The sequence below is a fragment of the Dendrobates tinctorius genome, unplaced genomic scaffold (assembly GCF_039654945.1).
Source record: "Dendrobates tinctorius isolate UK_male_01 unplaced genomic scaffold, ASM3965494v1 ptg000151l, whole genome shotgun sequence".
NCBI classification, from domain to species: Eukaryota; Metazoa; Chordata; class Amphibia; order Anura; family Dendrobatidae; genus Dendrobates; species Dendrobates tinctorius.
In genome coordinates, this window is record NW_027361818.1 from 1,799,141 (window position 1) to 1,871,229 (window position 72,089).

Genomic DNA, 72,089 nt, shown 5'->3' on the forward strand with positions numbered 1-72,089 from the left:
TGGATAGCGTACACATTCAAAATATATGTCTCAGGAGGCAGGCTCAGACGGTGTTAGGCCCAGTATGGATTGCACGTGATTGTACAAAGGTTAGAAAGGGTACCGTATCCCCAGATAACATGTATGGATAGCGTACACATTCAAAATATATGTCTCAGGAGGCAGGCTCAGATGGTGTTAGGCCCAGTATGGATTGCACGTGATTGCACAAAGGTTAGAGAGGGTACCGTATCCCCAGATAACATGTATGGATAGCGTACACATTCAAAATATATGTCTCAGGAGGCAGGCTCAGACGGTGTTAGGCCCAGTATGGATTGCACGTGATTGCACAAAGGTTAGAAAGGGTACCGTATCCCCAGATAACATGTATGGATAGCGTACACATTCAAAATATATGTCTCAGGAGGCAGGCTCAGACGGTGTTAGGCCCAGTATGGATTGCACGTGATTGCACAAAGGTTAGAAAGGGTACCGTGTCCCCGGATAACATGTATGGATAGCGTACACATTCAAAATATATGTCTATACATCAGGAGGCAGGCTCAGACGGTGTCAGGCACAGTATGGATTTGACGGCCCAGATTACACAGCGGAGGAGCAGGGAGAGGTAAAGATTGCAAATGCTGGGGCCCTGCCCAAGCAAGGGGGGCCCACTCGTGGGCGTCGGTACTGGCACTGGGCCCCTCATAGTACAGCGGTGTGTCTGACGGCGGGTGTGCACCACCACCGTCAGAGACACTTGATTGCACTATGAGGGACCCTGTGCAAGTGCCCGCGCCCAAGAGTCGGCCTACCCACCTGTCCAGGGCAACGGCACTCGCACTGTGTCGTGCGCTAGGTGGTGATCCCGGCCATGGGGGGGAGGCAGCACAGTTAGGGAGTTTTAGAAAGTGGCATATGTTGATGTTGGACATTCAGCTGATGCAAAAGGCGAAATAGGTGAAGTCCCAGGAAGAGGTGGACCAAAGCAAGCCATTTTTCTGTCACCCTATGTGTCATCAGGGGAAGGTGGGACAAAATCCTTGGAAACCCATGCGTGGTTCATTTTAATGAAGGTTAGATCATCCACATTTTGGGTTGACAGACGGGTCCTTTTTTCTGTCAAGATTGATCCAGCTGCACTGAAGACTCTTTCCGATAGCACACTTGCAGCTGGGCAAGCGAGCTCCTGTAAGGCATATTGGGCCAATTCAGGCAAGGTGTCCAGTTTAGCGGCCCAATAGTCAAAGGGGAATGACCTGTGTGGGAGAACATCGATATGGGAGGAAAAGTAGTTTGTAACCATAGTTGACAACTGCTGTCTCCTGTCACTTTCCATCGATGCAGTATTACCAGTTGTGTGAGCGGTATTTGAAAAATCAGTCCACAACATTGTCATGAAACCCCTGTCTCCAACGCCACTTCTGCTGTGTGCACCACGAACACATCTGCCAAGCTGCCCCCGGCCCGTACGGCTCGTGTGAGAACCATCACCGCTGCTGTGTGCTGGGAATGCCTCAAGCAACCGATTTACCAGAGTTGCTTGTTTATTAGCCAATATTAGGTCAAGGTTCTCCTGTGGCATGATGTTTTGTAATTTGCCTTTATAGCGTGGATCCAGGATGCTGGCCAACCAGTAGTCGTCATCGTTCATCATTTTGGCAATGCGGGGGTCCCTTTTTAGGATCCGCAAGGCATAATCTGACATGTAGGCCAATGTTCCCGGTGTCAGTGATGCACTGCGAGTGCTGGGTGGAGGAGCACTTTCTGGCAAATCCACATCCCTCCAGTCACGCACAAACCCTGTACCAGACCTTGCCACTCCAACATTTTCACTTGCCCCACGAGATGCATCCTCCTCCCCTAAGTAATCATCCCCATCATCATCCTCCTCCTCCTCTTCTTCCTCCACCTCGTCCAGGAGAGGTCCCTGAGCAGACAATGGCTGAATGTCATCAAGGATTCCCTCCTCCTCTTCCTCCTCATCAACATTGGCTGCAGACGCCTGCTCCTTAAGGTGCGTCAAAGTTTGCATGAGCAGACGCATAAGTGGGATGCTCATGCTTAGGATGGCGTCGTCTGCGCTTACCAGCCGTGTGCATTCCTCAAAACACTGAAGTACTTTACAAAGGTCTTTCAGCTTCGACCACTGCACACCTGTCAACTCCATGTCTGCTCTCAAAGTGCATGGCCGTGTATCCTCCCACAAATGCATTATGGCCTGCCTCTGCTCGCACAGCCGCTCCACCATGTGCAGGGTGGAGTTCCACCTTGTTGCAATGTCGATAATGAGGCGGTGGTTGGGAAGGTGGAGCAATCGCTGCAGCTTCTGCATACGAACGGAGTGTACAGGCGACCGGCGGATGTGCGCGCACAGTCTTCGCACCTTCTGGAGCAGGGATGTTAACTCCGGATAATTTTTGAGGAAGCACTGCACCACCAGGTTCAAGGTGTGAGCCAAGCAAGGTATATGGCTGAGTTTTGAAAGGGCTATGGCTGCCACAAAATTACTGCCGTTATCACTAACTACCTTGCCTGCCTCAAGATGTACACTGCCCAGCCATGACTCAGTTTGTTGCTTCAAGTACTCGGCCAGTACCTCGGCGGTGTGTCTGTTGCTCAAACACATCATCTGCAACACAGCCTGCTGACGCTTTCCACTAGCTGCTCGATAGGGGGACACATCGTGTGCAACAGTGGCAGCTGCAGATGGAGTGCTCGTACGACTGCGCTCTGTGGACGAGCTTTCGCTTCTGGAGGAGGAGGAGGAGGGTCGAACGCCTACAGCCAACTGTTTCCTATACCGTGGGCTAGGCAGCACTGTCCCACCACCGCTGTCCCCTGTGGACCCTGCATCCACCACATTAACTCAGTGCGCAGTGATGGACACTTAACGGCCCTGGCCATGCCGACTGGACCATGCATCAGTTGTGAGGTGCACCTTTCCGCTCACTGACTGCTTGAGTGCATGGACAATGCGGTCTTTCACATGATGGTGGAGGGCTGGGATGGCTTTGCGAGAGAAGAAGTGGCGACTGGGTAGGTCATAGCGTGGTACTGCATAGGCCATGAGTTCGCGGAAAGCTGTGCTTTCCACCAACCGAAAGGGCATCATCTCAAACGAGATTAGTTTGGCAATGTGGGCGTTCAAACCCAGTGTACGCGGATGAGAGACTGAGTACTTTCTTGACCTACTCATAGTGTCTGGGAGGGTGAGCTGGACTTGAGAGCTGCATATGGTGGAAGTAGCGGTGGACAGGGCGGACTGCGAGAGGGTTGATGATGGTGATGGAGTTGGTGTTCTTTCTGATGGCCTAGAATCAGTCTTTCGTTGATATAACAGTGGGATTCCCTGACTGCTGTGGTCTTGCAACGACACCTCAACATTTGCTGCTGTGCTAACTGGTGGGCTTACAGTGGGGGAAACAATGTAGCGTTGCTGACTACCTTCGTTGTGATCAGTTGCACATGTGGCACTTGAGGTTTGGTGTTGTGTCCACGCTTGCAAGTGCATGCTGGTTAAATGTCTAAGCATGCAACTGGTATTCAAATTTTTCAGATTTTTCCCTCGGCTAAAGGTCTTTGCGCACTTCTTACAGATAACCTTGGCCTGATCATGAGGATTTTGGTCAAAAAAGTGCCACACTGCACTCTTCCTACTTTGGCAGACATTTTGCGGCCTAGCACGCTGTGATCTTTTGACCCTCTGGACAAGCTGTCCAGCAACTCTTTTGATGTTTGGAACCCGTCTTTGGAGTGCTCCGGGCCTGCCAGATAACAGCTGTTGCGATGTCGATGTCTGCTGTGGATGCTCCTCATCTGAGCTATTGGAAGCAGCACCCTCTTCCCCCAATGGATGCCAATCTGGGTCAACAACTGGGTCATCCATCACCTCCTCTTCTATGTCATGTGCACCTTCCTCTGTGTCACCGTGTATGGTGGTATAGTGTGCGGGAAGGGGCACCTGAGTCTCATCAGGGTCAGAATCTGGCTCTGTACACTGCGAGGACAATGTAGTGCTCTGAGTGAATGTACCAGCAGAATCATCCATCAGCGGCTGTGCATCAGTGCACTCCATGTCAGATTCATCTTGGCCTGGGTAATTCACCATTTGACTTGATAATCCAGGCATGGTATGTGAAAACAGCTCCATGGAGTAATCAGTAGTATGGCCTGCGTCATCCTTCAATCTTGGTTGGGGTGAAGGACACAAGGAAAGGTGTGGTTCATGAACATGAGCCTCCAATGACGACTCAGTGCTTTTACTTTTTACAACTGAAGAAGAGGAGGCGATAGAGCTGGAGGCTGAGTCAGCAATGTAAGACAAAACTTTTTCCTGATGCTCTGGCTTTAAAAGCGGTTTGCCAACTCCTAGAAAACTAAGCGTTCGAGGCCTTATGTAGCCAGACAATGACACAGGGTCAGCACCTCCTGCATTCGGTCCTATTTTGCTCTTGCCACTACCATCAGATCCACCACCAACACCATCATTACCAGCTGCCAACCCCCGCCCAATTCCACGGCCTCTTCCACCAGCCTTCCTCATTTTTGGTAGTAATGTAGACAAAATCCAACAAACTATATAGTAATGTAAAACAAGGTACAAGGTGTCTATAGGACAGGGGAGATTTTGAATTTCTGCAGACACTTGTGGACACTGGACACTTTTGGATTGTGTGAGGCCCACTGATATCTGAGCGCTATGTGACAGGCTCGATGGCACAGCTGTGACCAAAGTGACTAGGGGATAAGGGAGATTTTGAATCTCTGCATACACTTTTGGACACTGGACACTTTTGGATTGTGTGAGGCCCACTGATATCTGAGCGCTATGTGACAGGCTCGATGGCACAGCTGTGACCAAAGTGACTAGAGGATAAGGGAGATTTTGAATCTCTGCACACACTTTTGGACACTGGACACTTTTGGATTGTGTGAGGCCCACTGATATCTGAGCGCTATGTGACAGGCTCGATGGCACAGCTGTGACCAAAGTGACTAGAGGATAAGGGAGATTTTGAATCTCTGCACACACTTTTGGACACTGGACACTTTTGGATTGTGTGAGGCCCACTGATATCTGAGCGCTATGTGACAGGCTCGATGGCACAGCTGTGACCAAAGTGACTAGAGGATAAGGGAGATTTTGAATCTCTGCACACACTTTTGGACACTGGATGGACACTTTTGGATTGTGTGAAGCCCACTGATATCTGAGCGCTATGTGACAGGCTCGATGGCACAGCTGTGACCAAAGTGACTAGAGGATAAGGGAGATTTTGAATCTCTGCACACACTTTTGGACACTGGATGGACACTTTTGGATTGTGTGAGGCCCACTGATATCTGAGCGCTATGTGACAGGCTCGATGGCACAGCTGTGACCAAAGTGACTAGAGGATAAGGGAGATTTTGAATCTCTGCACACACTTTTGGACACTGGACACTTTTGGATTGTGTGAGGCCCACTGATATCTGAGCGCTATGTGACAGGCTCGATGGCACAGCTGTGACCAAAGTGACTAGAGGATAAGGGAGATTTTGAATCTCTGCACACACTTTTGGACACTGGATGGACACTTTTGGATTGTGTGAGGCCCACTGATATCTGAGCGCTATGTGACAGGCTCGATGGCACAGCTGTGACCAAAGTGACTAGAGGATAAGGGAGATTTTGAATCTCTGCACACACTTTTGGACACTGGATGGACACTTCTGGATTGTGTGAGGCCCACTGATATCTGAGCGCTATGTGACAGGCTCAATGGCAAAGCTGTGACCAAAGTGACTAGAGGATAAGGGGGATTTTGAATCTCTGCAAACACTTTTGGACACTGGACACTTTTGGATTGCGTGAGGCCCACTGATATCTGAGCGCTATGTGACAGGCTCGATGGCACAGCTGTGACCAAAGTGACTAGAGGATAAGGGAGATTTTGAATCTCTGCACACACTTTTGGACACTGGATGGACACTTTTGGATTGTGTGAGGCCCACTGATATCTGAGCTCTATGTGACAGGCTCGATGGCACAGCTGTGACCAAAGTGACTAGAGGATAAGGGAGATTTTGAATCTCTGCACACACTTTTGGACACTGGACACTTTTGGATTGTGTGAGGCCCAATGAATATCTGAGCGCTGTGTGACAGGCTCGATGGCACAGCTGTGACAAAAGTGACTAGAGGATAAGGGAGATTGGATTGCTTTTAAAAAAGCAGTTTGCGGAGCAGTGGGTAAACAGCAATGCAGGAATGTCAGGAAGCCTTAGAAGGCAGCCCAACAACCAACACCACTGATACACCACTATATAGCCTCCCCTTGCACTGCACACACAGTGACTGGTGTGTTGTGCAGGCCAAATCGCTAGCAGCAGAAGCAGTTTTTTTGTCTTCTTCCCTGCCTAACGCTCTCAATACAGAATCAGCAGCAACCTCTCCCTATACTAAGATCGGCAGAAGTAAGATGGCGGTCGGCATGCACGCCCTTTTATACCCCCTGTGACGCCCACCAAAGCAAGCCAATCACTTGCATGCCCTTCTGAAAGATGGTGGTGACCCGTGCCTATGTCATCACGTTGCCCACAGTGTCCGTGGATCCTGATTGGCTGAAAAAGAGCGCAAAACAAACTTTTGAAACGCGACTTTGGCGCGTAAGTCACCGACCTCGTGGCCGACCTCATCCTAGAGTCGGGTTTCGTTTCATGAAACCCGACTTTGCCAAAAGTCGGCGACTTTTGAATTTTTTCGACCCGTTTCGCTCAACTCTACTGACTGGGATTGTTTTATTTTTTTGTTGGTACATATTATTAGTTTTTTTCTGTATTACCTGCAAATTGATTAAAAAGGTCCCTTTGTCTGTTTCAGTAGCTCCACAATCATGGGGAAAACTGCTGACCTGACAGATGTCCAGAAGGCAGTCACTGTCACACTCAACAAGTAGTGGAAGCCACAAAAGGTCATTGCTAAAGAATCATCAATATTAACAGAAATAGACATGTGAAAGAGATCACTCTGTGTGTAATGACTCTATATAATATATGAGATTCACTTTTTGTATTAAAAAATTGAAATATATTAAATTTTGATGATATCCTAATTTTGTAAGAAGCACTTGTATATATTGCTATTTATTGGATGGATTTTCTTGGTACATATGTTGCTAATTGTTTCACTGTATGTTGGTAGTATTTGTTTTGCAGTGTCTGAGCTCTGTATTTGGCATTATTTGGTTGGGAATTTTTGGTACATGTTATTTGAGCACTAGAAGTTGGTATTATTTGGGATCTATGTATTGTTATTATTTTAGCACCGTTTAGCACTTTTGTCTTTTTAGTTTTGTTTGTCTGTATTGTGTATTTGTTGTGTGTATTATCTTTTTGATGTGTTATTGCGTAATTGTTTGTGGATTGTGCATTTGATGTCTACTGTAATGTGTATTTGTTGTCTGTATTGTGTATCTGTGAATTGGTTGTCTGTACACATGGATGTGCTGGGCCCTCCACAGCCAGAGATATAGAAATGAAAGTTGTAGATGTACAGATAAATAAAGTGAAGCATAGTGAGGAAGAGTGTTTAATGGTGCATAGATCCAGGAAATTCAACAAGGACATTTACTTGAACCAGGATGGAAGACAGAGGACGTTTTATTTCTTGAACCAAATTACTTGGTCACTGCATGTCAATATTATTTGGGTATTGTAAATTGGTATTAGTTTAGTATATGCTAGAATTATTTTTCTGGCATTGTTTGGGCACTCTATGTTGCCATTATTTAATTTGCAATACTTTGGGAATGTAAATTGGTAATATTTTGAGTTCTTGATTTTTTTGGTCCTGGGAGGGGACAAGGAAGCAATGGCAATCAACCTTCCCAGGGTCTGTCTTTACAGTACCACAAAATCATTATAAGAGAGGAATATAACATAATGTTGAAGTGAACATGTATTCCCATAAAATTTAATTTTATTCAATAGAAATTAAAAAACACCTATGACCGTGAAAATAATCAATGAATTGCCTTAAAAGCCCTGTTAAAGGCTACAATATACTATCTGCACCCTTCCTTGCCGTGGAGGTTGGCACCCTAATAGATACGGTTATTTGGCGCCCCCACTCAACGTCGTCTGACCCTGTCTCCCCTACCTCACCCTAGTTTCACAGGTGGGAAAACAATGCCAGATAGAAAAGATATGAAAGAAGGGAAAAACCTTAGCATACACAGAATACAATGCAAGAGTAACCAGGGCAATAAGCCCACAGATATAATAATAATAATAAAGGTAACCCAGAAAAAGGCTACTAACAATAGCCCTCACAGAACAACTTAATGTTGCCTATTGATAAACAATAAACCAATGAGCCAGAGATTGCTACCAGCATGATGAATAAGATAAACATGCAAACAAGGACATCACGTCCCAACAATAAAATAGCAGTATATGGCAATTGATAATAGCCTCTATTAATGCAGATAAGGAAACCCCTGATGGTGTATAAAAATAAACATGATATAATATTGTTCCATAATAAACAAATGAATAAAGAGTTTTTAAAACACCACCCGGTGGCTACTTATCATCAAAGTCGCCCCAACGCGTTTCCCCGGTGTAACGGTTCATCAGGAGGCCCCAGACTTCAATACCACTGATAATTGATATGCTCCATGATGCCAAAAGATAACAAGATAGAAATATAGCATGGCGGCGGTCACAGAAAATAGATTTAAATAGCCCCCGCTATCATGTATCAACAAAGCCCATTGGGTGCACGGTCACTAAGGATACACGTCATCCACCTTGCCCAGCCAATCACTGAGTGTTACTCATTACCCATTGCCATTGCGTTCCACTATCGGACCAGCGTGCGTGTTACGCCTACTGCGCATGACCGGAAGTGATGTATCGGAGCATAGTAGCGCTTGTTACCTTGCGACCAAAAGAAACAGATACGGCATCAAACCGTGACCTAATCGCACGCAGGCGCATTAGCGCCAAAGTGATAGACAGAATAACATCACCATCTATCACTAAATAGCCCAGATTTTAGAAAAAGAAAAGGGGGGATACATAATAGTCCAATACTTAACGGATATATCAAACCAAGCTATATATAATAATAATAGTAGTAGTATACCCAAATTAAATATATAGCGAGAATATATAATCTCTCGGTATAGTAACACTGGAGAAAGTGAATTTTAAAAAATATACTCTTAAAATATTAACATAGGAACAGATGCTTTATTGATAATAAGACTCATAATAGAGTCAGTGCTAAATTATTACACACTACTTGCAAATAGACTAGCTACACATTATCCAAAGAAAAAATCTGGTTTGTTTTGGGGGTAAAGACAGCCATAGGCAATTAAATATTGAAAAACTCCTAAAGAAAACATGTGAATGACAGGCATTCATTTAGACCTTTCGGGGACAGGGATTGGAGTCTATATATCCATTCTGCTTCTCTTCTTTGTATAATTTTGTCAAGATCCCCCCCCGAGGTTTGGGTCTGACTAACTCAATCATACAAAAAGTATTATCCTTCAATATTTAATTGCCTATTGCTGCTATGCTCCGATACATCACTTCCGGTCATGCGCAGTAGGCGTGACACGCACGCTGGTCCGATAGTGGAACGCAATGGGAATGGGTAATGAGTAACACTCAGTGATTGGCTGGGCAAGGTGGATGACGTGTATCCTTAGTGACCGTGCACCCAATGGGCTTTGTTGATACATGATAGCGGGGGCTATTTAAATCTATTTTCTGTGACCGCCGCCATGCTATATTTCTATCTTGTTATCTTTTGGCATCATGGAGCATATCAATTATCAGTGGTATTGAAGTCTGGGGCCTCCTGATGAACCGTTACACCGGGGAAACGCGTCGGGGCGACTTTGACGATAAGTAGCCACCGGGTGGTGTTTTAAAAACTCTTTATTCATTTGTTTATTATGGAACAATATTATATCATGTTTATTTTTATACACCATCAGGGGTTTCCTTATCTGCATTAATAGAGGCTATTATCAATTGCCTTATACTGCTATTTTATTGTTGGGACGTGATGTCCTTGTTTGCATGTTTATCTTATTCATCATGCTGGTAGCAATCTCTGGCTCATTTGTTTATTGTTTATCAGTAGGCAACATTAAGTTGTTCTGTGAGGGCTATTGTTAGTAGCCTTTTTCTGGGTTACCTTTATTATTATTATATCTGTGGGCTTATTGCCCTGGTTACTCTTGCATTGTATTCTGTGTATGCTAAGGTTTTTCCCTTCTTTCATATCTTTTCTATCTGGCATTGTTTTCCCACCTGTGAAACTAGGGTGAGGTAGGGGAGACAGGGTCAGACGACGTTGAGTGGGGGCGCCAAATAACCGTATCTATTAGGGTGCCAACCTCCACGGCAAGGAAGGGTGCAGATAGTATATTGTAGCCTTTAACAGGGCTTTTAAGGCAATTCATTGATTATTTTCACGGTCATAGGTGTTTTTTAATTTCTATTGAATAAAATTAAATTTTATGGGAATACATGTTCACTTCTGTCTTTACAGTACCCCCACCTACCGGTGTCCCAGGTAGTGGACCTCACTCATATCCAGCTGGCACTTTTATGGCTTAAAGGTCAAACCTGCCCAGCATAGCCGCCTGAGCACCTGCACCAAATGCTCCGGGAATAATACCAAGTGGGGCTGAAGATGGCTTTGTAATTTCGGTAAGCAGCTGCGTACCCTTCAAGTCCCTTGAGCAGCGTGTTGACCATCTGCTGAATAGTGGCAGGGACATTCTTCATGCCAAATGGCATGACTGTAGACTAGCCAGTCTGAATGGGATGATAAAGGCAGAGCATTCCTGAGCTTCGTGGGTCAGGGGATTATGCGAAAATTCCTGGATCAGATCCAAGATGGTACGAATTGAGCAGGTCATCAATGCGCAGCACTGGGTATGCATCGTTGACCTTGACAGCTTTGAGCTATGTGTAGTCCACACAGTCAAGTCTTTCTTTTTGACGAGGAATTCAGGCGAGGCCCAAGCGCTACCGGATGGTTGGATGACTCCCAGTTTCAGCATCTTGTCCCAACATGCTAAATGACAGTTTGAGAGGTGATTCCCAGTGTCCACATGATTCTGTCCATGCGGGCTTGTTGCTGAACAAATCCCGTAAGGGTTGCAGGGTTGCCCATAGCTGGGACTGTTGGTCCAACAAGAACTTGTGACTAGTGTTGAGTAGAGTTGAGCGACTTTTGGTGTTTTAGGGTCGCGTTTCGTTTCGTGAAACCCGACTTTTCCAAAAGTCGGGTCGAGCAAGATCGTCCGATTATAGGGAAAAGTCAGGGTCGTCCCGAAACACGAAACCCAATGTAAGTCAATGGGGAATAAAAGTCGGCAGTGAGAGGAGGACAGGAAACACACCTACAGTGCCCATTTGAATGCCAAAAGCATCAATTCTTCTTACTTAAGCTTGTCAACCTTAATTAACTTCATAATACAAGTTACGCACTGAAAAATGGGGGTTATTTGGCTAAAGTTGTGGGGGGGAGGGCTGGCTGCAGGTTTTCATGTGCCCAGGGCGAAAGAGCCCCCCTTTAACACATACCACAACTCATCATGCTCCGATACGGCAGAGAAATAGCGGTATAGTACAATGAAAAATACCTCACTTTTTACATCTCATGACGAGGCCCATCTATTTCTCCATACAAAATCATTGGTCCCATATAATGTTTGAAACAGTATATGATGAGCTCCACATAATGCTACAGTATATGTTTGTCCCCATGGATGAAGCTCCACTGTCTTATGGGCCCAAATAATGCTCCAAACATAATGGGCCCCATTTCTAATGCTCTAGTGTATAATGGGCCCTGTAAATGCTGCTCCAGTGTCTGATGTCCACCTTTGGAATGTTCCAGTGTATGGTGGGCCCCATCTATCATTCTCCAGAGTATAGTGCTCCCCAAAAATTGCTGTCCCAACATTGAAAACAATCAAATAAGTCTCCTCGCTAGGGAATCCCTGTACTTGTCTGGACTCCTCGTCGTCCCCATCTTCCATCTCACTGCACAGTATTTCAACTTTGCAAGTGCTGTGATCCTGAGCAAGCAGGGGGGCCCACTCGTTGGCGACGGCACTGGCACAGAGCCCCTGATAGTACGGTGGTGTGTCTGATGGCGGGTGGGCCGAACCTGCACTTTCATCTGCAGCTTCCTCTTTGTCACCGTGTAAGATGGAACTGTATATGGGAAGGGTAACCTGAGTTTCATCAGGGTCAGATTCAGGTCGTGTAGCGTGCGAGGGGAATGCAGTGGTCTGGGTCAATGTACCAGCAGATTCATCGAGCAGTGGCTGGGCATCAGTGCACTTGTGTCGCCCCCAGGAGTACGGTCGCCACAGTGGCATTACCTTCTTCCTAGGGAGTGTGATGTCATGCTTGGGAGCAACGAAGGATCTCTCTAGCAGGTTAACTGATTGGGCGGCGTTATTCCCACGAGTCATGACCCTCCAAACAGCGTTCATGAAGGCAAAGTGTTTGTTTTACATGGGCAGTATGGTTGCAAAGCTGAAACTTAAAGGAATGTCCAGAAGGGCACCACCAGGAGTGGAGCCTACGGTTAAATTCGACTCCACCTGGGAAACCTCAACCATGCCAGCTACAGAACAGATGCACACATTGCAAGCTTAATTCCGTTAACGAACGAGACTCCGTCATGCCCCGCGGTCCGAGTCCGGCTTACTAGAGGGACACGTGAGGCTCTGGCACATGAGATTGGCCAATAACTGGTGTGTCATGCCCTTACATGTCCGTGGCTGCATGTGCGCTACACTGAAAAGGCCAGCGTTTGTCGCTTACAGGTGCAGATAACCCGCTGAACAACGTTAGTGATGGGGATCACTGATTACAATTATTACCCGCGAACAATGATTTCCCAGTAAGTGCAGGTCAACCGCAGTTCCAGAATTAGGCCATACCGTCATTCCTGAAAAAATGGAAAACTTACGTGTTCAAACCACAGGTGCTGTAGCTTGCTTAACAGCTCGCCAGCCGTTCTCACGCCCAGTATGGATTACACGTGATTGCACAAAGGTGAGAAAGGGTACCATATCCCCAGATAACATGTATGGATAGCGTACACATTCAAAATATATGTCTATACATCAGGAGGCAGGCTCAGACGGTGTTAGGCCCAGTATGGATTGCACGTGATTGCACAAAGGTTAGAAAGGGTATCGTATCCCCGGATAACATGTATGGATAGCGTACACATTCAAAATATATGTCTATACATCAGGAGGCAGGCTCAGACGGTGTAAGGCCCAGTATGGCTTGCAAGTGATTGCACAAAGGTTAGAAAGGGTACCGCATCCCCAGATAGCATGTATGGATAGCGTACACATTCAAAATATATGTCTATACATCAGGAGGCAGGCTCAGACGGTGTTAGGCCAAGTATGGATTGCACGTGATTGCACAAAGGTTAGAAAGGGTACCGTATCCCCAGATAACATGTATGGATAGCGTACACATTCAAAATATATGTCTATACATCAGGAGGCAGGCTCAGACGGTGTCAGGCACAGTATGGATTTGACGGCCCAGATTACACAGCGGAGGAGCAGGGAGAGGTAAAGATTGCAAATGCTGGGGCCCTGCCCAAGCAAGGGGGGCCCACTCGTGGGCGTCGGTACTGGCACTGGGCCCCTCATAGTACGGCGGTGTGTCTGACGGCGGGTATGCACCACCACCGTCAGAGACACTTGATTGCACTATGAAGGACCCTGTACCAGTGCCCGCGCCCAAGAGTCGGCCTACCCACCTGTCCAGGGCAACGGCACTCGCACGGTGTCGTGCGCTAGGTGGTGACCCCGGCCATGGGGGGGGGAGGCAGCACAGTTAGGGAGTTTTAGAAAGTGGCATATGTTGATGTTGGACATTCAGCTGATGCAAAAGGTGAAATAGGTCAAGTCCCAGGAAGAGGTGGACCAAAGCAAACCATTTTTCTGTCACCCTATGTGTCATCAGGGGAAGGTGGGACAAAATCCTTGGAAACCCATGCGTGGTTCATTTTAATGAAGGTTAGATCATCCACATTTTGGGTTGACAGACGGGTCCTTTTTTCTGTCAGGATTGATCCAGCTGCACTGAAGACTCTTTCCGATAGCACACTTGCAGCTGGGCAAGCGAGCTCCTGTAAGGCATATTGGGCCAATTCAGGCCAGGTGTCCAGTTTAGTGGCCCAATAGTCAAAGGGGAATGACCTGTGTGGGAGAACATCGATATGGGAGGAAAAGTAGTTTGTAACCATAGTTGACAACTGCTGTCTCCTGTCACTTTCCATCGATGCAGTATTACCAGTTGTGTGAGCGGTACTTGAAAAATCAGTCCACAACATTGTCATGAAACCCCTGTCTCCAACGCCACTTCTGCTGTGTGCACCACGAACACCTCTGCCAAGCTTCCCCCGGCCCGTACGGCTCGTGTGAGAACCATCACCGCTGCTGTGTGCTGGGAATGCCTCAAGCAACCGATTTACCAGAGTTGCTTGTTTATTAGCCAATATTAGGTCAAGGTTCTCCTGTGGCATGATGTTTTGTAATTTGCCTTTATAGCGTGGATCCAGGATGCTGGCCAACCAGTAGTCATCATCGTTCATCATTTTGGCAATGCCTGGGTCCCTTTTTAGGATCTGCAAGGCATAATCTGACATGTGGGCCAATGTTCCCGGTGTCAATGATGCACTGCGAGTGCTGGTTGGAGGAGCACTTTCTGGCAAAACCACATCCCTCCAGTCACGCACAAACCCTGTACCAGACCTTGCCACGCCAACATTTTCACTTGCCCCACGAGATGCATCCTCCTCCCCTAAGTAATCATCCCCATCATCCTCCTCCTCCTCCTCTTCTTCCTCCACCTCGTCCAGGAGAGGTCCCGGAGCAGACAATGGCTGAATGTCATCAAGGATTCCCTCCTCCTCTTCCTCCTCATCAACATTGGCTGCAGACGCCTGCTCCTTAAGGTGCGTCAAAGTTTGCATGAGCAGACGCATAAGTGGGATGCTCATGCTTAGGATGGCGTCGTCTGCGCTTACCAGCCGTGTGCATTCCTCAAAACACTGAAGGACTTTACAGAGGTCTTTCAGCTTCGACCACTGCACATCTGTCAACTCCATGTCTGCTCTCAAAGTGCCTGGCCGTGTATCCTCCCACAAATGCATTATGGCCTGCCTCTGCTCGCACAGCCGCTCCACCATGTGCAGGGTGGAGTTCCACCTTGTTGCAATGTCGATAATGAGGCGGTGGTTGGGAAGGTGGAGCAATCGCTGCAGCTTCTGCATATGAACGGAGTGTACAGGCGACCGGCGGATGTGCGCGCACAGTCTTCGCACCTTCTGGAGCAGGGCTGTTAACTCCGGATAATTTTTGAGGAAGCACTGCACCACCAGGTTCAAGGTGTGAGCCAAGCAAGGTATATGGCTGAGTTTTGAAAGGGCTATGGCTGCCACAAAATTACGGCCGTTATCACTAACTACCTTGCCTGCCTCAAGATGTACACTGCCCAGCCATGACTCAGTTTGTCGCTTCAAGTACTCGGCCAGTACCTCGGCGGTGTGTCTGTTGCCCAAACACATCATCTGCAACACAGCCTGCTGACGCTTTCCACTAGCTGCTCGATAGGGGGACACATCATGTGCAACAGTGGCAGCTGCAGATGGAGTGCTCGTACGACTGCGCTCTGTGGACGAGCTTTCGCTTCTGGAGGAGGAGGAGGAGGGTCGAACGCCTACAGCCAACTGTTTCCTATACCGTGGGCTAGGCAGCACTGTCCCACCACCGCTGTCCCCTGTGGACCCTGCATCCAACAAATTAACCCAGTGCGCAGTGATGGACACGTAACGGCCCTGGCCATGCCGACTGGACCATGCATCAGTTGTGAGGTGCACCTTTCCGCTCACTGACTGCTTGAGTGCATGGACAATGCGGTCTTTCACATGATGGTGGAGGGCTGGGATGGCTTTGCGAGAGAAGAAGTGGCGACTGGGTAGGTCATAGCGTGGTACTGCATAGGCCATGAGTTCGCGGAAAGCTGTGCTTTTCACCAACCGAAAGGGCATCATCTCAAACGAGATTAGTTTGGCAATGTGGGCGTTCAAACCCAGTATACGCGGATGAGAGACTGAGTACTTTCTTGACCTACTCATAGTGTCTGGGAGGGTGAGCTGGACTTGAGAGCTGCATATGGTGGAAGTAGCGGTGGACTGGGCGGACTGAGAGAGGGTTGATGATGGTGATGGATTTGGTGTTCTTTCTGATGGCCTAGAATCAGCCTTTCGTTGATATAACAGTGGGATTCCCTGACTGCTGTGGCCTTGCAACGACACCTCAACATTTGCTGCTGTGCTAACCGGTGGGCTTACAGTGGGGGAAACAATGTAGCGTTGCTGACTACCTTCGTTGTGATCACTTGCACATGTGGCACTTGAGGTTTGGTGTTGTGTCCACGCTTGCAAGTGCATGCTGGTTAAATGTCTAAGCATGCAACTGGTATTCAAATTTTTCAGATTTTTCCCTCGGCTAAAGGTCTTTGCGCACTTCTTACAGATAACCTTGGCCTGATCATGAGGATTTTGGTCAAAAAAGTGCCACACTGCACTCTTCCTACTTTGGCAGACATTTTGCGGCCTAGCACGCTGTGATCTTTTGACCCTCTGGACAAGCTGTCCAGCAACTCTTTTGATGTTTGGAACCTGTCTTTGGAGTGCTCCGGGCCTGCCAGATAACAGCTGTTGCGATGTCGATGTCTGCTGTGGATGCTCCTCATCTGAGCTATTGGAAGCAGCACCCTCTTCCCCCAATGGATGCCAATCTGGGTCAACAACTGGGTCATCCATCACCTCCTCTTCTATGTCATGTGCACCTTCCTCTGTGTCACCGTGTATGGTGGTATAGTGTGCGGGAAGGGGCACCTGAGTCTCATCAGGGTCAGAATCTGGCTCTGTACACTGCGAGGACAATGTAGTGCTCTGAGTGAATGTACCAGCAGAATCATCCATCAGCGGCTGTGCATCAGTGCACTCCATGTCAGATTCATCTTGGCCTGGGTAATTCACCATTTGACTTGATAATCCAGGCATGGTATGTGAAAACAGCTCCATGGAGTAATCAGTAGTATGGCCTGCGTCATCCTTCAATCTTGGTTGGGGTGAAGGACACAAGGAAAGGTGTGGTTCATGAACATGAGCCTCCAATGACGACTCAGTGCTTTTACTTTTTACAACTGAAGAAGAGGAGGTGATAGAGCTGGAGGCTGAGTCAGCAATGTAAGACAAAACTTTTTCCTGATGCTCTGGCTTTAAAAGCGGTTTGCCAACTCCTAGAAAACTAAGCGTTCGAGGCCTTATGTAGCCAGACGATGACGCAGGCTCAACACCTCCTGCATTCGGTCCTATTTTGCTCTTGCCACTACCATCAGATCCACCACCAACACCATCATTACCAGCTGCCAACCCCCGCCCAATTCCACGGCCTCTTCCACCAGCCTTCCTCATTTTTGGTAGAAATGTAGACAAAATCCAACAAACTATATAGTAATGTAAAACAAGGTACAAGGTGTCTATAGGAAAGGGGAGATTTTGAATTTCTGCAGACACTTGTGGACACTGGACACTTTTGGATTGTGTGAGGCCCACTGATATCTGAGCGCTATGTCACAGGCTCGATGGCACAGCTGTGACAAAAGTGACGAGAGGATAAGGGAGATTTTGAATTTCTGCAGACACTTGTGGACACTGGACACTTTTCGATTGTGTGAGGGCCACTGATATCTGAGCGCTATGTCACAGGCTCGATGGCACAGCTGTGACAAAAGTGACGAGAGGATAAGGGAGATTTTGAATTTCTGCACACACTTGTGGACACTGGACACTTTTGGATTGTGTGAGACCCAATGAATATCTGAGCGCTATGTGACAGGCTCGATGGCACAGCTGTGACCAAAGTGACTAGAGGATAAGGGAGATTTTGAATTTCTGCAGACACTTGTGGACACTGGACACTTTTGGATTGTGTGAGGCCCAATGAATATCTGAGCGCTATGTGACAGGCTCGATGGCACAGCTGTGACCAAAGTGACTAGAGGATAAGGGAGATTTTGAATTTCTGCACACACTTGTGGACACTGGACACTTTTGGATTGGTTGAGGCCCAATGAATATCTGAGCGCTATGTGACAGGCTCGATGGTACAGCTGTGACCAAAGTGACTAGAGGATAAGGGAGATTTTGAATTTCTGCAGACACTTGTGGACACTGGACACTTTTGGATTGTGTGAGGCCCACTGATATCTGAGTGCTATGTCACAGGCTCGATGGCACAGCTGTGACAAAAGTGACGAGAGGATAAGGGAGATTTTGAATTTCTGCACACACTTGTGGACACTGGACACTTTTGGATTGTGTGAGACAAAATGAATATCTGAGCGCTATGTGACAGGCTCGATGGCACAGCTGTGACCAAAGTGACTAGAGGATAAGGGAGATTTTGAATTTCTGCACACACTTGTGGACACTGGACACTTTTGGATTGTGTGAGGCCCAATGAATATCTGAGCGCTATGTGACAGGCTCGATGGCACAGCTGTGACCAAAGAGACTAGAGAATAAGGGAGATTTTGAATTTCTGCAGACACTTGTGGACACTGGACACTTTTGGATTGTGTGAGGGCCACTGATATCTGAGCGCTATGTCACAGGCTCAATGGCACAGCTGTGACAAAAGTGACGAGAGGATAAGGGAGATTTTGAAATTCTGCAGACACTTGTGGACACTGGACACTTTTGGATTGTGTGAGGCCCACTGATATCTGAGCGCTATGTCACAGGCTCGATGGCACAGCTGTGACAAAAGTGACTTGATGATAAGGGAGATTGGATTGCTTTTAAAAAAGCAGTTTGCAGAGCAGTGGGTAAACAGCAATGCCAGCCTGTCAGGAAGCCTTAAAAGGCAGCCCAACAAACAACACCACTGATACACCACAATATAGCCTCCCCTTGCACTGCACACACAGTGACTGGTGTGTTGTGCAGGCCAAATCGCTAGCAGCAGAAGCAGTTTTTTTTTCTTCTCAGCAGGACAAAAAAAAAAAATTGGGATTGCTTTTAAAAAAGCAGTTTGCGGAGCAGTGGGTAAACAGCAATGCAGGAATGTCAGGAAGCCTTAGAAGGCAGCCCAACAACCAACACCACTGATACACCACTATATAGCCTCCCCTTGCACTGCACACACAGTGACTGGTGTGTTGTGCAGGCCAAATCGCTAGCAGCAGAAGCAGTTTTTTTGTCTTCTTCCCTGCCTATCGCTCTCCCTACAGAATCAGCAGCAACCTCTCCCTATACTGAGATCGGCAGAAGTAAGATGGCGGTCGGCGTGCACGCCCTTTTATACCCCCTGTGACGCCCACCAAAAGCAAGCCAATCACTTGCATGCCCTTCTGAAAGATGGTGGTGACCCCTGCCTATGTCATCACGTTGCCCACAGTGTCCGTGGATCCTGATTGGCTGAAAAAGAGCGCAAAACAAACTTTTGAAACGCAACTTTGGCGCGTAAGTCGCCGACCTCGTGGCCGACCTCATCCTAGGGTCGGGTTTCGTTTCATGAAACCCGACTTTGCCAAAAGTCGGCGACTTTTGAAATTTTTCGACCCGTTTCGCTCAACTCTAGTGTTGAGCATTCCGATACTGCAAATATCGGGTATCGGCCGATATTCGCTGTATCGGAATTCCGATACCGAGTACCGATATTTTTACAATATCGGATACTGGAATCGGAAGTTCCCATAATGCAATGTGCCAGTGTTGTTGCTGTGATTGGCTGCTGAAATGATGTCATCATGATGCGCAGTCTGTGCGCATCATGATGCGCGGTCTGTGCGGGCCTGCTGGGGCTTTGTGTGGGCCTGCCGTGGCTCTGTGCGGGCCTGCTGGGGGTCTGTGCGGGCTGCCGGGGGTCTGTGCGGGCCTGCCGTGGGTCTGTGTGGGCTGCCGGGGGTCTGTGCGGGCCTGTCGGGGGTCTGTGCGGGTCTGCCGGGGTCTGTGTGGGCTGCCGGGGGTCTGTGCAGGCATTGTCTGATGGGACTACAAGTCCCATCGGGCGATGCCTGCTACAATGACAGTGATTGACACATTAGCCAATGATGGGACAGTAGTAGTCCCATCTTCCGGCTATTGTGTTGAATGTAAAAAAAACATACAGACTACATACATACTACATATATACAACATACATACATACTACATACATACTTCATATATATTACATTCATACAACATACATACATACTACATATATACTACATATATACTACATTCATACAACATACAAACATACTAAAAATGTACTACATTCATACAACATACATACATACTACATTCATACAACAAACATACATACATACTATATACTGTATATACTACATTCATACAACATACATACATACTACATACTACATACATACTACATATATAATACATTCATACAACATACACACCTACTACATACATACTACATATATACTACATTCATACAACATACATACATACATCTAATATATAAAGCTCAAAGTGTGTATGTATGTGTGTATGTCCGGGATAGGCATCCGCACCGTCGCAGGTACAGCCACAAAATTTGGCGCAGTCACACGTCTGGACCCCCGAGAGCGTCCTAAGCTATGTTGTGAGGCGAAATTTTAACCCCATGCGTTCCAATTCACCAAACAATTTTGCCCCTATCTACATACTGGGGGAAAAACTGTGTGCGCGTCAAGCCCCGCCCCTCATTATGATGTCATAATGCCCCTATTTGCATACTGGGGAAGCAGTGTGTGCGTGTCAAGCCCCGCCCCTCATTATGATGTCACAATGCTTGCCATGGCGACACCGATGTCATCATAGGTTGCAAGCCCCGCCGCCGCACATTATGATGTCATACTGGTTGACTATGGGATAGAGGATGTATGATGAGTATATGAGCAGGGGATGGAACTAGTGTCCAGTGACGGTGGCTCCCGGGCTAGTGTGGCCAGTGCAGTCCCTGGCTGTCTGTGGTGAGCACTTGCACTGCTGCCTATGAGGATGGTGCGGAGTGTGCGCTCAGAGCCGGGCTCCTGGAGTCTGCTCCCTCCAGCTCCTCTGCTGCCTTATACAGAGAGCAGCATGTGCAGAGAGACAGAGCTACAGCACTCCACACAGCCCGCCACTCACCCTGTCACTGATCACAGCCTGGCGCTGATACAGCCCATCAATCTGCCAGCAGCGGAGAGAGCAGGGCGACTGCTCCCCACAGCTACCTGCTCCCCACAGCTACCTGCTGCCCACAGCTACCTTCTCTCCACAGCTACCTGCTGCCCGCAGCTACCTGCTGCCCCATCTACCTGTTCTTTCTAATTCTGTTACTTAATGTGACTCTAGTATGCATTATCGGTAAGAGGGTGTGTCTTAAAGGGGGTGTGTCTTGAAGTGGGTGTGTCTTTGAGGGGGTGTGTCTTTGAGGGGGCCCCGTTTAAAAGTTTGCTATGGGGCCCAATCAGTTCTAGTTACGCCCCTGGTAGTATGTATGTATGTTTTATGAACGTAGTATATATGAAGTATGTATGTAGTATGTAGCATGTATGTTGTATGAATGTAGTATGTATGTAGTATGTATGTATGTTGTATGAATGTAGTATGTATGTTGTATGAATGTAGTATATATGAAGTATGTATGTAGTATGTATGTATGTTATATGAATGTAGCATATATGTAGTATGTATGTATGCATGTTGTATGAATGTAGTATGTATTATGTAGTATGTATGATGTATGAATGTAGCATATATGTAGTGTGTATGTATTATGTATGTTGTTTGAGTGTAGTATATATGTAGTATGTATGTATGTTGTATGAATGTTGTATATATGTAGAATGTATGTAGTATGTATGTAGTATGTATGATTTTTTTTGTTTTTTTTTACATTCAACACATTAGTCGGATGATGGGACTACTACTGTCCCATCATTGGCTAATGTGTCAATCACTGTCATTGTAGCAGGCATCGCCTGATGGGACTTGTAGTCCCTTCGGACGATGCCTGCTCACACACACAACCCCCGGCAGGCCCACACAGACCCCGGCAGCCCGCACAGACCCCCGGCAGGCCCGCACAGACCCCCGGCAGTCCGCACAGACCCCAGGCAGGCCCACTCAGACCCCCGGCAAGCCCGCACAGAGCCCCGGCAGGCCCGCACAGAGCCCCGGCAGCCCACACAGACCCCCGAGAGGCCCGTACAGACCCTGCCAGCACACACAGACACGCACTGTGCCCGCCCACACACCACCCACACTCTTCCCCCTCCCGAACTGGATGTGCAAGGAAAGAAAGGGGTTTTTTGCATTCCGATATTTCTGTCCCATTAACTTGTATGGGGTTTCCGGTATCGGAATTGGCGATACCCGATACTTTTCGGGTATCAGTCCGATCCAATCCGATCTGATATTTCCCAATATCAGAAAGTATCGCTCAACACTACTTGTGACAAACCTCCACATCTTCAATGGCCCCACTCCCTCTAACATGGAGGAGCATATGTATGTTGTATGAATGTAGTATGTATGTAGTATGTATGTATGTATGTTGTATGAATGTAGTATATATGAAGTATGTATGTATGTTGTATGAATGTAGTATGTATTATGTAGTATGTATGATGTATGAATGTAGTATATATGTAGTATGTGTATTATGTAGTATGTATGTTGTATGAGTGTAGTATATATGTAGTATGTATGTATGTTGTATGAATGTTGTATATATGTAGTATGTATGTAGTTTGTATGTAGCATGTATGATTTTTTTTTGTTTTTTTTTTACATTCAACACATTAGTCGGATGATGGGACTACTACTGTCCCATCATTGGCTAATGTGTCAATCACTGTCATTGTAGCAGGTATCGCCCGATGGGACTTGTAGTCCCATCGGACGATGCCTGCACACACACAGAACCCCCGGCAGGCCCGCACTGACCCCCGGCAGCCCGCACAGACCCCCCGCAGGCCCGCACAGACCCCCAGCAGTCCGCACAGACCCCAGGCAGGCTCGCACAGACCCCCGGCAGGCCTGCACAGAGCCCCGGCAGGCCCGCACAGAGCCTCGGCAGCCCACACAGACCCCCGGCAGCCCACACAGACCCCGAGAGACCCGTACAGACCCCGCCAGCACACACAGACATGCACAGTGCCCGCCCACTCACCTCCCACACTCTTCCCCCTCCCGAACTGGATGTGCAAGGAAAGAAAGGGGTTTTTTGCATTCCGATATTTCTGTCCCATTAACTTGTATGGGGTTTCCGGTATCGGAATCGGCGATACCCGATACTTTTCGGGTATCAGTCCGATCCAATTCGATCTCATATTTCCCAATATCAGAAACTATCGCTCAACACTACTTGTGACAAACCTCCACATCTTCAATGGCCCCACTCCCTCTAACATGGACGAGCATATCTAGGAGGGTTTCTGCCTCTCCCTCTTCTGGCAGGTTGCATGCGGGGAAGGTGCAGGCCTACTGTTCATGATGTGCCCTCATCATGTTCACATAGGAGGCCTTTCTCAGGCCTGTTCAAAGGTGACCAGGTACGTTACGGCATTGAGCTACTGATGCATGAGAAAAAGGTGCCTCCCACGCCACCTAAAGCTTTTCCTGGGGTACCCACACCTTTTGACCCACCTTGTAGGTTCTCTCACAAGCATTCTGGGTGTACCATCACTTCTGATTTTACTGGGTTCTCGTCACATTATCATGCACCAACTGCGCCCAAGACCTGCATCTTCTGATTGAAGCATACAATATACTCAATCACTGATACTCCAGGAGTGGCTAAGTCTCCTTCCATACCTCCTTCATCGGAGCCAGGGTCCACCGCACACATCTATCGTACAAGAGCTCACTAGAAAAACCCTAACTTTCCTCAATCTGAAATCAACTGTAAAGCGATGAGACACTATGTAAGTAAGGAAAATAAATTCATGGAAATGTAATAGGGACATGGTTAGGGGTTAGAATCCGGAAATCTGACTACCAATTTTGTACGATCCTGGAATTTCTTTTTGCTAATTTTTTTAACTAGACCAATTTTCAATTTCTATTCACATCTGAAGGGAAGATTGGATCTTTCTGCCACTTTAACAATCTTTGATGAAATGTAAATAAATGAGAAGTTTAGAAAACGTCTTTATCTTCATTGGAGACATATGACAAATATTCTTTCGCAATACTATTTGAAAGGAGAAATAGTCAGTAAAAGTCCCTAATGCACCCAACAGAGAAAAACATATTCTTTCATTAGTTTGCAGTGTTATTACTAATTACAGGTGTGTATGATTCTTGCTCGTATGTGAAAGCTGAGTGTCAAGTGAGGCTGGCTATGCAGGTTCCATGGTGTAATGGTTAGCACTCTGGACTTTGAATCCAGCAATCTGAGTTCGACTCTCGGTGGAACCTTAGATTTTGCTGACTTTCTTGGTGTTTTTGGATTAAGTTATAAAATGTCTCCATGTAAGTCTCTAGGGTAAATTCTCATTTCTTTGGTTTTGCTTTGTTTTTTTTTGTACTATGTATATACAGGGCCAGGCCACCGCTTTCTGGGCTGTGCATTTAGCTTTCCATAGGCTGGTAATTAAGCAGTTAGGCCTAAATCCTGCTCTGCCTCCATCTATTGGGGTCTGCTGGCACATGGAGAGGTTTTCCACTTGAGATAGGACCATCCTTATTAGGCGCACCTTGACGCATGGGATGGCTTCTAGCTTTTTTTATCAAAATATTGTTTACTAAGTCCACTATGATATGTAGGTGTACTATTACTAATTATTTACTTGCTACAGGGTATTTGCTCACTGTTTTTATCTTAGTATCTGTCTGTTAACAGTCATAGTGTATCAGATTATTTTTTGGTTTTTCTTTAGTTTTTTTGCACTTTCTACTTATAAGGGTGTGGCGCCCTCATTTCTGGGCTGTGAATTTAGTTGTTTTTGCCTTCCATGGTCAGGTGATTAAGCAGTCAGGCCTAGGTCCTGCTCTGCCCCCGTCTCCTGAGGTCTGCTGGCACATGGAGAGGTTTTCCACTGGAGATAGGTCCATCCCGACTAGGCGCACCTTGTTGTGGTGGGATGGTTTTTACCCTTTTTTATCAAGACAGTGTTAATTAAGCACCCTATACTATTTACATGCACTATTAATTAATTTTATTTATTTATTTATTTACTTACCTATTGTAGGGAATTTGCTCATTTTGTTTTATCTTAGGTTCTGTCTGTAATGGCCATAGTGTGAATGTCCTCCACATTGTACTTATACCAGCTTGTGCTCCAGATCAATTCTTTGGTTTTATGTTTGTACTTAAATGATTAGTGAACAGGGAGAATACACTAAACATTATAGAGAGGCCATTATAGTGGTTATTGTCAGGGCCATGTCGCCATGTATACAGCCAAAGACCTGACAATGGATCTCGGGATGTTTTTGGCAAATTTTCATTATTATGCTTCTAGAATAATTATTATTTATTTTTGGGGCACCACTGATTCCATGGAGGTGTGCACGAGGATAGGTTATATACAAAAAACACAAATGTAAATTACAGAGAACAAACTAACAATGGCAGACAGGTACAGAGGGAAGGGAACCCGGCCGTCGAGGGCTTACAGTCTTAAGAATGTCCAAATAGGTGTCTGTGCGAAATGTGAAATATAGCAGCAACATAAGGAGATAAATAAGGAAATGTAAAAAGGAAATGTATTACAATGTAAAAATAAAATTTAAAATAAATGTTTAAAGGCATCTAATAAATTTAAAAAAATAAAATGTCCCTTATTGTGGTGGTGGCAAAGAAAAAAGGAATCTGGCTTTCATAGGTATCAAATCTGCAAAAATATATACTATTAATAGCTGTTTTTTAAAATATTATTTTTTTATTAATGGGACATAACATGAAATATTATTTAAAAAAGTTTGATATTTTCCACTTTTAAACACTAGAGGGGGCAGCTGCTGAATTTTATCAGACTCTGGGATTAGAAACGAATCTCTGTGGGCTGTATCATATATGTTTGGATTAGATATGTGGCACTGTAGGCTTTTAGTTGTGTTTTTGGCTTCAGAAAGTAGTATTTTGTAGAATATAACTTTGGAATATATCTTTTTAAATAAAGAAGCTTCTATTTCCACTTATGAGCCACTTCTTCCCACCCCGCACTGCTTGAGCCCATCATTCATACTCAATAGTTGCTAAAAATTGATCATCTTTGTCCAAATAAAAAAAATTATCAATCACTGAGAGATCACATTACTGCTGCCTATTTAAGTCTATGGAGGTCGGATGAACAGATCGAGGCACAGACTTCCACAGAACCAGGCTGACTTGACTAGCTTGAGTAAAGAGTGCATAAATTGACCATTAATTATGATATCTAGATTTGTGCTCCACTTTTAATATACTTTTGTTAATAACTGTAGGCACCATTACTATTAGATGTCTCCTTTGTTTGTTTTAGTCCTTTGCAATTATGATGGGAAGGATTGCATTCTTTCCTCGCTTAAGATGTCATCAAATTAGGGGACCAATGGATTTTTCACATGATCGGAGCTCCCTTTCTGACCAGGCACGGGTCTCTTCATCCTCACCCATCTGGTCAACTCATGGGGTGACATTTTCTTATAGATCGGCCTAGAAAAAGTTTTCTATGTGTCGAGAATCCAAAGGATGACTGAACTTCAAGGGCACAAAGGAAAGAGTAAGATAGTGACGGAAGTGTTGGTAATTTCTCTTACCTATCAGGCTCATGTAGTTTTAAATCACTTTAGTCAAGACGCAATTTTTGACAAGTTGAACAAACTCTTCAACAAGTGAAACATTGTGGGAACGTATCAGTTAGGAAGGCCGAGTGTTCTAAGGCGCTGGATTAGCAATTGTTGCCAAAGGAATTTTTCAATGCGGTCTCTCGTGATTTACTTATTATCATTATCAAATATATTTCTAATTGCTAATGTTACATGTGTTTTGTTACCAGCGAAAATGAAGATTTTTTTAATAAATATTATGTTGAATAAATATTTTTATTGCAGATATTGAGTAAATTTTTCACGCTTTCAAATTTCTTCCGAAATCTTAAAAGTGGCAGAAAGATCCAATCTTCCCCTCTGACACGAATAGAAATTGACAATTGGCAAGCTCAAGAAATTAGGAACAAAAACAAATACAGGTCCTACTGAGATTTGAGCTCAAATCGCTGGTTTCAGAGTCAAGAGTGCGAAACATTACACCATGGAACCATTTCACCATAGTGTCATCCCAAGTGCTGGAGAACTTTGGATCTTACAGTGAGAAGCCAGAAAAAGAAGAGAGAATATGATGCCCTTCTTGGCTCCCATAAAAATAGTTTACAGGACAGAAATAGGACACCGGTGTTTTCAGGCCACACTGGACACATACTGTACATTCCAATCCACACCAATGTGAATGTAAAGTATTAGGAAATATGTTCAGGTTCCAGACAGATAATTATATAACCATGTACTATGGTACAGTAAGTATACACAGTTTTTCCTGTGTTGAGAAGGCAAAGGATGACAGAATTTCACTGATAAAGTTTAAAAGCGATAGAACTTTTTCTTAGTCACCTATCTGGCATCTGTATTTTTCAGTCACTTTAGTCAAGATGCAATATTTTGGTTGGTAATACTTGCTTCATAATATTTAGGCACTGAATACCCATTTTAGCACGTGTAAATCAGAGATGTGGACAGAACCATCTTATTAATGATCTTTCACTAAATCTGGATTCATTAGTCTTTGTGAATGAGCCAGGAAATGAGTGCTGACCCTCTTGAGGACTAACTAAAGTCTAGTCCTTGGCATCAGCCACTAAGAAACTATGGAGTTGTTGGGTTCCTCCCTGTACATTGCTTAATTCCAACTCTAAACGAAGAGAGTGGTGGGGACGGACTGCCATCATGCTCACTTCCTATAGATAAGTCATAAATTGCTAAAGAGTAACATTAACTTTATAAATATTTTTCTTACTAATGACATTCATGGGGATGTTAATGTAGATTATGATGTAAGGGGGTTGAAAAAACTAGTACCCTATTTCAGTCTTCTAAACTATTTTTGACTTTCCACTAGAAAAACCCAAACGTTCCTCAACCTGAAATCATCTGTAAAGTGATGAGAGGCTATGTAGGTAAGGGTAGTTTTACACTTACCGTATTCGATTTTGCCGCCCCAATGCATTTCTATGGGGCCACAAAATTGGCCCAAAAAAAATCAGTGGTGCGCCGTGTGCCATACGGCCGTGAGGGTCATATATATGGCCATGAAAAAATATCGAGCTTGCTAGATATTTTTCATGGCGTACAGACTCGGCGCTCATTTAAATCAACAGGGCTGCAAAAACAAATGGGAAGTTTGATTTTGCGGCGCGCCATCACTCCCAGTTTTGTGGAACGCCGTTTTTTTTCTCCTATACTATTTCTATGGTATTGGAAAATAAGGCAATCCGCAAACTTTTCTTGCGGCCCGTTATTGAAGTTTTCTTGTAGCCCATTATTGCGGTACACCCCAAAAAATGCCTGCAAGCACAGGTAGCAATAACGGACAGCAAAAAATGCAGTAAGTGTAAAACCACCATTAGTCAAATAAATTCACGGAAATGTAATAGGGGCATGGTTAGGGAATGGAATCCAGAAATCTGACTGTCAATTTTGTACCATCCTGGAATTTCATTCTGCTAATTTTTCTACTAGACTGATTTTTAATTTCTATTCACATCAGAAGAGAAGATTGGATCTTTCTGCCACTTTAACGATGTCTGATGAAATGTAAATAAACGAGAAGTTTAGCAAAAATCTTTATCTTCATTGGAGACATCTGACAAATATTCTATTGCAATACTACAGTATTTGAAAGGAAAAATAGTCAGTAAAAGTCCCTAATGCACCCAACAGAGAAAAACAGATTCTTTCATTAGTTTGTGGCATTTTTATTAATTACAGGGGTGTATGATTCTTGCTCGTATGTGAAAGCTGAGTGTCAGGTGAGGTTGGCTAAGCAGGTTCCATGGTGTAATGGTTAGCACTCTGGACTTTGAATCCAGCAATCTGAGTTCGACTCTCGGTGGAACCTAAGCTTTTGTTGACTTTCTTGGTGTCTTTGGATTAAGTTATAAAATGTCTCCATGTAAGACTCTAGAGTAAATTCTCATTTATTTGGTTTTGCTTTGGGTTTTTTTGTACTATGTATATACAGGGTCAGGCCACCGCTTTCTGGGCTGTGCATTTAGCTTTCCATGGGCTGGTAATTAAACAGTCAGGCCTAGATCCTGCTTTGCCTCCATCTATTGGGGTCTGCTGGCACATGTAGAGGTTTTCCATTAGAGGTAGGACCATCCTTATTAGGTGCACCTTGACGCGGTGGGATGGCTTCTAGCTTTTTTTTATCAAAATAGTGTTTATTTTGTCCTCTATGATATTTATATGTACAATTACTAATTATTTATTAACTACAGGGTGTTTGCTCACTGTTTTTTATCTTAGTATCTGTCTGTTAATGGTCATAGTGTATCAGATCATTTCTTTGGTTTTACTTTAGTTTTTTGCACTTTCTACTTATAAGGGTAGGACTCCCTTTTTCTGGGTTGTGAATTTAGTCTATATATCTTTCCATGGCCAGATGATTAAACAGTCAGTCCTAGGTCCTGATCATCTTGCTCCAAATGAATAAAACTGATCAATCACTGAGAGATCACATTACTGCTGCCTATTTAGATCTATGGAGGTCAGATGAACAGCTCAAGGCACAGACATCCACAGAACCAGGCTGCTTGACTTAACTAGCTTGAATAAACAGTCCGTAAGCTGACCATTAATTATGACATCTGGATTTGTGCTCTGCTTTTAATATACTTTTGTTAATAACTGTTGATGCCATTACTATTAGACGCCTGCATTGTTTGTTTAGTCTTATGCCATAATGATGGGGAGGATTGTATCCTTTCCTCCCTTACAATGTCATCAAATTAAGTGACCAATGAATTTTTTACATGATCGGAGCTCCTTGGATAACCTGGCTCCGGTCTCTTCATCTTCACCCATCTGGTCAACTCATGGGGTGACATTTTGTTATAGAACGGCCTAGAAACAGCTTCCTCTGTGTCGAGAATCCAAAGGATAGCTGGACTTCAAGGACACAAAGGAGAGAGTAAGAAAGTGACGGAAACGTTAGTAATTTCTCTCACCTATCACGCACATGTAGCTTTCTATCACTTTAGTCAAGCTGCAATTTTTGATACCTTGAATGACTCCTTCAACAAGTGAAACTTTGTGGGAACTTATCAGGTAGGGAGGCCGAGTGTTCTAAGGTGCTGGATTAGCAATTGTTGCCAACTAATTTTTCAATACAGTCTCTCGTGACTTGCTTACTATCATTAGCAAATATATTTCTAATTGCTAATGTCAAATGTGTTCTGTTACCAGTGAAAATGAAGATTTTTAATAAAATTATTTTAAATATTTTTAATGCAGATATTGAATACATTTTTCACGCATTCAAATTTCTTCTAAAATCTGAAAAGTAATAAACTCATAACCAGGGATATGGATATACAATAATACCATATTTTAATTAATTTTAGGAACACTCTCTGTCCAATAGCCAAACATCAGAAAAAATGAGTTTTTTCCCAAAAAAAGGAAATTATTTTTAAAGAAAATAGTACAACGTTTTGTCATCTATATAAAAGTTTTTAATTTATTGAGTACAAATAAATTTCTCAAGAGACAAAACACATAGTTACAAAAAGTTACACATATAAAAGGCAGATAGTAATGCAACCATAGTTGTGACATGGAGACATATGTAAATGCCTAGATGCTAGAAACTCCCATATATACAACAATGGCTACATTGTAAAAGCCAATAAGTACCATCTCTTAAGCATTAAAGTAAACACAAGTAACAAAAGAATGCAAATAGAGATTAATTATGTAAAAGGAACAGTCCCAATCCAGTCCTACAAACGGCATTAACAATGGTGGTCATATACATAAATAGAACACGGGAATTTCCTCACCCATATTAAGGAAATGTTACCACGTCACACAGGAACACCCCGACGCGCGTTTCGCACCTCACTTAATCGGGGGGTGATGTAATCCTTCATGAGATTGTTCGCTTTAAATAGGCCCACATATATAAGCAGGATCTAATCGCTCTGCATAAACTAAGCGCACGGGGCGGGGAGTCCGGCACCACTACATCACTTCCGGCGTCAGACGTATCATGTCCCAGGTGCAATTGCTCCACTGACGTCAGTGGAACATGGGCGCATCATATCGACACCTTCCGTGATGTGGGTAACCTAGGAAACACCATCAACGTGCGCACATGCAGGGCGGCAATATTAAGAAACCAAGCCATAATAATATAACAAACATAGTGCCATACATGAGATGTAACAGAGAACATATTTAAATGAAATCAAATGCATATGCACAACATAAATATAAGTATAAATTACATTATATGGCATCCTTAACACTGCATTATACAGCATCAATGCATATTCTTATTCCATAAAAATGACAAAATAGAATAAAGACACACCACAACGCGCCCATACAAAAACAACATAAATAAAGCAATAGAACCACATATAAATATATAAAGAAAGAACATGTTAACAAAAATAGACATATAGGAGCGCATATATGGCAAAAATGTCTGCTGGCATGAACACAGTATGAGGATGGTTCCAATCCAGAAAATAGAAGGCCCATTCAAATGAACAGATCATCAGCTGTGATACTAAAATATAAAACAAAAATATACAATTAAAAGCAAGAAGGATAAAAAGACTCCAAAAAATAAATAGAGGCTATGTCTTCAACAGTTGGAGCTGCCATAATGTCCCTTACATGTTCTCTCACACGTACTCGCAGCTCGCGAGATGTTAAGCCCACATATATTAATCTGCACGGGCAAGTTGCATAATATACAAAAAAATCACTCGTGCAGGAAATATATTCACGAATTTTGTAGGTCTGTGTTCCATCCGAGGAGCAAAATGTAAAAGCCCTCTGGATGTTTCTACAGGAAATACATGTACCACAGGGGAAACATCCCACCCGTGGCCTTCTTGTATAAAAAGGCAAAGATGGACGGGAAACATAATGACTCTTCACCAGTATATCCTTAAGATTATTACTCTTTCTGGCCGTCAAAAGTGGTTTTTCCGGCAACACCCTACCCAGTATGGAATTAGTTTTTAAAACGGGCCAATGTTTATTCAAAATCCCTCTAATTACATTCCACCTATTATTATAGGTTGAAATAAATCTGACAGTATTACTATCATCAGTTTTCCTCCTGCTGCCGGACAAGAGCTGATCACGATCAGATGTTCTGGCACGTTGATAGCCACGTTTAATGCAACGCCTACTATACCCCCGTGCAAGAAATCTAGATTGAAGGTCAGCAGCCTGAGTCTCAAAACGCTCCATGGTAGAACATAGGCGTCTGATCCTCAGGAACTGACCAATCGGTATAGCCTGCACTGTAGATTGAGGATAGGCCAATGCAGCGTGTAATAGTGCATTGACCGATGTCTCTTTTCTATGGACATCAGTCTGGATCTCAAGGTCACTAGATATCTCAATTCGGATATCCAAAAAGTCGATCTTTTTCCTATGGGACCTATAGGTAAGCTTGATATTATACACATTTTTATTTAGTTGTGACATAAAGGTACCAAGTTCACTTTCAGTACCCTGCCAAATAATCAACAAATCATCGATGTACCGAAGCCAGCACTGCACATGGAGGGCGGCCGGGGCACCTTCCCCAAACAGCTCCCTCTCCCAAAACCCTAGAAATAGGTTAGCGTAGGATGGCGCACAGGCCGCCCCCATCGCAGTGCCCCGCCTCTGCACAAAGAATCGGTCTTTAAAGGTGAAAAAATTATGCCGGAGAATAAACTCCAAAAGCTCCATAACCAAAGATTGAATTGATGAATCCAAATTACTTGTATTCAAAAAGAACTCCGTTGCCCTGAGTCCATGATCATGACTAATGCACGTATACAGAGATTCTACATCCGCCGTGACCACCACCATGTCCGGCTCCAAGGAAAGACCATCAAGTCGCCGTAAAATATCATTGGTGTCTCTGCACCTTGGGCAAGAAATACAGGGTAGGTATAACTGGATATTGTACCCAAAGTCCATCAAAGATTTTTTTGGTAATTATCCCCTCCGATAGTGCCCTATCTAAAATCTGAAATAATGTTTTTTGATAGCCAGAAACAGGATTACTAGGTAAAGGTGAGTAAGACTCAGCATCCTTGAGCTGTCTAAATGCTTCATGCTCATACATTTTAGTAGGCCAAACCACCACATTCCCCCCTTTATCCGGTGGTTTAAAAACAACATCCTCTAATGCCCTCAACTGGCACAATGCTTGTCGTTGGGACCTAGTTAAATTGTCCCCAATACATCCAGTAGGGACCATTTTAAGATCCTGAGTAACCAGTCTGCAAAAGATTTCAATTTGTGGACAAAGTGAAAATGGGGGGAATGTGGTGGACTTGGGAAAAACAGACGCAGGAGAATTACCTGCAGATGGACCCAAGCTCTCATTTTCTAATTCTTCAAGGATACGAACTGCCTCCTGCTCTGCCATGCTGTTCAGATCTTGATTAGATTTATTCCCCAGATGTAATCTTTTTAACACAAGTTTCCTCATAAAAAGGTGCAGATCTTTTACTGTCGTGAAAAAATCAAAATTATTATTTGGGACAAAAGATAACCCCAACTGAAGAACCTCACATTGATCTTCACTCAAAATGTGTGGTGATAGATTTATTACCTCTAACTTATTTCCTTTACTCCTTTTCTCCATGGACTGTGGTGGGATGATTTTCCTTTTATTAGTATTTTTTCCTCTGCCAATTCCCAGATTTATTCGTACCAAGACGCTCCAACAGGTTAAGACCAGCACTAGTCCCTGCCACAGAATCATCATCCACAGAGGACATTGAGGAAAACGAATCAGTACGGCTCCCCATAGTGGGTCTTTTCGATTTTTTAAAATACGTTTGACGCCATTTGTAAACATACTTAGTTTTAAAATCGTTACAATCCCTTTGATATTTTTTACTCTTAAGGCCCTTTTACATTTAGCGATGCACCAGCGATCTGACCAGCGATCCGACCCGGTCAGGATCGCTGGTGCATCGCTAAATGATCGCTAGTGAGCTTTCACACAGAATGATCTCACAGCGATGCAGCAGCGACGAAATGCACGATACTCACCTTTCACACACAGCGATCCTGACGTCCTCCCGCCCGCGTCCAGCGTCGCTCGTCGTCACAGCAGGAAGCCCCAGCAGGAAGCAGACGACGAGAAATGGAGCCGGACATTCTCGCGCGATCAGCGATAACCAGCGGGAGAGCCGGTCAGAGGTAAGTATCACACATAGCGATATCGCTAGCGATATCGCTATAACGTCACAAAATCGGTGACGTTATAGCGATATCGCTAGCGATATCGCTATGTGTAAAACCCCCTTTAGTTTGTACCAGTTCTTTTTCCCATTTAGCAAAATCAGACTCCAATTACTCATTCAATTTGGATAATGACTCTGGAGAAAGAGATTTAATCAGAATATCTTGAATGGATTTAATTTCAGTTTCAACCTCCTTAGGCTGGTTTCACATTAGCGCTTTTTAAGCGCACGCAAGGCCGGGGGTAGCTCCGCCCCCGAGCCGGCTCTCTGCCCGGCGTGCCCACCCCTTGCTTGTAGCGCCGCCTCCTATCGCACAGCGGCGCCTGCGATCGGCGCACCCTATCTTTAGCATAGGGTGCGCAGATCGTGCGCAGGCCGTGCGCTAGTTGCGCTTTGACCTGCGCTGCGCACTTTTGACGGTGCGCCGTGCGCGCCAAAATCAAACTTTTCGGACTCCCCGCCCCGTGCGCTCAGTTTATGCAGAGCGATTGGATCCTGCTTATATATGTGGGCCTATTTAAAGCGAACAATCTCATGAGGGATTACATCGCCCCCCGAGGAAGCGAGGTGCGAAACGTCGGGGTGTTCCTGTGTGACGTGGTAACATTTCCTTAATATGTGTGAGGAAACTCCCGTGGCCTATTTATATATATGACCACCATTGTTAATGCCGTTTGTAGGACTGGATTGGGACTGTTCCTTTTTACATAATGAATCTCTATTTGCATTCTTTTGTTACTTGTGTTTACCTGAATGCTTAAGAGATGGTACTTATAGGCGTTTACAGTGTGGCCATTGTTGTATATATGGGAGTTTCTAGCATCTAGGCATTTACATATGTCTCCATGTCACAACTATGGTTGTATTACTATCTGCCTTTTATATGTGTAACTTTTTGTAACAATGTGTTTTGTCTTTTGAGAAATTTATTTGTACTCAATAACTTAAAAACTTTTATATAGATGACAAAACGTTGTACTATTTTCTTTAAAAATAATTTCCTTTTTTAATTTCCTTTTTTTGGGGAAAAAAACCTCTCATTTTTTCTGATGTTTGGCTAAAATCTGAAAAGTGGCAGAAAGATCCAATGTTCTCTTCTGACCTGAACAGAAATTGGCAATTGGCAAACTCAAGAAATTAGGAACAAAAATAAATACAGGTCCCACCGAGATTTGAACTCGGATTGCTGGATTCAGAGTCCAGAGTGCTAACCATTACACCATGGAACCAGCTGTGACACTGAGGACATTATTTTTGTCAAGTGAGAAGACTAAACAAGAATGGAAAGCACACGATACCCTTCTTGGTTCCACTGAAATTAGTTTACAAGACAGAAATAAGACACCGGCGTTTTGATCCAAAACTGGAAATTTCAACAGAATCTCCGTCAATGTTAATTAGCAGGAAAAATGTTTGGGTTCCAACTAGACATAATTATATGATCTTGTATTATGGTGCTGTAAGTATACCCAGTGATAGTAGCAAATTAACCCCTGTCCAGATTAAACCCCAGTGTGTATAAACTGTTCTAGACCAAACTATATCCGGGGTAAAAAAAAACAGCCTATGCCAAACTATACCCCATCCCCGCTACAGTATAGCCCTGTATTTTATGAGCCTAGTGAATGAGATAGATTTTATATGCCATTGTTTGATAACTTAATCCTGACTTCCCTGTAGTGGGAAGAGATTTGTTTTGTTAATCACATGATGAAGTGAGAAGTTACAATACAAGGTGACTGGGAAGAACAACAGTCATTACATCAGAGATTACACCAGTGTCCAGTAAGATAAGGGCTTTTACCTGAAGCCAATTGTACTTTGATCTTATCACTTCACTGGTTTTCTCACCCTGTCTCTGATTGGGTGACAAGTGTGGAAATCTCTTTCTATCATACACAGACGCACAGATGCTTGTAATGTGTAACTACTGAGAAGTGCCGTAGATTCTTTACCTCATTAGATCTTTGTAGAAGTCTAATATTTTTACTGATTGAAGTTTTTCTGGTTCAAGTAATAAAAGTCTATGTGATTAGAACAGTAGGATATTAGTCAGTTATCTTCTCACATAACCTACCTGACAAACCTGAACCCCCAATAAGATGTTGGAAAATTAGGCAATTACTGTGTTTATCACTCAAAGCTGCTAATATCAAGGGGGGAATAATCTGGCATGAGGGGGTATGAAATGGCCTAGGCCATAACATAATCTGGGAATAATCAACCCCAAGCATAGTCTGAATTTGGCGTATACTATGGCCTATTACACCTGCCTAAAACTACATCCCTAAAATGCTGCAATTTCCCCTCCAACAAGGTAATTCCTATGATATTTTACATACATGTACAGGACTTAAACTGGATCCACCGTTTGAATCTTCATGTCATAAATTAATAGTAGATGTGAAAGTAAGAAACGTTGTAAAATATCTTATCAGAGAAATCAGCTTCTTTCTCCTCCTGAACTGATCTATCACTCACAAGTGTTATGAATGAGTCACCGTAGGAGGCAAAAACAGAAATACTAGCTAAGTCCAGCTATCGGATTGCAGACCCCTGAACCTATCAACAACAACTAGCAGTAGCCGTGGGGGGTTCCTACGGTGCCCTAGACCCCTCGATCACAGCCGGAGAACTAAATAGCCTAAAGACAGAAAGGGAAATCTAAACTGCCCCAGAGCAGACCCCAAAGCAATAGGCAGCCCCCAACATATAATGATGGTGAAGCAAGATGAAAAAACACTCACACAGATAGAAAGATGGGCTGAGCAAATGATGGGGCCCAAGCTAAATAGGACAGGATAGAAAAGCTGCTGTCTGCAATCTGCCCAAAACCCTATCAAAACAAGAGCCAAAAGGCTGATAGGGAAAAAAGCCCTGAAGACGCTAGGCTTCAAAAAGACTATGTCAGTACTCAGGTTTTTTCTGAAGACAGAGCAAAAAGGAATTCAGCTCACCCCAGCAGGGAATGGCAGAAATCCAGAAAAACAAGGCAAAACAAAACCAAAACACAAATGCAAAAAGCAGAGCAGAAAACTTAGCTTTTGAGGAGCAGGAATCAGACTGGTCTCCTAAAATCCCGCAGAGAGATCACCAGCAAGGCAGAAGGGCGTTGGCTGCCTTATATCCAGTCAGCAATTCCCGTCACCCAGTCATCATCATCCTGCCCAGGTGCTTGGTAATCAGCCTCACTACCTTCCTTCACCAGAAGAGGGAGTTCATCAGACCTCAATGGTGAAGGGGAAAATGAACTCACAACACACAAGTCATGGGTAATGTCCGTATAATCTATATTCAGTGATGACTAGGGATGATAGAACAAATTTGAGTGGAATTCAATTTATCTCGAATTTTACAAAAATCCGCATTCAGCAAAAAAAAAATCATGGGACCCCATTTTGGAAACTCAAGGAATATATCTAGAGGTGTGGTGGGCACCTTCTTTATCTTACAAAGGAATTTATGTAGGTGAGCAGAATATCATGCCTCAGTACCACTAATGTGCCCTAAAATGCTTTTTGAAGGAACAGATCTGAGCCTCTTATTTGGTCTCATGCCACCTGTGATGCCAGTGTTGGTATTGTTGCTGAGGCCAGTGACCACATCTGCCTGGATCAGAATTTTCTCCGATGGCGGCAGTTGCAGCAGGAGGGCCGCTGTTTATTACAACAATCCTCCTTATGCCGCTGATTGTGAGAACATTACGGCAATATCTGCACCACCACCTTGATGTCATACTATGCTAGCACCACTTTTGTGACTCATTTAATGTAAAGATATACTTTTCTTACATTTTTGGGGGGGTGATTTTTTCACCACCACATGCAGACTTTTGCATCCTTTCACTTTTTTCTAAGTTTTCCATAGTCACTTGCATTTCAACTACTGCACTCGAGTAACAATCTGGGATATCCAACAATTATTGCATTTATACATTTCCATGCCGCCTGTAATTTAGGAGCGTTCTTGACAGTGCATGCTGGGGCTAATTGCTTTTGCTGCTGCCTTTAATGAAACATGTTGGGTGTTGGAACCCCATAGAGATCAGATCTCATCAGGAGAAAATAATGAATTAGTTAATTGAAATTAAGTATGTAGAGCACAGAGAGATGCCAGTTTGCCCCCAAGATTTAAGATTGGAGAAGGAGCTACAGAGCAGTGAAAAGATGGCAGGAGAGACTTCTCACAGCATGCGTGGAAGTCAGACATTGCCCTGACCTCCTGGGACAACAGGACTAAATCTGAACAGTAGGGAGCTATGCAGAATGTGATCTGAAAAACAACACATGTGAATTAGCCTGAAATAAAACAAATACATATAACATAAAACCTGTTTTAAGCGGTAGTTAATCTTTGGATGAGACTCTTTCTTTAAGCCACTGTACATGGAGAGATATTATAACCAGTGATGAGCGAGTATACTCATTGCTTGGGTGTCCTCCTAGAATTTTGGCGTGCTCAGAGATTTAGATTCTGTCGACGCAGCTGAATGATTTGTGGCTGCTGGACAGGCTGAATACATGTGTGGAATTCCTAACAAACAAGCATTCCTCAGATCTATTAAGGCTGTTTAGCAGCCGCAAATCATACTGCTGCATCGACAGTATCTAAATCTCCGAGCTCGCCAAAATACTCAGAGGACACCTGAGCAACCAGTATACTGGCTCATCACTAATCATAACCTGAACCTATGAAAACTAGAAAGTCCACAAAAACTTTAGGTTCCACCAAGATTTGAACTAATATCACTGGATTCAAAGCCCAGAGCGCTAACCATTACAGCATGGAACCTGCTTGGTAACCCACAATGACTCTTGTCTTTCATAAAAGAGCAAGAACCATACTCACCTGGAAAGAACACTTACATCCATAAAATATTTTTTATTTTCTTTTGGGCCCATTAGGGATTTTTACTGACTATTTTTACTGTTAAAAAGTATTGCAATAGAATACATATTACCAATGAAAATAAAGATATTTGCTAAACTTATCTTGTTTTTAAATTCCAACAGAAATCTTAAGAGTGACAGAAAAATCCAATCTCCCCTTCTGATGTGTAATAGAAATTGACAATTGGTATAGAAAGAGAAGGGCAAGGACTTGATCTCACTTATGCCTCCCCTAAAAATACAGGAGCTTCTCACAAAACTAGAATATCATCAAAAAGTTTATTTATTTCAGTTCTTCAATACAAAAAGTGAAACTCATATATTATATACAGTCATTACAAACAGAGTGATCTTTTTCACTTGTTTATTTCTGTTAATGCTGATGATTATGGCTTACAGCCCATGAAAACTTTTCTTATCACATGACTATTATGAACCAATGGAGAAAATACTATTTATTGCCACGTTCTCATCCTTGTCCTCCTCACCTGTCACCCATGTCCAACAACTAGTACACCCCTGCAGAAACCTCGCACACTAAGACACTCGCACACTCTCTGACTCTACCACTGTTAGCCATAACCTCACTCCACAACACAGACACTGAGACTACTTTCTGCAATGCCACTCGTGCATGGGCTATCGACTCGGGTCGCCCCTCTAATGAATAGCAGAATGTGACGAATCAATAGACAACCCTGGCACAATACCATCACTAAAAAAGCTTCAGCAATTATCCAGGGTTGCTGGGAAGAAAACACATTCACAAGACGACTACGCCACATTCAAAAAAGCAACTCACATTCAAATCAGCACTCACCTCTGCTAAGCAGGCCTACTTTACATCCTTCGTATCTTCCTTATCTTACAAACTCAAACAGTTATTCAACATTTTTAACTCCCTCCTCCGCCCACCACTGCCCCCTCCGACTTCCCTAATCTCTGCCAAGAACTTTGCCCTCATTTAAAAAATAAAATGGACCAAACAAGGCAAGTCTTTATTGCTCGACCACCACAACCCCTTTGTATATCAGATAAATGCCCCTCCCCATGACCTCCCTCTCCAACATCACTGAAGGGGAGCTTAATTGTCTCCTGTCCAAAATAGCCTTCTCTCCACTTAATCGATATGTCCAGCTATTGACACATATTGCTTTTCCCATTCCTTTCCAAACTCCTTGAGAATAACATCCACATTGAACTTTCCTCTCACTTTTCATCTAACTCACTCTTCAACAACTTACAATCTGGCTTCCATCCCCACCATTCCACTAAAACTGTGCTGTCCACAATACAATACCTACTTACAACCAAGCTAACATTCTCTATACTCCTCATTTTACACCTGTCCTCTGCTTTCAACACAGTTGACCACTGCCTCCTACTACAGATCCTCTTTTCCTTTGGTGTTAAACACCTTGCCCTATCCTAGATCACCTAATTCCATGCCAACCACACATTTAGTATCTCCTACTCCCTCACTACCTCCTTATCCTGCCTTCTATCTGTTGGGGTCACTCAAGGTTATGTCCTAGGACCCCTACACTTTTCCATCTATACCTTTGGACTGGGGCAACTCATAAAGTCCTATGGCTTCCAGTACCATCTACCCACCGATGACACTCCATTCTACATCCCTGGCCCAGATGTCACCTCTCTGCTGTCCAGAATCCCAGAGTGTCTGTCAGCCATATCCTCCTTTTTCACCTCTTGCTTCCGCAAGCTCAATGTGTACAAATCTGAATTAATTGTCTTTTCACCATCTCGCATATCTTCCCTACCTGATATATCACAATGAAGGACATCACACTTTAAATTTTGCTAGAATAACCCTTGACTCTGCCCTGTCCTTCAAACCTCACGTCTAAGTTCTCACCACCTCCTATCGCATCCAGTTCAAAAATATTTCCAGAATCCATTCTTTCTTGAACCCTCAATCTACTATAGTGTTTTTACATACCCTACTCATCTCCCACCTTGACTACTGCAACATCCTCCTCTGTGGCCTACCTTCTAACACTCTTGTACCTTTCCAATCCATCCTTTACTCTGCTGCCTGACTAATTAATGTTTCTCCTTGCTATTCTCCTGCTTCCCCCTCAGCAAATCGCTTCACTGACTCTCAGTTCACCAGCGTATCCAGTTTAAACTACGAACACTGATCTACAAAGCCATCCACAACCTTTCTCCTCTGTAAATCCTCTGTAAATCTCTGAACTAATCTCCCGATTTCTTCACTCACAAAATCTATGGTCCTCCCAAGACCTCCTCTCTTCCACACTTATTCGTTAGTCACCCACTCGCCTCCAAGACTTCTTCAGTGTATTCCCCATCCTCTGGAATTCTGTGCCCCAACAAGTCCGATTATCCACCACATGTGGATCCTTCACATGGAAACTGAAAACTCATCTCTTCAAGGAGGCTTACAACCTGCAATGACCATGTTGCCACCTCAACACCATCGGAGCTGCTGCAGCCCCCAACCTACTGTCTCCTTTACCATCATCCTGTAGAATATAATCCCGCAAGGGCAGGGTCCTCGTTCCTCTGTACCAGTCTAGCATTGTTAGTTTGTCTACTGTAAGTGATATTTTTATTTTGGATGGAACCCCTCATGTACAGCACCATGGAATCAATGGTGCTCTGTAAATAAATAATAATAGTAATTGCCTACAGTGTTTTTTTTATTTATGTAGCTAAAATAAATCATTAAAAGGAAAATATGTTAATTGCTTTTTAGTCAAATGTGGAGGATATTTTGTAAACTTTGAGACAGATTGACCAGTATTAGAATTTTGCAACATTCAAGCACACAGATGATTATATTGCACACTGAAGTAATAATGTCACGACTCTGTTGTTGGGTGTGCTCGGACCAGGGGCTTCTTCCCTTTCCCTAATGCTAGGGGAGCCCTAGCTCACCCTGTTCCCCAGATTACTGCTGATGGTAAAGATGCCAGTGCCATGTCCCTTGCCTTAGCTCCTGAATCCGCCCTCAGTCTATTCCCTTCCTCTACCCTGGAACAAGGGGAGTAGTAGTGTACGGTCTTCAACTAGACTAACAAGATAATATGAAAAGGGATTAAAGAAAATACTAAACATACAAATATACTCACACAAACAATAAAGGTTAACATGGGATTGGGGATGGGGTAAAACCAAAATACTGGAAGTAAGGGGATTAGCACAAAACCAAAACCTAGCAACAATATCAGATAAATCCACCAAACGCCTTCTCAAACACCAACCACAAACCACCATCTCCTAACCATGCAGCATGAAGCTAACTCTGGCAATGAGTGCTTGCTAAGGCCCAGATTATATGGGAGATGGAAGTGGCTAACAGTGAACAGCTGAGAGTTTTAAAACAGGAAAGCTTCCAGGAGCTCTCAACTGAGCGGATTAACCCCTGCATTGTTAAAAGAACCTGCACTGTTTAATATGTGAATAGGTGAAGTGCTTCTAATCAGAACAGGAGTTCTGAAACTTGGTGCGATCGGCACCTACTTCTCCACCAGTAGAGTAGTGTTCCAACAGTTCTGTTGCCGATGGGAGCTTTCCGGCAGTTTTGACTCTTTTCTGTGAATGAGTAGATGATGCGGTTCTCTCACCACTTTTTAATGTATTTGTTTTTAGTTTGTGTTTAAATTTGTCTTTGCTTTTAGATTTTTTATATTCTGTGGTCAGTGTACTAATTTTTCTTTGAAGTACATACAGGAACGATATGTGGAAGGAGTCAAAATGAACATTAAGGCTATGTGCGCATGTTGCGTATTTGATGCATTTTTGCTGCATTTTTTGGGGACGTAAATGGTTGAAAACGCAATGGAATACTTATGCAAGTTTATTCAATGACAATCCTGAGGTGTTGTGCACATGATCAGTAAATTTCCGTGCGTATTTGCAGTGCATTTTTTTCTGCAGCACGTCAATTGTTTTAGTGTTTTTGCCTGCATTTTTGACCCACTGAATGCACAGGAAAAAAAAATCATGTAAAAAAATGCACCAAAAACACACAGCATATTTTTCCACAGTGTTTTTGCTGCCAAGATATGCAGAAACTTTGCAGAAATTTCTGCAAGCAAATACGCAACGTGTGCACTAGGGTGACCGCAAAAAATCGATGTCGGAATTTTGTCCGTCTGGACCCCACAAAACGATTCCCCTTTCCAGATATTGAGATAGCCAAAATTTGAGCTCGATCAAATGACGTTAACCCGTGCCGCTCGTCGCTCAAAGTTTGAAAAAATCCAAATTGAGGTATTTTAAGATTTAGGTATTTTGCATAGTCTGTTAGACTATAAAGAATGTGACAACAACATTGCAGAAATAGCCCTGACCAAATTTTCGAACCATTTGTGGTATTTGAATGCAGAGTTGGTGGGATTATCGTTTTTTGACCCCACCATTACAGACAATGAAAAGTTGTTAATGGCTAATAAATTGCTCAGTAGCACAGATGAACCATCAGAGCACGCTAGGGTTGTAAATCCAAAAGTTAGGAAAGAAAAATTTAAAGAGGTAGGAAGTAACCGACTTTAACGACCTTCTGACAAAAGATGAAGAACAAAAGCAATATGTCCTGCAAGTTGTAAGCAAATGCCGAGCATTAGATTCTGACGTTTCAAAAACTACTGTAACAAAAGCTCTAGAATAGATTAGATAACTATGTAAAATTATCAACTCATGTAGGTTAGCGTGCTCTGATGGTTCATCTGTGCTACTGAGCAATTTATTAGCCATTAACAACTTTTCATTGTCTGTAATGGTGGGATCAAAAAACGATAATCCCACCAACTCTGCATTCAAATGCCACAAATGGTTCGAAAATTTGGTCAGGGCTATTTCTGCAATGTTGTTGTCACATTCTTTATAGTCTAACAGACTATGCAAAATACCTAAATCTTAAAATACCTCAATTTGGATTTTTTCAAACTTTGAGCGACGAGCGGCACGGGTTAACGTCGTTTGATCGAGCTCAAATTTTGGCTCTCTCAATATCTGGAAAGGGGAATCATTTTGTGGGGTCCAGACGAACAAGATTCTGACATTTTTTCCCCCCCATATGAGATCCGGTCACCCTAGTGTGCACATAGCCTAAGGCTAAGTGCAGACGTACTTTTTAGCCCTGCGGATTTTTCCGCTCAGAATTGAAGAAATCCGCAGGTCAAATGACCTGCATTTTTCTTGCGGATTTCTTCTTTTTTTCTTGCTGTTTTCTTGCGGTTTTTGTGCGGTTTTCCCCTGCAGATTTGGAGAATGGAGCAGGTGGAAAACCGCACAAAAGAAGTGACATGCTGCATATTTTGAACCACAAGAAATCCGCGTGGAAAAATCCGCAGCGTCTGCACAGCGTTTTTTTTTTCTATTGACTAACATGCTACTGTAAATCACAATGCGGATATGCAGCGTTTCTGAGTGGTAAAATCCGCTGCGGATCCGCTGGATATCTGCATCGTGTGCACATGGCCTTAGGAGCAAAGAAAAAACCTATAGGAAATGAAGACTTTTCCATAACTGTTTTTAGGCTTTTCATTGTGGCGGTAGTGTTGTTACATGTATTTTTACCCATATGGAGAAATGTTAAAAATTATTCCTTTTGTAATATTAGATACTGTGGTTGTTCTTTTTCTCTTTTTTTTCCTATCGACAGAGTTGTTTTTGAATATTTACAGAATTATAGGTCACGTAACACGTAAGTATCAAATTCACCAGTTTAAATATCCCATGGGGTAACTTGGGAATTCTTCGCCCTTTTATAGTTCTGCACTTCATATTTTATTTATTGAAGTACTATTTGTATAATCAGTGCCACGCCCTGATCATATTAACCCCTTAATGACCGAGCCAATTTTGTTTGCTAGGCAATCCCTCTATTTGATGTGGCTGTCGAACAGCCATGAGGCATGCAGCCGCAGGCACTAAAACATATTATTCGAGCACACCGAAGTCATTGAGGTTGCACCAGAGATAGCTCAGATAACACCTTATTCATATTCGTAAATGCAAATATTATTACGTCTTCTGTATATAATGTTTGTGCTATTTTAGTATATAGTCCAACAAAAAGTGAAGATAGGTGGCACTCACCATCTAATCAAAACAGTCTCTTATTTAAATTAAAAAAAATAAAAAAAAGTTTGCTGGCAGCAGTGAGATTTAAACCTCGGTCCCCAAAGAGAATGTAGCAGAGATTCTGTTTTATGGCCGGTTAGCTCAGTTGGTTAGAGCGTGGTGCTAATAACGACAAGGTTGTGGGTTTGATCCCCATACGGTCCAATTTTCATTTTTTAAAGTGTGTTATATTTTCTAAAAAAAAGTAATTAGCTGCCATTTTAACATTTATTTCATTTTTATTTCTTCTTTGCCATTTATTGCATTTTATGCATTCATCTTGAACTAAGATTGAGCCACAATGTTACTCATTCTATTAATTCTGAATTGACAAGGCTTTCTTCATTTTTATGACTATACTCTTTACGCTTTATCTTTAAAATGAAAAAATTAAAATTAAAATGTTAAGAAGACATTGAATTTAAAAAATGTGTTATTGTCTTTTCAAAATGGAACATTCAGGTCTGTACAAAGATAAAACCCAAAGCCTCAGAGGTAATAGCACCACACTCTTAAGCTGGAGTCACACATAGCGACTCACCAGCAATCCTGACAATGATATCAACATGTCAGGATCGCTATTGAGTCGCTATGTGATCGCTGGTGAGCTGTCACACAGACAGCTTCACCAGCGATCAGCACAGCGACGCCGAGCGCGCGGCGTCACTGTGCTCGTTAGTTACCAGCGCGCTGATGCAGGGAGCTGGTAACTAACGTACACATCGGGTATCCAAGGGACGTGCGTCACACGCAGCGATGCGTGCTTGCCAGCGGGAGACCAGTGACAAAAGAAATGTCCAGCGGTTTCCTACAGCGATCCCGGCAGGGGGTCCGGTCGCTGATCCCTGTCACACACAGCGATCTTGTTGGTGAGATCGCTGTTGTGTCACAAAACTCGCTAGCGAGATCGCTATGTGTGACGGGGCCCTAAGCCACCAACCTAATCAGCCATATCGCAGATTCTGTCCCTCACCCATGACTCAGAGTGTGTTTACTGAGTTTGGGGCCAAAGGAACATCCACCCCAAATATAGATCATCAATTTTTAACACCTTTGCAACCAATGATGGACTCAGCATGTCATGGCCAGGTGTCAGCTCCCGCACCATGACATGTAATGTCTGTCATTATTTTAAACTGTCAATGAGGGTAAACGAGCAGAGACAGTTCCGTGTCGACACCTGTTAGGGACAGCTGAGCAGCTATGGAAGAGGTGTGTGGGCCCATGCTGTCAGTCCCTGCAGTCAAGAGTGCTGGGATCAGTCAGTCAGTCTGACTGAATGGTCACACAAGAAGTGCTGAAATATCAATACCTCCCCTCAGGAGCTCAGCTGTTTTGAAGGCCAAGCTCCTGCACTAGTGCCCAGAGATGGTGCCAGTTCTGCCACAGGCTGTTTAACCCCCTAACTGCTAAGATAGCAACATTCAGGAGGTAGGCAGAGGGAGGGAGCTCTGTCTTCAGATCGTCACTCATGCTACATCATCATGGGGACACAATCATTTCTATGGTGACCCAAGGTCGTAATGATGACCCCCAGGCCACCAAGCTGCGGAAAGCTTCTTTGACCGTGCTCAGAGCATAGTCTAAGAAGTTTCTGTATGGGTATGGACAGAGGTCTGACAGAGTCCAGAGTAACTTTGCTGCCTCATTATAGTGAATGGATCCCTCGGGAGTTTCATCTAAATCATGTCACTTGGAGATTTAGATAGAAACCCCCATGTAAGTGCTCAGTGTAGAGTGCCGGATAACTGTGATCAAAAAATGTAACGTAAAACGTTCCCAATAAAAGCTTCGACTCAATCCACAAACGTAAGCATGTCCCCACTGAGGTCCGACATCTCTGAGAGGTAATATAGGAGGCTTCCATGTTACTGGTAGCACAAAGGCTCTGGAAAAGCGCTATGCCCTTACCCAACCCACCAAAGAAATCCAAATGCCCCCTCCCTTCTGAGCCTCACGGTGTACCCAAACCACATTTAGCATCCACATGTTTGGCAGGGGTATAATTTTAAAATGGGGTCACTTGAGGGGGGATTCTGCTCTTCAAATATGCAAATAGCGCTCCATCCCTCCAAGGTGTTGCCGTATTGGTAAGCAGTACTGCACAACCACATATGGGGTATTTCTACATTTAGCAGAAATTGTGTGATTCATTTTCGTGCTATTTTTACTTATTTCCTAGTGTGAAAATATAAAATCTGGGGCTAAACCAAAATTTTTGTGGACAAAATTAAATTATTTTTTCTTCACTGCCCAATGCTATAAAATTCTGTGACACATCTGTGGTGTCAATGTGATCACTGCACCCCTAGATGAGTTTATTGGGTGGTGTAGTTTCTAAAATGAGGTAAAAAAGGGGAGTTTCTGTTGTTCTGGCAACTCAGGGACTCTGTCAATGTGATATGGCATTCTTAGGCTATGTGCACACGTTGCAGAATTGCCACGGAAATTTCCGTGGGAATTCATGATTTCCATTCCAAGGGAAATATGCGAGCAAATCGCATTTTAATTTCCGCCTATTTCCTGCAGAAAAACTAGCGGTTTGCAAGCGTAATTAGCTTGCAGAATGCTAGCGTTTTCCAAGCGATCTGTAGCATCGCTTGGCAAACTGATTGACAGGTTGGTCACACTTGCCAAACATAGTGTTTGACGAGGGTGACCAACTTTTTACTATTGAGGCTGACTATGTGGCATCAGTAATAAAAAGATCTAATGTTAAAAGTAATAAAAAAAATCGTGTTTTTCTTACCTTCCGGTGTCCCGCGCAGCGTTCGCGATCATCACGATGCTCCCGGCAGGTCCCGTTCCCAGTGATGCAAAGGTGAGAATTTGACAATTTTTTTATTTTAATTCTACTTTTTACAGGGATATGGTACCCAGAGCCTGGAGGTACCATCCGCAAATGTTCTGTTTACTTTTCGCATGGTGGGCACAGCCACTTGCGGAAAGTAAGCAGAACAATGCATTCCTATGTGGGCGGAATCGCCGCGATTCCGCAAAATTAATGAGCATGCTGCATATTTTTCCATGATGCAATTCGGCCGTGGAAAAATCTGCAGCATTAGCACAGCATTGCGGAATCCCATAGGATTGCATGGGATGCTTTTTTTTGTGCTTTCACGACAAAATCGCACATTTAAAAATGCCGCGAAAACACAAAAAAAGCTACGTGTGAACAAAGGCTTAAACCATTCCAGCAAAACCTGAACTCCAATATGGCACCTCTTCCCTTCTGAGCTTTTCACTTGTCTCAAAAGTAGTTTTGACCACATATGGGGTATTGGCGTACTCAGGAGAAATTGCGCAAAAAACTATATAGTCTATTTTCTCCTGTTACTCTTGTGAAAATAAAAAATGGAACTTAAATAACATTTTTCTTGGGAAAAATTATATTATTTTATTTTCACGGCCCTAAGTTATAAACATATGTGAGGGTTCAAGGTGCTCACCACACATCTAGATACATTCCTTAGGGGTTCCAAAATGAGGTCACTTTTGGGGGGTTTCAATGGTTTAGTGCTCTCTAAATGAGAAATAGCATCCACGTTCCAGACAATTTTGCATTCAAAAAGTCAAATAGCGCTCCTTCCCTTCTAAGCCCTGCTGTGCACCCAAACAGCTTACCCTCACATATGGGGTATCAGTGTAGTCAGGAGAATTCGCACAACACTTTTTGAATTTCAATTTTTCCTGTTGCCATTTTAAAAATAAAAAAAAATTGTAATAGGTAAAATTTTTGTGAATAAAAGGAAAATGTTAATTTTTTCCTTCCACATTGCATTAATTCCTGTGAAGCACCAGAAGGGTTAATAAACTTTTTGATTGTGATTTTAAGTACCTCTAGGGGTGCAGTTTTCAGAATGATGTCACTTTTGGTTATTCTCTGTCATATAGGCCCCTCAAAGTCACTTCAATTGTGAGGTGGTCCGTAAAAGAATGGTTTTGTTAATTTAGTTGTGAAAGTGATACATCACTGGGCAACTTTAACCATTTTCCCCCCCAAAAAAAAAGTTTCAAAAATTGTGCTGATGTAAAGTAGACATGTGCAAAATGTTATTTATTTAGTATTTTGTGTGATATGACCCTGTGATAAAAGGGCATAAAAATTAAAAGTTTAAAAATTGTGATATTTTCAGAATTTTTTGCCAAATTTCTGATATTTTAACAAATAAACCCAAGTCATACCGAATAAATTTTACCACTATCAAGAAGTACAATATGTCATGAGAAAAAATTCTCAGAATCACCGGGATCCCTTGAAGCGTTCCAGTTATATCTTCATAAAGAGACACTCGGGCTCTGTCATTAACCTACAATTTGCTTTGGTTGTTAAGGTTTTAAAGGGAAGGTGCTGTAAAAAAAAAGTTTAAGAATTGAAAAAATGGGCTTGTTAAGCTAAGAAAAAGATCTCAGAGAAGATCTCATTTACATGTATAAATATATGTGTGGTCAATACAAAGGATGGCACAGGACTTATTCCTTCCAAGGACAATACTACGGACCAGGGGGCGCTCATTACAGATGGAAAAAAGGATATTCCGATGGCTAAGCAGGAAAAGGTTCTTCACAGATCGAGCAGGCAGACTCGGTGAACACACAAATCCCCGATAACCATTTTGCTCATGTATAATAATTAGAGTTGAGCGATACCAGCCGATACTTGAAAATATCGGATCGGAATGGATCGGCCGATCTTAAAAAAAAGTATCGGTATCGCCGATTCCTATACCGGGAACCAATGCAAGTCAATGGGGCCAAAATATCAGAATTAAAAAAAACCCTTTCTTTCCTTGTAGGTTAATTCTACATGAAGAAAAACAACTAAGAATAATGTAGAATGTATTGTGGGAGGTGGAGGATACATTAAAGCCATAGAGGTTTAGCCCAATCAAATGGAATAGCAGGAATTAAACTTTTTTTTTAAAGACGTTAGGAGTTACAAAGATATTGACTATGTTAGCCTCATTTATATTTTGCCAGACATGTATGTCTTCTTCTTCTTTCTTCTTTCTTCTTCTTTCTTATTCTTCTTCCTTTTTTTACCTTCTTCTTCTTATTCCTTTTTTTACATTCTTCTTCTTCCTTTTTTTACATTCTTCTTCTTCTTCCTTTTTTTAAATTCTTCTTCTTCTTCCTTTTTTAAATTCTTCTACTTCCTTTTTTTACATTCTTCTTCTTCTTCCTTTTCTTACATTCTTCATATTCTTCTTATTCAACAATTATTATTCTACATATTCAACTTCTTCATCTTCTTCCTATTCTTCTTCATCATATTCTTATTTGTGTCTGGCATTCCTGTAGTTGTTATCTAGAAAAGTTAGAAGTTTACACCTTCCGTTCTGCCTGTCACAAAAGATTTACAACAGGATTTGTCCGCGTTCAGTTTGGCCTGCAGCAGCAGGCCTTTTCCAGGGGCACCACGAGGAGGAACGGACTCACCCCCATACACTGCTTAGTCTTCTTCTGCTTATAAATAAGATAATATCATTTGCTCAGAGTATTAGTCTTATGCTTAATGTTCTTCTGCTTTGTTTTTTTATGCTTCTTTGTCTTCTCTCTCTTGTTGTTCTGCATCTTGGTGGTTGTCTTCCTGTTCTTTGTCCTCTTGAACCAGCTGACGGTACTGGCACCCGGAGGGGCAGCAGAAGGAACAAGAGCCAATGGCACTACCGAGGACCAGCTGACGGTGCTGGAACCCGGTTACTAAGCAGGAGGTACCTGTGCTACAAAGCACTACCAAGGACCAGCAGACGTTGCCGGAACTCAGATACCGAGATGGAGGCACCTAGGCCAAAGGCTCTGCCGAGAACCAGCTGACGGTGCTGGAACCCGGATGGGTAGCATAAGCTGCAAGAGCAAATGGAAATAGCGAGGACCAGCTGACAGTGCTGGCACCCGGAGGGGCAGCAGAAGGAATAAGAGCCAATGGCACAACCGAGGACCAGCTGACGGTGCTGGAACCCGGTTACTAAGCAGGAGGTACCTGTGCTACAAAGCACTACCAAGGACCAGCAGACGTTGCCGGAACTCGGATACCGAGATGGAGGCACCTAGGCCAAAGGCTCTGCCGAGAACCAGCTGACGGTGCTGGAACCCAGATGGGTAGCATAAGCTGCAAGAGCAAATGGAAATAGCGAGGACCGGCTGACAGTGCTGGCACCCGGAGGGGCAGCAGAAGGAATAAGAGCCAATGGCACAACCGAGGACCAGCTGACGGTGCTGGAACCCGGTTACTAAGCAGGAGGTACCTGTGCTACAAAGCACTACCAAGGACCAGCAGACGTTGCCGGAACTCGGATACCGAGATGGAGGCACCTAGGCCAAAGGCTCTGCCGAGAACCAGCTGACGGTGCTGGAACCCGGAGGGGCAGCTGAAGTTACCCCTGAAAAGCAAAGTTGGCATGCCGCAAGCTGGCCGCAGTTACCGAATCACACAGTCCTACAGGGGGTGCTTGTCCTACTGGCACTACGGAACAAGCCTTTCTTACCAGAACCCGCAGTCCACATAGGAAGCACCTAAACTGCTCGCACCCTAGCCTCGGCTAACCCAACCGCAACACGACATGGCAACTTGGGGTGGCAAACTGACATTGACACTTCCCGGAAACAGCAGGCAGGGCTGGAACCAAGCTGGGCAGGAGGGAGTACCCGTGCCAAAGTCAGTTATGAGCAGCAACTGGCGATTTTGGAGCCCAGGAACAAGCACTTAGCAGGCTGAGGCCTGATGTGCTGTCAATTGGGAGGCAGCAGGACAGATTGCCATCAAAACAGCAGGGGAACAGCTGACGTTACTGAACCCCACAAACACAGGAGCTAGTGTTTTACTCTGTGAAGACGGCACTTCCGAGCAACAACTGGCTGTGTTGAAGCCCAGGGACAAGCACGGAGCAGGCTGAGGCTGCATTGAAGAAATTTTAAGATCGGTTGTAGACTTCTACTAATTTTAACCAAGCTCCACTTAGGCCTGTGGCTTCACTGATTTTCGTATTTCCCCTGTCCTCCAACCCCGCCAGTTACAGCTCCGAAGTGGCGTCTGCACAATCCACACTTGTTCCTGTGTTACAGGTGTTCAGTCCGGTCAGTTAATCCCCTGATGTGTTTCCGGCAATGTCGCCTGCTCTGTCCACATTCCCATGTGTGTCCGGCAATGTCGCCTGCTCTGTCCACATTCCCATAACTAGTTATGGGAATGTGGACAGAGCAGGCGACATTGCCGGACACACATCAGGGGATTAACTGACCGGACTGAACACCTGTAACACAGGAACAAGTGTGGATTGTGCAGACGCCACTTCGGAGCTGTAACTGGCAGGGTTGGAGGACAGGGGAAATACGAGAGACAGTGGAGCCACAGGCCTAATTGGAGCACAGTTAAAAATCAGTAGTAGTAGGACTGTATAGGCAGCAGGAGACTTTGCCATCCACACAGCAGGGGATCAGCTGACGTTACTGAACCCCACTGAGACACGGGAGCAAGTGTCTCTTTCCGTGTGGACGGCACTTCCGAGCTACAACTGGCTGTGTTGAAGCCCAGGAAATAGGAGGGTGTAGGCAGAGGCCTACTGTCTTTGGAATGCAGAGACAGCAGGAGAGACTGCCATCCACACAGCAGGGGAACAGCTGACGTTACTGAACCCCACTGAGACATGGGAGCAAGTGTCTCTTTCCGTGTGGACGGCACTTCCGAGCTACAACTGGCTGTGTTGAAGCCCAGGAAATAGGAGGGTGTAGGCAGAGGCCTACTGTCTTTGGAATGCGGAGACAGCAGGAGAGACTGCCATCTCCACAGCAGGGGAACAGCTGGCAGTGCTGAACCCCACTAACACTTGAACGAATGTGTTTGGCTCTGTGGAGACGACACTTCTGAACACCAACTGACGCTGTTGGAGCCCAGGATTAGGCGAGGAGCAGGCTGGGGCCTACTGGATTTTGGCAGGTGAAGGCAGCAGGAGACTTGCCATCTCCACAGCAGGGGAACAGCTAGCAGTGCTGAACCCCACAAACACTTGAACGAATGTGTTTGGCTCTGTGGAGACGACACTTCTGAACACCAACTGACGCTGTTGGAGCCCAGGATTAGGCGAGGAGGAGGCTGGGGCCTGTTGCTTTTGGCAGGTGAAGGCAGCAGGAGACTTGCCATCTCCACAGCAGGGGAACAGCTGGCAGTGCTGAACCCCACAAACACTTGAACGAATGTGTTTGGCTCTGTGGAGATGACACTTCTGAACACCAACTGACGCTGTTGGAGCCCAGGATTAGGCGAGGAGCAGGCTGGGGCCTGTTGCTTTTGGCAGGTGAAGGCAGCAGGAGACTTGCCATCTCCACAGCAGGGGAACAGCTGGCAGTGCTGAACCCCACAAACACTTGAACGAATGTGTTTGGCTCTGTGGAGACAACACTTCTGAACACCAACTGACGCTGTTGGAGCCCAGGATTAGGCGAGGAGCAGGCTGGGGCCTACTGGATTTTGGCAGGTGAAGGCAGCAGGAGACTTGCCATCTCCACAGCAGGGGAACAGCTGGCAGTGCTGAACCCCACAAACACTTGAACGAATGTGTTTGGCTCTGTGGAGACGACACTTCTGAACACCAACTGAGGCTGTTGGAGCCCAGGATTAGGCGAGGAGCAGGCTGGGGCCTACTGGATTTTGGCAGGTGAAGGCAGCAGGAGACTTGCCATCTCCACAGCAGGGGAACAGCTGGCAGTGCTGAACCCCACAAACACTTGAACGAATGTGTTTGGCTCTGTGGAGACGACACTTCTGAACACCAACTGACGCTGTTGGAGCCCAGGATTAGGCGAGGAGCAGGCTGGGGCCTACTGGATTTTGGCAGGTGAAGGCAGCAGGAGACTTGCCATCTCCACAGCAGGGGAACAGCTGGCAGTGCTGAATCCCACAAACACTTGAACGAATGTGTTTGGCTCTGTGGAGACGACACTTCTGAACACCAACTGACGCTGTTGGAGCCCAGGATTAGGCGAGGAGCAAGCTGGGGCCTGTTGCTTTTGGCAGGTGAAGGCAGCAGGAGACTTGCCATCTCCACAGCAGGGGAACAGCTGGCAGTGCTGAACCCCACAAACACTTGAACGAATGTGTTTGGCTCTGTGGAGACGACACTTCTGAACACCAACTGACGCTGTTGGAGCCCAGGATTAGGCGAGGAGCAGGCTGGGGCCTACTGGATTTTGGCAGGTGAAGGCAGCAGGAGACTTGCCATCTCCACAGCAGGGGAACAGCTGGCAGTGCTGAACCCCACAAACACTTGAACGAATGTGTTTGGCTCTGTGGAGATGACACTTCTGAACACCAACTGACGCTGTTGGAGCCCAGGATTAGGCGAGGAGCAGGCTGGGGCCTGTTGCTTTTGGCAGGTGAAGGCAGCAGGAGACTTGCCACCTCCACAGCAGGGGAACAGCTGGCAGTGCTGAACCCCACTAACACTTGAACGAATGTGTTTGGCTCTGTGGAGACGACACTTCTGAACACCAACTGATGCTGTTGGAGCCCAGGATTAGGCGAGGAGCAGGCTGGGGCCTACTGGATTTTGGCAGGTGAAGGCAGCAGGAGACTTGCCATCTCCACAGCAGGGGAACAGCTGGCAGTGCTGAACCCCACAAACACTTGAACGAATGTGTTTGGCTCTGTGGAGACGACACTTCTGAACACCAACTGACGCTGTTGGAGCCCAGGATTAGGCGAGGAGCAGGCTGGGGCCTACTGGATTTTGGCAGGTGAAGGCAGCAGGAGACTTGCCATCTCCACAGCAGGGGAACAGCTGGCAGTGCTGAACCCCACAAACACTTGAACGAATGTGTTTGGCTCTGTGGAGACGACACTTCTGAACACCAACTGACGCTGTTGGAGCCCAGGATTAGGCGAGGAGCAGGCTGGGGCCTGTTGCTTTTGGCAGGTGAAGGCAGCAGGAGACTTGCCACCTCCACAGCAGGGGAACAGCTGGCAGTGCTGAACCCCACTAACACTTGAACGAATGTGTTTGGCTCTGTGGAGACGACACTTCTGAACACCAACTGATGCTGTTGGAGCCCAGGATTAGGCGAGGAGCAGGCTGGGGCCTACTGGATTTTGGCAGGTGAAGGCAGCAGGAGACTTGCCATCTCCACAGCAGGGGAACAGCTGGCAGTGCTGAACCCCACAAACACTTGAACGAATGTGTTTGGCTCTGTGGAGACGACACTTCTGAACACCAACTGATGCTGTTGGAGCCCAGGATTAGGCGAGGAGCAGGCTGGGGCCTGTTGCTTTTGGCAGGTGAAGGCAGCAGGAGACTTGCCATCTCCACAGCAGGGGAACAGCTGGCAGTGCTGAACCCCACAAACACTTGAACGAATGTGTTTGGCTCTGTGGAGACGACACTTCTGAACACCAACTGACGCTGTTGGAGCCCAGGATTAGGCGAGGAGCAGGCTGGGGCCTACTGGATTTTGGCAGGTGAAGGCAGCAGGAGACTTGCCATCTCCACAGCAGGGGAACAGCTGGCAGTGCTGAACCCCACAAACACTTGAACGAATGTGTTTGGCTCTGTGGAGACGACACTTCTGAACACCAACTGACGCTGTTGGAGCCCAGGATTAGGCGAGGAGCAGGCTGGGGCCTACTGGATTTTGGCAGGTGAAGGCAGCAGGAGACTTGCCATCTCCACAGCAGGGGAACAGCTGGCAGTGCTGAACCCCACAAACACTTGAACGAATGTGTTTGGCTCTGTGGAGACGACACTTCTGAACACCAACTGACGCTGTTGGAGCCCAGGATTAGGCGAGGAGCAAGCTGGGGCCTGTTGCTTTTGGCAGGTGAAGGCAGCAGGAGACTTGCCATCTCCACAGCAGGGGAACAGCTGGCAGTGCTGAACCCCACAAACACTTGAACGAATGTGTTTGGCTCTGTGGAGACGACACTTCTGAACACCAACTGACGCTGTTGGAGCCCAGGATTAGGCGAGGAGCAGGCTGGGGCCTACTGGATTTTGGCAGGTGAAGGCAGCAGGAGACTTGCCATCTCCACAGCAGGGGAACAGCTGGCAGTGCTGAACCCCACAAACACTTGAACGAATGTGTTTGGCTCTGTGGAGACGACACTTCTGAACACCAACTGACGCTGTTGGAGCCCAGGATTAGGCGAGGAGCAGGCTGGGGCCTGTTGCTTTTGGCAGGTGAAGGCAGCAGGAGACTTGCCACCTCCACAGCAGGGGAACAGCTGGCAGTGCTGAACCCCACTAACACTTGAACGAATGTGTTTGGCTCTGTGGAGACGACACTTCTGAACACCAACTGATGCTGTTGGAGCCCAGGATTAGGCGAGGAGCAGGCTGGGGCCTACTGGATTTTGGCAGGTGAAGGCAGCAGGAGCCTTGCCATCTCCACAGCAGGGGAACAGCTGGCAGTGCTGAACCCCACAAACACTTGAACGAATGTGTTTGGCTCTGTGGAGACGACACTTCTGAACACCAACTGACGCTGTTGGAGCCCAGGATTACGCATGCCGCATGCAGAGGCCAATGGGCAGCGGTTTTTATGGAGGTTGTTGACTACTACTGATTCTAACCATGCTCCACTTAGGCCTCTGGCTCCACTGTCTCTACTATTTACCCTGGCCTCCAACCCCGCCAGCTACATCTCTGAAGTGGCGTCAGCACAATCTACACTTGTTCCTGTGTTACTGGTGCTCAGTCCCGTCAGTTGATCCCCTGATGTTTGTCCGGCAAGTTCGCCAGCTCTGTCCTCATTCCCACTACTGGTTATGGGAATGTGGACAGAGCAGGAGACCTTGCCGGACACACATCAGGGGATAAACTGATGGGACTGAGCCACAGGAACACAGGAACAAGTGTAGATTGTGCTGACGCCACTTCAGAGATGTAGATGGCGGGGTTGGAGGCCAGGGGAAATAGTAGAGACAGTGGAGCCAGAGACCTAAGTTGGGCACGGTTAAAAATCAGTAGTGGTTTGAATGTTGATGGAGCTGGTGACTTTGCCGTCCACACAGCAGGGGATCAGCTGGCGTTACTGAACCCCACTAACACAGGAGCTAGTGTGTTTCTCTGTGCAGACGACACATCTGAGCGACAACTGGCTGTGTTGAAGCACAGGGATTATAGTTCAGGTGGTAGAAAAATGAACACACCAGCAGACCTGGATACAGTTGCCAACCACTAATTTAGTCTGTAAGAGGAATGGCAAAGTCTTTTAAGATCCAGGCCTTGTTCATTTTCAGAAAAGTCAGCCGGTCAACATTATCGGAAGATAGTCGCGTGCGACGGTCTGTTAGTACACCACCTGCGGCACTAAAGACGCGTTCCGATAATACACTGGCAGCAGGGCAAGCCAGCACCTCCAATGCATACTGGCTAAGCTCTCGCCATGTATCCAGCTTAGAGACCCAAAACTTGAAGGGGGAAGAGCCATCTGGGAGTACAGTGACAGGGCAAGACATGTAGTCTGACACCATCTGACGGAAGCGTTGCCTCCTGCTGACTCGAGGCGTCGCTGATGGTGTAGACAATTGTGGTGGACACACAAAACTTTGCCACATTTGGGCCATAGTGGTCTTGCCTTGTGCTGCGGCGCTGCCTCTGCTCCCTCTTTGTGCAGAGTTTCCTCCACTGCCTCGACGCACAGAGCTGCTTTGTAAAGCACTAGCAACAATGCTGTCGGGTGGAATGGAAAACATTATGGCCTGCACCAGTGACTCTTCGTACTCCCGCAGTTTACGCTCCCGGTTCAACGTTGGTATGAGCCTTTGTACGCTGTCCCGGTAGCGAGGATCTAGGAGGGTGTACACCCAATAATCAGCCGAGACGAGAATGTGGGCAATGCGGCGGTCGTTTCTCAGGCACTGCAGCATGAAATCAACCATGTGCTGCAGACTCCCAACTGCCAAAGAACCGCTGTCCCCTGTTTGAGGCGTGACCTCGGCCTGCTCTGCATCACCCCACCCTCGCTGTACATACTGAGTAGAGGTTTGTGTACCTCCCTCCTCTGGAGAGATGTCTTCCTTCTCCATCGACTCCTCCTCATCCTCCTCACAAAGTGTCCCCTGCCTAGGCCTTTGTGAGGAAACACGTAGCGCAGACTGTCCAGAAGCAGATGGCATTTGGGACTCCTCATCCTCCACCTCTTCTGAAACCTCATCCCTTAGTGCTTGCAGTGTTTGTTGAAGCAGGCAGATAAGGGGGACAGTCATGCTGACTAGTGCATCATCTGCACTCGCCATCCGCGTGGATTCATCGAAGGCACGCAAAACGAGGCAGATGTCCTTCATAGAGGCCCACTCAATGGTGCTGAAGTGTGAACGGCGCACAGTGCGACTTGTTTGCGCCTGATGCAGCTGGTACTCCATGACTGCTGCCTGCTGCTCACACAACCGCTCCAACATATGTAACGTTGAATTCCACCGGGTGGGTAGGTCACATATGATGCGATGTTCCGGAAGGCCAAATCGTCGCTGCAGAGCAGCGAAGCGCGATCTTGCCGTGCTGGAACGCCGCAAGTGAGCGCACTCTATGCGGACCTTGTGCAACAGTGCATCAAGATCCGGATAGTCCCTCAGAAAGCTCTGCACGACCAAGTTAAACACATGTGCCAGACATGGGATGTGTGTGAGGTTGCCTAGGCCAAGAGCTGCCACCAGATTTCGGCCATTGTCACACACTACCAAGCCCGGCTGGAGATTCGCTGGCCCAAACCACACATCGCTCTCCTGCTTGATAGCATTCCAGAGCTCCTGCGCTGTGTGGCTTCGATTCCCCAAAGAAATTAATTTGAGTACAGCCTGTTGACGTTTGGCCACGGCTGTGCTCATATCGGTCGTAACAGGCTCCTGCTCTGCTGTTTCTGAGGAACTTGAGTAGGAGGAGGAGTCTATGTGTACAGACTGGAGTCCTGCAATCCGTGGCGTTGGAAGAACACGTACAGCGCCACTCTCCAGATCTGTACCCGGCTCCACAACATTGACCCAGTGGGCAGTGAGGGAAAGGTATCGTCCCTGTCCATGGTTACTGGTCCACGCATCGGTGGTCAGGTGGACCTTGCTACTAACGGCGTTTAGTAGCGCATGTTTTATTTTGCCCTCAACATGTTTCTGCAGGGCAGGGACGGCTCGCCTGCTGAAATAAAAGCGGCTGGGCACATTGTATTGGGGGACTGCCAATGCCATGAAGTCCCGGAAGGTGTCAGTGTCCACCAGCCTGAATGACAGCATTTCAACTGCCAGAAGTTTGGCAATGCCAGCATTCAGAGACAGTGCTCGGGGATGGTTTGCCGAGTAAGGGCGCCTTTTATCCCATGCCTGTGCTACCGATGGCTGTGATGGATGGGAACGTGCTGCTATGGGTGCAATCTGACAGGGTCTCCGGACAACAGTGGCAGAGGTTCTTCCTTGGCGATCCTGTGAGGAAGCCGAACCAGCAGTGCGTGAGCTGGAGGAAGAGGCCCCAACACGAACTGAATAGGTGGTAGGTGGTGCTGTACGTTGGCCTACGTCTTCAGGGTGTCTCTGCAACTCCAACTCGTGCTTGGTGCGCACATGTTTCCACATATTTGTGGTATTGAGGTTGCTGACATTTCTCCCTCTTTTGACTTTCTGATGACACAGCTTGCATTTGACAAAGCAAATGTCATCTGCAACTGTGTCAAAAAAGGACCACGCACTGCAAGTCTTGGGAGCGCCCGTTTTGGCTTTGGAATGAGGAATGCTCCTAACGGGTGCCGAAATGGAGGGTACAGGCAACCAAGTCTTCCCCCTCCCTCTGCCTCCTGTTTTGGCCGGTAGGGGAATCTCTTCCTCCGAGCTGCTCCCACCACCTTCCTGTTCCTCACGCCATGATGGGTCAAGGACCTCATCATCTTCCCTCCCCTCTTCAAACAGCTGCTTCTCCGGGGTTGTCTCGCCAGCACCGTACGCACCAGAAAGTGCCAACTGAGTCTCGTCATCATCTGATGCGTACTGAGGTGTACTGACCATAGGCACTGGCCCACTCGCCTCTTCAGATTCAGAGGGACAAAGATGTTGCGCATCACTGCATACTCCCTCTTCTTCACATTCAGGAATGCTGCTTGGCTGGCCCCCTCTTTCCAAGCCAACAGATTCCGAGAACAGAAGTAGAGACTGTGATGGCTCCTGTCCATGTCTCTCTGACTGCCTGGGCACTTTGGCAGGTGGTGAAGAGACAGATGGTTGCTCTTCGGTGCTCTGGTCCTGAGAGGCTGTGGAAGTAATTGAAGTCGATGCGTTAGCTGCCATCCATCCGACAACGGCTTCAATTTGTTCCTCCCGCAGCAGTGGGGTACGTTGAGGTCCTACAAAGCTGCGCATAAAGGACTGTTGCCTGATAAAACTGGGGGATGCTGACTCACTGGTGCCCACAGGAGGCCCAGAATCCCCACGTCCTCTACCTGCAGAATCCCCACGTCCTCTCCCTGCAGAATCCCCACGTCCTCTCCCTGCTGAAACTCCACGCCCACACCCACGAAGCCTTACTCCCTGCCTTCTTCATCTTGCCAGACTGCGTAAGATAGGCAGAAAAGTACAAAGGGGGGCCTTAGTGTGCTTATTCCTGAACAGCTGGTTACAGGTACAAGAAACACTAATTTTATGAAGTATGTGTGTGTGGACTACACTTTAATAGGAGCTGATGTGGCCTACACAAGTTCCAAATGTAGTGTTTGGTGAACTTTTTTTGTGGTTTCTTTGTTGGAAACAAACTCAAAGTATGTGAACAAAGAATTGAAACTGATAGTATCACCAACTTTTTGGAGCTATTACTATGCAGGCAGGTAACCTACAATGCAAAAGATGAGGCTCCAAAAAAATTGGGTAATACTAATCTGGCTGTGCCGGCAGGGCACAAGCCAGAAAAAAAGGCTCCTCTATCTACTCCTATATAGTATTTGCAACCAACCAATGTTGATGGATACGGATGGATGCACACTAATAGGAGAAGAAAAAATGAGCTGCACTCAAAGACAAATATGTGTGAGGCAGTGACGCACGTTGAGCGTCCTACAACCAGACGTAGCTGCAGGACACTCTACTCAGCGTGAGCTGCACTCACACACAGTCAAGAGACCTCTCAGACAGCCGTGAACAGTGCAGCTAAGTGGGCACTGGCACTGACAGGCTGCAGAAAGGCTCCGCTGTGTACTCCTATATAGTGTTTGCAACCACCGTAGATAGAGACGGATGGATGCACACTAATAGAAGAAAAAATGAGCTGCACTCAAATAAAAATATGTGTGACGCACTGACGCACGCTGAGCGTCCTACAACCAGACATAGCTGCAGGACACACTACTCAGCGTGAGCTGCACTCACACACAGTCAGAGACCTCTCAGACAGCCATGAACAGTGCAGCAAAGTGGACACTAGCACTGACAGGCTGCAAAAAGGCTCCGCTGTCTACTACTAGTGTTTGCAACCAACGTATATGGATACGGATGGAAGCACACTAGATTGAAATTATGTAAAAAATGCAGCCCAAAAATTAAAAGATGTATGAGGCAGCAGTGAGGCACGCTGGGCAGCCTACAACCTGACGTGGCTGCAGGACAAACTCCACAGCGTGAGCTGCACTCACACAGCCCTTGCAGACAGCTGTGAACACTGCTGCTAGGGTAAAGAAGGCTACAGTGGTGGTTTATGTAGCCTGGGTAAAGCACTAGATGTTTGGTGGAATCGCTATTTCTAACTGTCCCTCACAGTCTTCTACAGCAGCCTGTCCCTAACTGAATTCACAGCAGAGTGAACCAGAAATGGCGGCTGCGGTGGCTTTTATAGTGCATCATGACATCATTTCGGCAGCCAATCACAGCCATGCCAATAGTTAACATGCCTACATGCCTAACAGGATGTGCCCACACTTCGGAGGATTCCCATTGGCTTAATCAAAGCAAGCAGGCTCATAGCATGATGGGAACTTCCGATTCCGGTATCCGATATGACGAAAGTATCGGAAGTCAGTATCGGAATTTACCTGATACTTGCGGTATCGGAATGCTCAACACTAATAATAATGTTTCTGTTTTTGTCTAGTTGGATATAAATTGTTTTCTGCCTCTTAGATCATTAGCAACATTCTGATTGAAAGAGAAGCAACCATCCATGTAAGGTAGCGTGGCTGCATGGTCTAAGGTGCTGGATTTAGGCTCCAGTTTCTCTAGAGGTGTGGGCTTGAATCCCACCACTGCCAACTTCTTTTTCTTACCAACAGGAAGGAAATGGATTTGGAAGTAAAGGCGACCAGGGATTTAGGAGGAAATGATCATGCTATACTTGTCTTTAGGATTGCAAGAGGAAGAAGACCAGCAAGGACTCACACTTCAAACCCTTTCATCATCTTTGGTTTCTGTTTTTTGCTCCTCTTCTTCCCAGAGGCATAACTAGAGTAGAGCAAAACGGGTCTTTCAAATTCATAAGTCGCCGACTTTCGTTAAAGTCGGGATTCGCCGATCGAAACCCGACCATAGTGTGAGGTCGGCCATGAGGTCGCTGACCCGTGCACCAAAGTTGCATTTCCCATAATACTTCCAGTGCCTTTTCTCAGCCAATCATCAAGGACGCACACTGTGGGCAACGCGATGACACCTGCAGAGGCCACCACCATCTTAGGGAAGGGCATTCGTGTGATTGGCTTGCTTTGCGTGGCATCACAGTGGCTATAAAAGCCCTGACCGCCGACCACCATTTTACTTCTGCCGATCTTAGCATAGGGAGAGGTTGCTGCAGCTGATTCTCAATAGGGAGAGCATTAAGCAACAAATAAAAAAATTGTGCTTCTTCTGATAGCGATTTTAACTGTACAGTTAGTGTGCAGTGACAGGGGAAAATTTTTGTGTGTGCAGCAGTGCTGGTGGTTATTAGGCTGCCTTATAAGGCTACCTGATAGCTGCAATGCTGTGTGCACACTGCTGTGCAGACTGCTTTTTTAAATGCAAAAAAACTTTTATTCTGATTTTCTGCTCAGTTACAGAGCGTTCATTTTTTCACACACTGCATAGAGGTGTACGCTCCTCACACACTACCGTGTACCGGCTGGTATCACGGACATATACATGCTATCTGTGTGTGACTCAGTAAAAAAATAGACCGAGATTTTAAATTTTCCATACATGCACTGTATAGAGCTGTCTGCTTCTCAAACAGCATCGTATATCTGCTGTTTGTATTGCGGTCAAATCTATACAAAGACAGCGTGTGTGTGTGAGACTCCATAAATACATATACGGACATTTCAATTCTTCCACTGTATAGAGCTGTCCGCTTCTCAAACAGTATCATATATCTGCTGTTTGATTATGGTCAAATCTATACAGAGACAGCATGTGTGTGACTCTGTAAAAAAATAGACGGAGATTTAAAATTTTCCATACTGTATTGTAATGGTTCCAATGGATTGTAATGAATAAGAAAATGCTCACACAAGAATTGAATTTACTAAATTGATTTACTTAATAAGTGATAAGACCAAATAATAAACAGTATAAAACTATAAATACATATGCATTAATCATAAACAAGCATTATTCATACGTTACATTATTCAGATAGAAGTCGACCAGTCATCCTCCAGGAGCCAAAAGAGAAAGAGTACATGTGTCCTGGTTCTTTTAAATGTCCAGCTAAAAGGTGTGTCCAGCCCCTCCATGTGGGGAATGATGTCACAAGTCTATTGTCCATTGGCTATAAACACATCCCCTCAATACCTGTTTTAACCAGTATATAATACAGGAAGCTGGAGGAGGGGGCTTTATGTGTGCCACATGGCAGAAATACAGCAAGCTGGAGGAGGGGATTCGGAGCACATGATAACATCCATGGGAAAGTTAACACACCCAATCTAATTAGGGTAGTTGCCTTGAATATCAATGGTCCTTTGTTGATGGATTAACAAATGACCAGTAATTTACATTCCTTTATCTTAAGTAAGTTTCAGTGACCTTTTGCTTATCTCATCTCAGTGTATATTATATTAAACGGATTGAAACCATATAAAAATATCTCATAGTATACATTCCACCCCTTGGTTTCAATCACTCTAATTAACTAACCTGCCACTAAACTATACCATTTATCATTATTTGCATTGCTCCTATATATATATTTATTTATTTGCTACCAATAGAAAACCGTTTTGGTAAAAGACAACATCCTGGGCTTAAAATGGAAAAAATCAAAACAAAAACAACATTGGACCAGCAGAAGTTAAAATATCAAATGTCTGTAGAAATCTTCTTTCTTCGGATCTTCTTGACCGCAATTTTTAAATGGGTCTCTGTTGCAGGGAAGCACGGGGAGTATTATGCCCTCATCACTTTGGAGTGACTTCATTACTTTCCCTGGTTAGCGAAAGAACAGACTCTAAAGAGCAATCTGTCCCTGCCCTTCATGACATTAACCCCTTGGTGCAGGTGTCCAATGGCTGAGCATAAGAATCCTTTCATCTTCAATTGCTCAGCTGTTCAGGGCCTCACTTTATATGCCATTTGCATCAGTATTCACCCTGGTGACTGGTCAGCATCATCTGGGCTCAGTCTCAGCGCTCAATTGGACATCTTCAGTCTACACACAAGACACAGCCTGCACTGAGGGAAAGTGAAATTCACAATCATACTTGAAAATTCCAAAGTCTTGGCAGAGCAAACTCAGTCCAAAGCAACAGTCCAAAATAACTCAGTCCATGATATATTCACAGTCCAAAATAGAATAAATTGTTCAATATAACTCAGTCCTGGTGGCTTGTTTTCCACCCCTTGATCAAATGAATCAAACAAAATTACCGTAGGTTTGCTGGTCCAAATTAATTGTGCCCAGAATGACCTTTGAAATTTTCTACTGTAGCAAATATTTCTACTCTAGATAATAACTACTACATAAAATATATCACGTGTGTATGGACTTATACACTGAAATAAATCATAATATCAAAATATCAGATACTAGAGTTGAGCGACTTTGCCTTTTTTTGGGTCGAGTCGGGTTTCATGAAACCCGACTTTCGCAAAAGTCGGATCGAACGAAATCGGACGATTTTTGTGAAAAGTCAAAGGCTGACTGAAACACGAAACCCAATGCAAGTCAATGGGGAAGCAAAGTCGGCCGGGAGTGGAGGCCAGGAAACACACCTACAGTGCCCTTTTGAATGCCAAAAACATCAAATCTTATTACTGAAGCTTTTCAACCTTAATTTACTTCATAATACTAGTTACGCACTGAAAAATGGGGGTTATTTGGCTAAATTTGTGGGGAGGTAGGGCTGGCTCCAGGTTTTCATGTACCCTGGGCCAAAAAGCGCCCCTTTAACACATACCATAACTCATGATGCGCCAATACGGCAGAGAAATGGCGGTATAGTACAATGAAAAATATTTCACTTTTTACATCTCATGACTAGTGTTGAGCGATACCGTTCGATACCCAAAAATATCGTATCGGATGGTATCGCCCGATACGAAAAAAATATCGGGTATCGCCGATTCCGATACCGGAAGTCCCATTCAAGTCAATGGGACTTCCGGTATCAGAATTAAAAAAAGGCCTTTATTTCCTTGTTGGCTAATTCTACATAATTGAAAACAAATAAGAATCATGTAGAATGTATTGTGGGAGGTGGAGGAGACATTAAAAGCATAGTGGTTTATTCAAATCACATGGCATAGCATTAATTCCAATTTTTTTTTTCCAAGACGTTCGGAGTTAAAAAGATATTGACTATGTTAACTTTTTTATATTTAGTCAGATATGTATGTTTCGCAACTTCCATGCTCTTCACCTTCTTTTGTACTTCTCCCACACTTTCTCCTTCATGATCCGCAGCAGTAGCATTTTTTTTATCAACTTTTTCTTCACCTTATTCATCTTCTTCTTCTTCACCTTCTTCCCATTAATTTTTTTTTTCCATTCTTCATATTCTTCTTATTTAGCTATTATTACTTTTCATATGCTATTTCTTCATCTTCTTCCTATTCTTCTTTTTCTTCATTTTCTTATGGTAACAGGCATTCCTGTAGTACTTATCTATAAAAGTTATAAGATTACACCTTACGTTCTGCCTGTCACAAAAGATTTACAACAGGATTTGTCCGCGTTCAGTTTGGCCTGCAGCAGCAGGCATTTTCCAGGTGCACCACGAGGAGGAACGGACTCACCCCCATTTACTGCTTAGTCTTCTCCTGCTTATAATTTTGATTTCTTCTATGCTGATTTTTTGTCTTATGCTTAATGTTCTTCTGCTTTCTGTTCTTCTGCTTTTGCTTCTTCTGCTTCTTGTTCTTCTGTCTTTTGTTCTGTATCTTGGTGGTTGTCTTCATGTTCTTTGTCCTCTTGGTCTTATTATTTAGGGTCATATTTCTGGTCTTCTTTGGTGTGGTCTTCAGGGTCGTCATCATCAGGGTCATCGTCATGGAGATCAATAAGGATTACCAAAGACAATTTCAAAAAGCTTGATCTTGGAAATGTAGCAGAAGGTACAAGAAGGCTGAGAAACTGTCGAGAACCAGCAGACAGTGCTGGCACCCGGATGGGTAGCAGAAGGAACAAGAGCCAATGGCACTACCGAGGACCAACTGACGGTGCTGGACCACGGTCACTAAGCAGAAGGTACCTGTGCTAAAAAGCACTACCAAGGACCAGCTGACGGTGCTGGACCTCGGATACCGAGATGGAGGCACCTAGGCCAAAGGCTGTGGCGAGAACCAGCAGACAGTGCTGGCACCCGGATGGGTAGCAGAAGGAACAAGAGCCAATGGCACTACTGAGGACCAACTGACGGTGCTGGACCACGGTTACTAAGCAGAAGGTACCTGTGCTAAAAAGCACTACCAAGTACCAGCTGACGGTGCTGGACCTCGGATACCGAGATGGAGGCACCTAGGCCAAAGGCTGTGGCGAGAACCAGCAGACAGTGCTGGCACCCGGATGGGTAGCAGAAGGAACAAGAGCCAATGGCACTACCGAGGACCAACTGACGGTGCTGGACCACGGTTACTAAGCAGAAGGTACCTGTGCTAAAAAGCACTACCAAGGACCAGCTGACGGTGCTGGACCTCGGATACCGAGATGGAGGCACCTAGGCCAAAGGCTGTGGCGAGAACCAGCAGACAGTGCTGGCACCCGGATGGGTAGCAGAAGGAACAAGAGCCAATGGCACTACCGAGGACCAACTGACGGTGCTGGACCACGGTTACTAAGCAGAAGGTACCTGTGCTGAAAAGCACTACCAAGGACCAGCTGACGGTGCTGGACTTCGGATACCGAGATGGAGGCACCTAGGCCAAAGGCTCTGGCGAGAACCAGCAGACAGTGCTGGAACCCGGATGGGTAGCAGAAGGTACCCATTGAAAGCAAAGTAGCCAGGCCGCAAGCCGGCCGCAGTTACCGAAACCCACAGTCCTACAGGGGGTCCATGTCCCATTGGCACTACGGATCCAGCCTTCAGTGCCAGTTCCCGCAGCCCACATAGGAGTCACCTAAACTGCAGGCACCGTAGAGTCGGCTAACCCGGCCGCAAGACGACAGGACAATGGATTGGTGGCATAGTGACCTTGACACTACCCGGAAACAGCAGGCGTGCTGGAACCAGGCTGGGCAACAGGGAGTCCCCGTGTCAAAGACACTGCCGAGAACCAGGTGACGGTGCTGGAACCCAGATGGGTAGCAAAAGCTGCAAGAGCCAATGGCACTACCGAGGAACAGCTGACGGTGCTGGACCACAGTTACTAGGCAGGAGGTACCTGTGCTAGAAAGCACTACCAAGGACCAGCTGACGGTGCTGGACCTCGGATACCGAGATGGAGGCACCTAGGCCAAAGGCTCTGGCGAGAACCAGCAGACAGTGCTGGAACCCGGGTGGGTAGCAGAAGGTACACATTGAAAGCAAAGTAGCCAGGCCGCAAGCCAGCCGCAGTTACCGAAACCCACAGTCCTACAGGGGGTCCATGTCCCATTGGCACTACAGATCCAGCCTTCAATGCCAGTTCCCGCAGCCCACATAGGAGTCACCTAAACTGCAGGCACCGTAGAGTCAGCTAACCCGGCCGCAAGACGACAGGACAACGGATTGGTGGCATAGTGACCTTGACACTACCCGGAAACAGCAGGCGTGCTGGAACCAGGCTGGGCAACAGGGAGTCCCCGTGCCAAAGACACTGCCGAGAACCAGGTGACGGTGCTGGAACCCAGATGGGTAGCAAAAGCTACAAGAGCCAATGGCACTACCGAGGAACAGCTGACGGTGCTGGACCACGGTTACTAGGCAGGAGGTACCTGTGCTAGAAAGCACTACCAAGGACCAGCTGACGGTGCTGGACCTCGGATACCGAGATGGAGGCACCTAGGCCAAAGGCTCTGGCGAGAACCAGCAGACAGTGCTGGAACCCAGGTGGGTAGCAGAAGGTACCCATTGAAAGCAAAGTAGCCAGGCCGCAAGCTGGCCGCAGTTACCGAAACCCACAGTCCTACAGGGGGTCCATGTCCCATTGGCACTACGGATCCAGCCTTCAGTGCCAGTTCCCGCAGCCCACATAGGAGTCACCTAAACTGCAGGCACCGTAGAGTCGGCTAACCCGGCCGTAAGACGACAGGACAACGGATTGGTGGCATAGTGACCTTGACACTACCCGGAAACAGCAGGCGTGCTGGAACCAGGCTGGGCAACAGGGAGTCCCCGTGCCAAAGACACTGCCGAGCACCAACTGGCGTTGATGGAGCCCAGGGACAATCATGGTGTAGGCCGAGGCCTACTTGGTGGTAGTTTTAGATTGTTTGTAGGCTACAACAGACTGTCAACGTGCTCCAATTAGGCATCTGTCTCCACTCTGTTTCCAGGATTTCACATGACCACCAACACCGCCAGTTTATGCGTACAGCAGCCATCTGCCCAATCCACACGTGTTGCTGTGTTACTGGGATTCTGTAATGTCAGCAGATCCCCTGATGTGTGTCTGCCACTGTCTCCTGCTCTGTCCACATTCCCACCGCTTGCAGTGGGAAGGTGGACAGCGCAGGAGACAGTGGCGGACACATATTGGGGGATGTGCTGACGTTACAGAACCCCAGTAACACAGGAACACGTGTGGAATGCGTGGACGGCAACTATGAGCAGGAACTGGCGGTGTTGGAGGTCAGGGGAAATACTAGAGACAGAGTGGAGACAGAGGCCAAATCAGAGAATGTTTAAATCTGAAGTAGTTACAATTTGGAGGCAGCAGCAGTTTGCCCTCCACACAGCAGGGGATCAGCTGACGTTACTGAACCCCACTTTCACCTGAACGAGTGTGTTTTTCTGTGTGGACAGCACTTCCGAGCACCAACTGGCGGTGTTGGAGCCCAGGGACAATCATGGTGCAGGCCGAGGCCTACTAGGAGCCAGGTGTAAAGCTGAGGTATTTTGACTTTGGAGGGAGCAGGACACTTTGCCCTCCACACAGCAGGGGATCAACTGATGTTACCAAACCCCACTTTCACATGAACGAGTGTGTTTTTCTGTGTGGACAGCACTTCTGAGCACCAACTGGCGGTGTTGGAGCCCAGGGACAATCATGGTGCAGGCCGAGGCCTACTAGGAGCCAGGTGTAAAGCTGAGGTATTTTGACTTTGGAGGCAGCAGCAGTTTGCCCTCCACACAGCAGGGGATCAGCTGACGTTACCGAACCCCACTTTCACATGAACGAGTGTGTTTTTCTGTGTGGACGGCACTTCCGAGCAACAACTGACGATGTTGGAGCCCAGGGATAGTCATTTTGTAGGCTGAGGCCTACTTGGAGGCAGTTTAAGATAAGACGTTGTTTGAATTTGGAGGCAGCAGCAGTTTGCCCTCCACACAGCAGGGGATCAGCTGACATTACTGACCCCCACTTTCACATGAACAAGTGTCTTTTTCTGTGTGGACAGCACTTCCGAGCACCAACTAGCATTGTTGGAGCCCAGGGAGAACCAGGGTGCAGGCCGAGGCCTACTTGATGGCAGTTTTAGATTGTTTGTAGGTTACAACAGGCTGTCAACGTGCTCCAATTAGGCATCTGTCTCCACTCTGTTTCCAGGATTTCACGTGACCACCAACACCGCCAGTTTATGCGTACAGTAGCCGTCTGCCCAATCCACACGTGTTCCTGTGTTACTGGGATTCTGTAATGTCAGCAGATCCCCTGATGTGTGTCTGCCACTGTCTCCTGCTCTGTCCACATTCCCACCGCTGGCGTTGTCGGAGCCCAGGGAAAATGAGGTAGTAGGCCGAGGCCTACTTGGAGCCAGGTGTAAATCTGAGGTTGTTTGACTGTGGAGGGAGCAGGACACTTTGCCATACACACAGCAGGGGATCAGCTGACGTTACCGAACCCCACTTACACATGAGCGAGTGTTTTGTCTGTGCGGACAGCACTTCTGAGTACCAACTGGCGGTGTCGGAGCCCAGGGAAAATCAGGTAGTATGCCGAGGCCTACTTGGTGGCAGTTTGCGATTGTTTCTAGATTACTACTAACTGTCAACGTACTCCAATTAGGCCTCTGTCTTCACTCTGTTTCGAGTATTTCCTCTGGCTTCCAACCACGCCAGTTGCTGCTCTGAAATGCCGTCTGCACAACCCACACTTGTTCCTGTGTTACTGAGGTTCTGTAACAGCAGCTTCTCCCTAGAGGTGAGTCAGGCAATGTCTCCTGCTCTGTCCACATTTCCACTACAAGTAGTGGGAATGTAGACAAAGCAGGAGACATTGCCGTGCTCAACTCTGGAGATGAGCAGATGTTACAGGACCCAGGTACCACAGGAACAAGTGTGGATTGTGCAGACGGCACTTGAGAGCAGAAACAGGCGGTGTTGTAGGCCGGAGGAAATACTCAAAACAGAGTGGAGACAGAGGGAAAATCAGAGAACATATTAAATCAGAGGTAGTCAGAAGTTGTAGGCAGCAGGAGAGTTTGCCGTACAGACAGCAGGGGATCAGCTGACGTTACCGAACCCCACTTACACATGAGCTAGTGTTTTGTCTGTGCGGACAGCACTTCTGAGCAACAACGGGCGTTGCTGTATCCCAGGAAATAAAGTTCAGGTCATAGAAACATGAACACAACAGGAGACCTGGATCCTGTTGCCAGCCAATTATTTATTCTGGAAGAGGACTGGCAAATTCAGGTGAGATCCAGGCCTTGTTCATTTTCACAAAAGTAAGCCGGTCAACATTATCGGCGGATAGTCGCGTGCGACGGTCTGTTACCACACCACCTGCAGCACTAAAGACACGTTCCGATTAGAGTTGAGCGAAACGGGTCGAAAAAATTCAAAAGTCGCCGACTTTTGGCAAAGTCGGGTTTCATGAAACGAAACCCGACCCTAGGATGAGGTCGGCCACGAGGTCGGCGACTTACGCGCCAAAGTCGCGTTTCAAAAGTTTGTTTTGCGCTCTTTTTCAGCCAATCAGGATCCACGGACACTGTGGGCAACGTGATGACATAGGCACAGGTCACCACCATCTTTCAGAAGGGCATGCAAGTGATTGGCTTGCTTTGGGGG

General features: G+C 45.6%; 3 non-coding genes across 3 annotated transcripts; 2 read left to right on the forward strand and 1 right to left on the reverse strand.

The window, feature by feature from the left end:
* The first annotated feature begins 24,445 nt into the window (after positions 1-24,445).
* On the forward strand, positions 24,446-24,517 carry TRNAQ-UUG (transfer RNA glutamine (anticodon UUG)). The gene has a single exon. It is a non-coding gene; the product is annotated as a tRNA-Gln (tRNA).
* Positions 24,518-29,123: 4,606 nt separating this feature from the next.
* TRNAQ-UUG (transfer RNA glutamine (anticodon UUG)) lies at positions 29,124-29,195 on the forward strand. Its single transcript has one exon. It is a non-coding gene; the product is annotated as a tRNA-Gln (tRNA).
* Positions 29,196-35,729: 6,534 nt separating this feature from the next.
* Positions 35,730-35,801, reverse strand: TRNAQ-CUG (transfer RNA glutamine (anticodon CUG)). The gene has a single exon. It is a non-coding gene; the product is annotated as a tRNA-Gln (tRNA).
* Positions 35,802-72,089: the final 36,288 nt, after the last annotated feature.